Source organism: Helianthus annuus, chromosome 16 (genome assembly GCF_002127325.2).
Source record: "Helianthus annuus cultivar XRQ/B chromosome 16, HanXRQr2.0-SUNRISE, whole genome shotgun sequence".
Taxonomy (NCBI): domain Eukaryota; kingdom Viridiplantae; phylum Streptophyta; class Magnoliopsida; order Asterales; family Asteraceae; genus Helianthus; species Helianthus annuus.
In genome coordinates this window covers 189,853,111-189,924,111 of record NC_035448.2, presented here as the reverse complement: position 1 = coordinate 189,924,111, position 71,001 = coordinate 189,853,111, and the positions used below count along the sequence as shown (strand labels likewise).

The 71,001-nt window shown below is 37.5% G+C and overlaps 7 protein-coding genes, 1 long non-coding RNA gene and 1 pseudogene across 13 annotated transcripts; 7 read left to right on the top strand and 2 right to left on the bottom strand.

Moving 5' to 3' along the window:
- The first annotated feature begins 3,679 nt into the window (after window positions 1–3,679).
- Window positions 3,680–4,580, top strand: LOC110920499 (protein LURP-one-related 8). Its single transcript, XM_022164723.2, has 2 exons — window positions 3,680–4,123; window positions 4,222–4,580. The coding sequence occupies exons 1-2, from the start codon at window positions 3,899–3,901 to the stop codon at window positions 4,429–4,431; spliced, it is 435 nt and encodes a 144-aa protein (XP_022020415.1). The 5' UTR covers window positions 3,680–3,898; the 3' UTR covers window positions 4,432–4,580.
- Window positions 4,581–6,136: 1,556 nt separating this feature from the next.
- LOC110920500 lies at window positions 6,137–8,249 on the top strand. Of its 4 annotated transcripts, none has more exons than XR_002581741.1 (2): window positions 6,137–6,169; window positions 7,840–8,249. It is a non-coding gene; the product is annotated as an uncharacterized LOC110920500 (long non-coding RNA). The 4 variants fall into 4 exon arrangements; XR_002581737.1 differs by lacking the exon at window positions 6,137–6,169 and adding an exon at window positions 6,176–6,310; XR_002581740.1 differs by lacking the exon at window positions 6,137–6,169 and adding an exon at window positions 7,183–7,263.
- Window positions 8,250–16,776: 8,527 nt separating this feature from the next.
- LOC110917359 (F-box/FBD/LRR-repeat protein At1g13570) lies at window positions 16,777–18,286 on the top strand. The gene is made up of 3 exons (XM_022161926.2): window positions 16,777–17,547; window positions 17,714–17,881; window positions 17,952–18,286. The coding sequence occupies exons 1-3, from the start codon at window positions 16,834–16,836 to the stop codon at window positions 18,204–18,206; spliced, it is 1,137 nt and encodes a 378-aa protein (XP_022017618.1). The 5' UTR covers window positions 16,777–16,833; the 3' UTR covers window positions 18,207–18,286.
- A 3,679-nt stretch (window positions 18,287–21,965) lies between these two features.
- On the top strand, window positions 21,966–23,138 carry LOC110920228 (uncharacterized mitochondrial protein AtMg00810-like). The gene has a single exon (XM_022164453.1). It carries the CDS (start codon window positions 21,966–21,968, stop codon window positions 23,136–23,138), a length of 1,173 nt encoding a protein of 390 aa, XP_022020145.1.
- Window positions 23,139–24,955: 1,817 nt separating this feature from the next.
- LOC110920230 (F-box/FBD/LRR-repeat protein At1g13570-like) lies at window positions 24,956–32,475 on the top strand. Its single transcript, XM_035985693.1, has 4 exons — window positions 24,956–24,977; window positions 30,653–31,435; window positions 31,968–32,135; window positions 32,206–32,475. The coding sequence occupies exons 2-4, from the start codon at window positions 30,659–30,661 to the stop codon at window positions 32,473–32,475; spliced, it is 1,215 nt and encodes a 404-aa protein (XP_035841586.1). The 5' UTR covers window positions 24,956–24,977; window positions 30,653–30,658.
- LOC110917360 lies at window positions 25,662–27,221 on the top strand. Its single transcript, XM_022161927.2, has 3 exons — window positions 25,662–26,037; window positions 26,610–26,777; window positions 26,848–27,221. Exons 1-3 carry the CDS (start codon window positions 25,855–25,857, stop codon window positions 27,115–27,117), a joined length of 621 nt encoding a protein of 206 aa, XP_022017619.1. The 5' UTR covers window positions 25,662–25,854; the 3' UTR covers window positions 27,118–27,221.
- Window positions 28,991–61,021, top strand: LOC110920502 (F-box/FBD/LRR-repeat protein At1g13570). Of its 3 annotated transcripts, none has more exons than XM_035984986.1 (7): window positions 28,991–29,262; window positions 39,573–40,253; window positions 42,451–42,529; window positions 51,061–51,127; window positions 59,005–59,787; window positions 60,360–60,527; window positions 60,598–61,021. In XM_035984986.1, the coding sequence occupies exons 3-7, from the start codon at window positions 42,519–42,521 to the stop codon at window positions 60,865–60,867; spliced, it is 1,299 nt and encodes a 432-aa protein (XP_035840879.1). In that variant the 5' UTR covers window positions 28,991–29,262; window positions 39,573–40,253; window positions 42,451–42,518; the 3' UTR covers window positions 60,868–61,021. The 3 variants fall into 3 exon arrangements, with proteins under 3 accessions (XP_035840879.1, XP_022020416.1, XP_022020418.1); XM_022164724.2 differs by lacking the exon at window positions 28,991–29,262 and adding an exon at window positions 34,369–34,617 and having other exon boundaries at window positions 40,184–40,253; XM_022164726.1 differs by lacking the exons at window positions 28,991–29,262; window positions 39,573–40,253; window positions 42,451–42,529; window positions 51,061–51,127 and adding an exon at window positions 58,499–58,688.
- LOC110920229 lies at window positions 29,471–30,495 on the bottom strand (annotated as a pseudogene).
- Window positions 38,671–39,198, bottom strand: LOC110920231. Its single transcript, XM_022164455.1, has one exon. It carries the CDS (start codon window positions 39,196–39,198, stop codon window positions 38,671–38,673), a length of 528 nt encoding a protein of 175 aa, XP_022020147.1.
- Window positions 61,022–71,001: the final 9,980 nt, after the last annotated feature.

The window sequence follows — 71,001 nt, the reverse complement described above, 5'->3', positions numbered from 1 at the left end:
AAAACAAATATGAGGTTTTGAGTATATGCATTCACACAGATGGTTTATGAATGTCATGGCTATTTATTCCATTGATTTATGACTATTATTAGTATTTGTCTTTTATTAGAACATTATGGAACTGATTCACCGGAGACATCAAACATCCAAGTTTGCACAGGAAGATGTTATCAGCAACATGCCAGATATTGTAATAACTAATATTCTGGATCGATTGCCGTTACAAGATGCAGTGAGAACCGGTGTCTTGTCGAGAAACTGGAGGTTTAAGTGGACTATGCTTACCCAACTCGTGTTTGATGAGAACTTCTTTAATTATTTATCAAAGACAAAAGCCAAAAATAATCATGTGGGAATTATAAGTAGGATTCTTCTTCATATTAGAGGTGCCATTACTAAGTTTGTTCTTTCCATAGATGACTGTGATTACCCTGTGTTGAATGCTGAAGATGTTAATAACTGGATTTTGTTCTTGTCGAGAAAAGGAATCAACGACCTTACTCTTCAGAATATAGATGGAACAGTACTTGAGCTGTCTACCCATATTTTCTCTTGTTTGGAGTTGGAAACATTTGAGACTTTGTGATTGTTGTTTTCGTCCTCCACCTACTTTTCGTGGTTTTCCGAACCTGTTGAGCCTAGAGTTGATTGTGAAATTTGAAGAAAACACTCAACTTGGGGAGTTTTTTAGTGGCTGTCCCTTACTTGAGAATTTGACCATAGATGATATTTGTAATGTAGGCAAAGTAAAGCTAGTTGAGATTGCAAAACTACGAAATCTCAAAGTATTATCTTTGCTCCTGTCTGATCTTGAGAAAACGATGACCACAAGCTTCAGTGCTATCTTTGAGCTTCTGGGTTCTCTTCCTAAACTTCAAGAGCTCAATTTGGATTTTGGAAACTGCATGGTAAGATTAAGTTGTGTCAATGAAGTTTACAGAAACATAGTCTCATCTTTTCGTAATCTAATAACTGATAAGTAATAGTATTCGTATAATCTAAAATGATCATAGTAAAAGTTCATGGCTGTCTTATACACACTCTTTATATCGCGACAAGACTTTATGGTTTCTTTGAACACTTTTCTTGTAGTTGACAGAAGATGGTGCTAAAAAGAGGTTCTCTACTGCCATTCCCTGCCTCAAGGCTCTTAAATTAACAAGAATGTATCTAAACAGTGATATGGAACTATTTTGTGCTTTTGAACTGATTAGGAGCTTCCCGAATTTACAAACTCTTGAAATCACAGCAGCTCATAGTTACTGGGTATGTGTCATACTGCTCGTCTTATAATCTCATATATAGTTTTGCATTTGAATACTAGTTAGTTATTCGTGTAGGATGCTGGCCCGCCTCCACAGGTAGACTACAACACCATGGGGCTGTTGCAGCTTCGTAGTGTGAGGATTGAATGTTTGAAAGGTTCAAAGAATGAAGTACGTTTGATAAAATATTTACTTGGGTCTTCCCCTTTCCTAAAAAAGATTGTTATTCATCACTACTTGTTCATTGCGATTTCTTCGGATGAAAAGTTGACGTTTGCTAGGAAGTTGTTGAATCTCTATCGAGCCTCCCCGGTAGTTAAAATCGATCTTTTCTAATTTTAGTTGTTTTGAACTTGTCTTATATGTGATGCATATATGTATGAACTTATATCCCCATTGTATGAATTAAGACGTTTTTGTTAGTCTTGTATGAATTAAGGTGACGCTTGGTTTCTTACTTTGGAATCACCATGAAGATGAGATTGATAGTAATGGTGGGTGAATGGGAATGAGTATGATGATTCCCCATTGTTGAATTTGATAATCCACTCTTGGAAAACTATTCTACTTATATTTGTATTGAACAAAGCATGAGTTATATCAACATATATTTTCTTTTCGTAGGTGTTCTTTGTTTTAAGTTGGGTTGGTTTTGGTGAGTAAATTGTAGTTTCTTGCTTCCTGTAAGAGCTTGTGTAGTGGGGGGTTATGTAGATGTAGGGTTATACGACACGTAGCAAATGTGTAAGGAGGGGGGGGGGGGTATATGGGGTTATATAACTTCCCCTTCAATTATATATATATATGTGTGTGTGTGATTGAGAGAGAGAGAGAGAGAGAGAGAGAAACCAGTGTGTAGCGCTGCTATACATATCACGGCTGGCAGTGGCGGAACTAGACCTTCAACTCAGGGGTATCCCAAAATTTTTTAGGGGTGTCCTCGTACTTGTTTAGGGGTGTCCTGTGTATAAAAATCGGAAAAAAAAATTTTTTTACACTACTCGTCAAAACTTGAGCCGTAGCCCGGGCTACGCCCGTTTACACTACAGGTCCGCCCCTGACGGCTGGACTTATACACCCTCCCCTGCAAACGCCTAGGGGGCGGTGTTTCCAGCGCTATGGGGGTTATAGCCCAATATAGCGTTTGTATAACCCGCCACTACACATGGCCTACGTTTTTTCAAAAAAGAAAATTACTGGAATGCATTATTTGACCAGTCATGTATTCCCAAGAGGCAAGTGTTAGTTATAAGTTATAACCTCTTGAGCGATTAGATAGCCTACACCGTGAATTGGATTGGGTGTTGCAAATTGTATTCTTTGGTTGGACCTGTACATAATTATTGACACCAGCATTGGCAAGTTGGCGTTTGCTAAAAAGTTTTTGGAGCTCCATCGAACCTCTACCACTACTAAAGTCAATAACTACTAATTTTAGTATTTCGAAGCTTTATATGTTGTATTTCCTATAGTTGTTTGTCTATTAGGCTGTTATGCTTTTGGTACCAGTCTTAACTTACTCATGTAACCCCAGTGAAACTTGTGTTTTAGTTGTATTGATGGTACTTTGTTTGGTTGTAAATGAACATTTTGTTTTGAAAAAGCATGAGAAATTAAGATCTGATACCTATAGCTAAACGGTGGGTTTGGGTCGTATAGGTCATGGGTCATACCGGGTCTGCGTGAGAACAATTTAATCACGAGTTCTGATTTCATATATTTTAGCTTCGGTTTGCTTACTTCTATTCTTTGTTTGATATTATTATTATTATTATTATTATTATTATTATTATTATTATTATTATTATTATTATTATTATTATTATTATACATATCAATTAACAACACACCTTTGTGCCAGTTGACTTCTATGATTTTAGAGTTTTGCCCCAAAGTTTAGTTGGTAGTAAAAAGTGGTCCCTCAACTTTCGTTTTTCTTTTAGCGCAAGTTTTTTTCCTTCTTCTCAAGTTTCAATGTAGTCACTTATGCCCTGAGCTCCCTAAAACTTTATACAATATCGCTTTGACCCTTTCGACTATCTAATAGGTGTCGGTATAGATTCGAGTTCGTATACGTTATGTGAGTTACTTGGTGTTATAAATTCGTGTTTTACGTTTTTTCACGGTTTTAGTTATTTTCCGACCTAGGAAAATTTATAGAAAAAAGAAACAAAATAAAAACAAAAACAAAATACATGATTTGAAATATAGGTAAAGGTGTATGGAAGGAAAATTTTTAACATATAAGGTCCCCTTTGGAATTAATTGGCTTCAAAATACGTCATATAAACTAAAAAAGAATCTTCATATAATAAAATACTTTAATTAATTTATTAATTATTATCATGTTACACAGATTCTTTGTATGTTTCACCTGGCAATGCATGAAGAAATAAAAACAAATAAAACATATGCTACAATGATTAGCATCACGTGACAATGCATGAAGAAATAAAAACAAATAAAACATATGCTACAATGGTTAGCATCACGTGTTGTATGCGTTGTTCGTTGAATGGGATATATTCCTTGTAGTATAGTTGCTATAAAAAATATAAGTCCCATCCTAAACTCCTATCATTCAAAATTTCAAAGGCATTCTCAACCATCCTCTCCCTAATCAGTGTTTCTTCATGGCAAAGGTTTATCCTGAGACCATCATTCCAGTTGTAAACGCTAAGAATCCGTTCGTCTTGACGGTGTGGAAGAAGTCTTTGCTCTTCGGTTGCGATGGGTTTACAGTGTACAACTCCAATGGAAATCTTGCATTTCGAGTGGACAACTATTTCGTGAAAGGAAATCGAGAGATTGTTCTCATGGATGCCTCAGGCCGCAGTCTCCACACCATTAGGCGCAAGGTATATTAATTTCTATACCTCTAATAACTTCCATAAAAAAAAATCATTTTTAAGTTGAACACAATAAGCTGATTAGTAACATGATTTATTATCCCCAGATGTTGAGCCTAGCAAACAACTTTCTTGTGTATGATGGTGAAAGTGTAAATCCCCGATTTTCAGTGACCAAACATGTGAATGTATTGAACACCAAGTCACTCGCATATGTGAGCACATCAAAGAACAGGAACAAAAGAAATGTGATCTATGAGATCCAAGGATCATATGCTCATGGGCGGAACCAGAGGGGGGTCAAGAGGGTCCGTTGACCCTCCAGTCACCGGAACTTTTTGAATTTTTATTTATAAATTTTGAGTTTTTGAAGAACAAACTTAGAGATGGACCCCCTAATTTGAAACAGTATAGAGTATAAGCTTATGATGACCCCCTAACTAAATCGTTCTGGTTCCGCCACTGTATGCTCACAAGTCCTGCATGGTTTATGATGACAAGCGCCGGTGTGTTGCTGAAATTAGGAGGAAAGAAGCCAAAGGAGGGGTAGCACTTGGGGGAGATGTTTTTGCTTTGGTGGTACAACCATCTATCGATCCTACCATCGCTATGGTCCTCGTCATTGTCCTCGATCAAATGTTTGATTCTTCTAGGCGCTTCTCTAAATAGACTTGGGTGCAATAACCATGTACAATTCCTAGTTTTGTGCTTCAAGTTCTATATTCTTATGTGCTCTATTTTAAATTTAAAACATAGTTCATCGGTGTGAACATCCTTACATACTCTCAAACTTTTAATCAATTAAATAAGGAAACAGTTAGCTGCAACTACGATTTGGTAATGTTCAACCAACGTCACATCATAGTAACATTATATGATGGTGGAAATTTTGATTGTCTCTTTTAACAATAATGGAATCCATGAGTCTATGTAACTATCCAAGTCATATCATTGATTAGAATATGGGAACACCAAGTGTCATTACATTCTTTCTACACATTATAAGTTTAGATAAATATTAAAATTTAACACGTGATAAATAATTGTTACCCAACATGATATAATTCATGCATACTCAATCTTCTATTTTCCATGTGAAACTAAATGGTAAATATTGTATGTTTGATAAACGTTTTTTAACACAAAATGAGAAACAAAAAACAACATGCATGTGGATTTTCTTAAAAAAAATTAGAATAAAGTATGTTGTAGGAAAACAAAAAGCATCTAAATAGTTAATATAACTATCCTAGAGGACTCATAATGGTATGTTAATGGTAGGAGTGTTCAGGATTTGATTTGGATTCAAAAAATTCAAAACTCGATTCGATTATTAAGAATTCGAATTTGAATTCGATTCAATTTCAGTCCGAAAAATTGAATACGAATTTATAATTTTAAATTTATTTGAATTCGGATTCAAATTATAGATATTTATTTATTATATTTTTAAGTACTACACACATAAAACTTTAATTTGAGTTTTAGTATAAATTAATCTACAAATTTAATATAAGTCTTAAAATAGTCTATTACCCAAGCCTAAATAACACATAATTTAAACCTATCTTCAATATAACACTTTTATCGGGTTGAAGTAAATCTTTTAGAATAACTATAGCATATACATATTTGGGTAAGAAAATATCACTTAGAAATCAATTTTTTTTTTAACAGAAACTAAAGGAAATAAAAAAGGAGAAAACAAAATTATTAAAATATACTTTTGAGCATTCCGTTAACATGACAAACATTCCGTTAACATGACAAACATTCCGTTACCATGATGAACATTCCATTACCATGATGAACATTCCATTAACATGTTGAACATTCCATTACCATGATGATGAAGATTCCATTACCATGATGAACATTCCATTAACATGTTGAACATTCCATTACCATGATGATGAACATTCCATTACCATGATGAACATTACATTACCATGATAAACATTCTATTAACATGATGAACATTCCATTAACATAACATGATGAACTATCATTTTAATTTACATTAAGGATAGACGAAGTTCATATGAACCTACCTTGGTACTTACCCTTACCCGTAACTTCTTACATGGTTCCCTATATACAACATACCAAACTTCATTTATAAATAAGAAGTGATTCCAGAAATCACTTACCTTTAGCGTCCGTGTTCACACTTGCTTTCTTGCCTCCTCTTGACTCGTTAGTATTCCATGCTTCCATCCATCTTGACATGATCCTTATTCTTTCATGTAATTATGGTTACGGCATTATTAGCATACACCCACATCCTAAATTTCATTCGTTTCAAATTCATAACTTACATTGACTTTTACAAGTCAATTTCCAACATCACAATGAATACGTTAACAATCGCATCATTTCAAATCCACCATTACACCATATTATCACGTATAACAAATAATGATCTATCGTGCACCATATGACTTTCCTAATCTTAGAATCGAGTTATAAAGTCTAGCCATATCATTCCTACATTCGTTGACTTTTCATAAAGTCAACTACCAAGCATGCAAACTTCCAATCTTTTGACACATATGCTCATTTCGGCATACTAGAACATAACCCCTTTGCAATTTACACTCCATACTCATGTTTATCCATTGTTAGCATGCAATTTCACATATTAACCTATACTAGGCATTTCATCAAATACTTGGTGTACGTACACCATTTAAGGCACAATGTACAAGCAATTTATGCCTATCTTCCTACTTCTTGCTTTCATTCATCAATTACAACTAGAATCAATTTAATTGCATACCATACTCAACATATCTAACAATAATCCATTACATACAACTAACACTTCAATGTTTCGAACAAGGATTGTACATGGGTGTTACACCTATGTCACCATCTTCACCACTAGAAGTGGGTTTCACTTCTAAACATCAAATTACTCAAAATCCTTCATAATCCATGTTTTATATGGTGACTCCAACACATATTCATTCTTAATTTCATACAAGATCAAAGATTGATTACACACCCATTTGTATTAAAATCACCAAATCAAATTTTATAACTTACCACATGTTTGTTGGAGTTAGATGATGCAGATTCTTGACCCATGCATCTTGATCATCAATCCAATTCTCCAATTTGGTGAATTCTTCATTTGTTCATGAGAGGTTTTTCACCTCTTTTCTTCTCTCTTTCTCCCCATCCAGACTTAATTCCATTCCATCTTGTTTAGTCCCTTAAGTTTACCATTTTTCCATACTTGTCAAAAACTTAATTCCTTCTTATTGAATTTATAAGTTAACTAAGTTAAATAACTTAGTTACCTCCTTTTATTCCATAACATAAAGGATTGTGTCAACGAATAAAATATACGGGTTTTGGGGTGTTACACCCGAACCCTACCGACCAATACTCGAACCCTACCCCGACCCGAAATTAGGGTATTCTAATAACCAGGTATTGAAAACCCGAAACCGGGTACATAGCGTATAGCTTTTTTGGCCAATACCCGGACCGAACCCGACCCGGGTATGGTCAAAACCCGAAAAGTCAAAACCTGATCATACCCGTACTCGGGTATATGCCCGAACCCGGGTATTAAAAAAACCTAGTTTGTGCACCTCTAGGGGTGGGTTACGGGGTTTAAGTTTTTTTCGTAGTAATGTGCATTGGTATGTATCTTACTTCTTGCATTATAATCACATATATAGCTTTGAAACTGAAAATCCTAATTAATCTTGCAGAGTTTGCCGACGACATCTCTAGAGGTATTCTACTATACAACGGGGTAGTCAAAGCTTAAGCTTCGAAGAGTGGTGCTTATCGACATAAATGGCTCAAAGAATGACACATGTTTTATCAGACGTTTACTTAGGTGTTCCCCTTTGGTAAGAAAGTTTCTTATTCGTCCTTACCGGTACCGGGGGGTTTAGACACAAGCTAAAGTGTGGGAGTTTCTTACGAACTTGTTGTATATCCAGAATGACAACAACAGTGTTGACTTCCAATTAGTCGCAGAATATTAGTTGGTTTGCACTTGTCTTACATTTGCTGCATGTTTCTATGAATCTATGGTCTAGACTCTAGTATGAATTACGGGTGACATATGATTTCTTACTTTTGAATCACAATGGAGATGAGTATGATAATTCCATAGTGCTGCTGACTGGAAAACCGAACTTGTCTAGTTAGTATGAAGTGCTCTTATATTTGTGTTAATTAAAACTTAATGAGATATATATGTATAGGGAGAGGATCATAGAAAACTACAAAGAAAACTAAAGAACTAACTAAAAAAGCCTAAAAAAACATGGCAATTTTTTTTTATAAAAATTCGCTACTGTTAATGTATAATTTTTTTTTCAAAAAAAACTTATATTACACATGTGCATTATATGATTAAAATTAGCTTTTGAGTTTAGTTTAGCTTTTAGGGTTACGTTTTTTGGAGGTTTAGGATTGGGATTAGGTTTTTGGGTGTGTGTGTGTGTGGGGGGGGGTTAGGTTTTTGGGGAGTGCCTGTGGGGGTTAGGTTTTTTTAGGGGTGCAGGTTTTTTAGGGTTTATGTTTAGGGTTTAGTTTTAGTTTTTTTTTTTTTTTTTTTTTTTGGGGGGGGGGGGGGTTGCGGGGTTTAAGCTTTTGGTGGGAGAGTGTATTTAGGTTTTTGGGGGATGTCGGTGGGGGTGGTTTAGGTGGGTTAGGTTTTTTCGTATTATTGCAAATGTGCAATACAACATTTTTTTTTGAAAATAAAGTTTTTTTTATATATTAAGTATAGCGGATTTTAATAAAAAATAAAAAATGGTATGCTTTTTAGGCTTTTTTTAGTTAGTTTTTTGGTTTTTTCATTTAAACTATTTTTTTCATAATCCATCCCCTGAATGTATATATATACATACATATCACATAATATTACACGAATTGGTTGAGCCTAAACTAAATAATCTTGATGGAATAATTGTAATATGTAAATATATCTGGGTTAAGATAATCAGGTCTATATTTTTGCTTAAAAAAATTATAATGTGTTGGGGCATTGTGTTTTCTTCTTTCTTGGGTGTTTTGTAAGAGCATCACAATGCTACAACTCAAACACGAACCCCCCCCCCCCCCCCCCCTCTTACTATTTCTACTATTTCTATCTCCTCTCTTTTATCTTTCCTTCCCTACGCTCACAGTATTTCACGTTTGAGCTCCTCTGTAAAAAAGGATGAGTTTCTTCCCCTCTCCTCTACATAGGCTCCACCTCACCCGCGAATGCCCACAAAGGCCTCCATCGGAGGTGCTAGATTTTTTTTTTTTTTTTTTTTTTTGCGAAACAGAAAATCACTATAATGCCCTGTTTGACCATATGTGTAAACCAAAAGAGATCAACTTTTTTATGTAATCAAATGAACCTTTGGAAACACATCCTTGATAGGGCTGTTCATGGGACCCGGGTTAGGCGGAGAACCCACTGAATGTAACCCGTGAGCCGGATCGTTGGTGTTCCAAAAAGTTTCTGTTCAAACTGGTTTTCAGCCGACTGGGAAAACGAGCTGGACTGAAACCAAAAAGTTACTGGGCTACAATCTAAAAAGATTAATTTCCAAAACACAACTTGTTCTTCATTAGTCATGTTTGCCTTTTTGTTTTCATGATATGGCCACTATTTCCAATTTCTTATGTCACTATGTAGCTTTTACTTATCGAACCTTTAGTCCTTTACCCATACACTTTTATGTGTGGGTAAAATACCTAGACATTTTTCATGATTGATTTTTTACTTGTGGTGACTCGTTTTTGTTGTATTACATTTTTCTTGTATGTCATCTTAATTGTGCTTGTGAGCGCAAAAGTTATGTAAGATGTTTTTAAAATGACTTTTTATAATCCGAGCTTGTCCTGACACATTAGCCAACCAACCCGACTCGTCTGTTTTGCCATCTATGCATTTCAAGTTTGATCTCATTCATGAAAATGTATGATTTTCTTCCCTTCTCTCTCCCCCCCTCCACATAGGCTCCACCTCGCATGCAAATACCCACATATGCCTCTATCGTAAGTGCTCTCAACTTTATTTTTAAATAGATATCACTATAATAGCCTATTTGAGCGGCCAATTATGTAAACCAAAATATGTTATCAACTTTTTTATGTAATCAAAATAACCTTTGGAAACACCGATCTACCTGATAGGGATGTGCTACGGGCCAGGCGGAGAACCCACTAAATGTGACCGTAAACTGGACCGGGGGTGTTGCAAACAGATTTCTGTTCAGACCCATATTCAGTCGGTAGGGCAAAAGGGTGGACTGAAATCAAAAGTCATTGGGTTTTAATTTGAGCTATGTTGATAGTTCACAAAAAATGATGGGCTGCAAGATCAATAGATTATAATACTTTTCTCTGACTCCTGGGCTGTAAATTTTCAACACTTTTAAGTTGGTTGTACAAGTCCATACTTTGGATGTAGTCCAATTACATTGATCATTTTTCGAATTCCGTAGAAGATGTAGCCCAATTACATTGATCGAGAACAATGTCTTATCCTTTAACCCTGCCTTAACCAAGTTGAACCACTGCAAACCAAACCATAACTTGGATAACATTCCTTTGTTTCATGATAAAAGAGATTTTACTACACAAAGATTGGTAATATATTAGGAGAGCTTTAATAATTTCGAGCCTCAAGAAACACCAAGTTAATCCGTAGGTTAACTTGTGGGATTAGTCTCGTTCAAATAAGGTTAATCTTCTTTCTTTCTCGATTGGTAACTGCTTGATCCTGCAAAACAACACAAAACCGTGAAGCTCGTTACAAGGAGGAGGATTCGGGGTTTCTCCTTGTAACCACCCTCTGGCGTGAGAATAAGAACTTGTTTTAAGGATAATAAGTGTGTGTATTTAGTGAGAGAGCAAGAACGCGATCCTTAAACCTGGAGGTGAAGCCCTCTATTTATAGCCAAAGAGAGTAACGTAGGAGGTGGGATGATGGGCCTTGGGCTCAATGTCGACAAAAAGGAATATCCGATTTGTCCCCTTAGACACAACTGTTAGTGTCTGCAGAAAAACAAGGAGATGGCGCACGTTAATTGGGTCCATATGGCCTGACAGTTGTCCTTGTTGTCTGGTCTGTCATCAACGATTAGTGGAGATCATGGAGCAGTGGTTGGTGACACATCACTGTCCTTTTGTAATTCTTGTTTCCTACACGATTATTCATCGTGAGGCAGAACTGTACACAACCTGTCATGCGCCCATTGGTCGCCTGCACTAACGTTCAAACTGGTTGTACTATGCCTTGCTGGCATGCACTTACTCGCGCTGACGAGGCTTGCGCTAATCTACCGGGAATGACTAAGTGTCAGATACGTCTGATTTGGGTATAGCTCTCTGTGCGCGACTCATGCTTGGGATTGCACGTGTCGGAGCAGGATTTGGGACCATACCTCTTCAAGTCCCCCATTCCAGTGCTTCTTCCATGCGCGGATGGAAGTCATTGGAGCTTTGGACTAGAAAAGTTTTTGCATAGGTGCGCTGCATACCGATGTGCTGGTGTTAAGGACTTTAATTGGTCAGAAGCGCGCATGTCGAATTGTTCGTTGTGATGTGTGGCGCGCTTATTAGAGTTCTTGTGGAAGAGCTTAGGTGGCGCACGTTTCACATTTGAGATTTAAAAAATCGGATTGTCTTATGGGTTGGTGGGAAAAGGTACGGAGAATGTAATAGTTTACACTCAGTGACGCCGTTTCGTCTGGTGTCAGGCGAGTGAGGACCACGCGCGCGTGGTAACTGTCGGTTCGGTTTTCCCGCCTGACGTGCCACTGTCTTACAGGACATGCACTGTCAAGTAAGAGGCACGATTACCAATTGCATTAAATGTGATAGGTATAAATATAAGATGATGACAAAGGAGAAATCACTTTTCTTAAAATTTCCTTTCGTTCTTCTCTCTAACCGACGATCTGCCTTCAGGTTCTTTAAAGATCTTCAACGACTTTCCCAGATTTTGAAGATTTTGCACTTATCGCTAGATATATTAATGGTTGGTCAACCGGAAAATGTTGTTCATAGGACATAGGCTACAATACAGTGGGCCTTAGATTAGTTCACCAAAGTAATATAATTGCTAAATTATTTAAGGGAAATTGGCCTGTAATAATCCCACCTAGACCTTATCCCCCGTTAAAAAAACTTAATGGAGTTAAGCTTTTTTCCAAATTACAAACAAATTTTTAGGGCTTTTGATTAGAATGACGATACGAGTCCATTGATGTAAAACTTGCCTCGAAAAGGTGCTCCAAACGATGAAAACGACGCTTCAATTCGGGTGTTTAAATTTCCAATTAACCAAAATCAAGTCACTTGGAGCACCATTTTGAAGTAAGTTTTACATCAATGGACTCGAATCATCATTCTGATCAAAAGCCCTAAAAATCTGTTTGTAATTAGGAAAAAAAAAAAAGCTTAACTCTGTTAAGTTTTTTTTTAACGGGGGACCATTGTAGGAAAAAATAGGTGAAAGATGGGACTGGTAGAGGGAATATTCTGAGGTGAGATTATTAATGGCCAATAAGGTCTAGGTGGGATTATTATAGGTCAATTCCCCATTATTTAACAAAGTGATAGGTTACACATTTTCTAATTATTATGATCGATTTTTCAAGAATTGTTGTAGGTGTTCTTACCACTATGCTTACCTCCTATCAGCGCCGCTCCATGTCGGATAACTCCCCATGATCAGCACCAAGATTAAGTTTTGCTTAATTGTATAGTTTAACTTCGAAAATGAAGGTTGTATACGACACTTGGATTCTTATTGAGCTGTGACAAATGTCTATGATAATGTTTGTGTTTATATGTTATACATATGTAAAAAACTGAATACCTCTATCATCATCAAGTTAATGTGTGACAACTCAACTTTATTAGATAATTTTATTTATAATGATATGAATAGTTGTAAGCATTATCCGGTGAATGCGAGTAAGTATTCATGTGTGATTGATTCTTGCTTTGATTGGAAGATGATTTATTATGGAATGCACAATGGTGCCATTTCACTCTACGTAGTGTAGTTACGAGATGTCCTATTTATGTGGTGTGGCATAGACCATCCATAAGGTTAAGCTAGAGCTGATACATGTTACGCGTCAATGTTTATAATGACTTAATAAGTGGTGCAACATGAACTTTTATAAGTCAACACCAAATGTGAGGCAATAGGCATTGATCTAATTTATTAGACAATCAACATTGACCTAATTGTTGGCGAGTGTAACATTTTAATGGTCTACTTAGGGCTGTAAACGAACCGAACGTTCAGCGAACAGTTCGTGAACCGTTCGGCGGGAAGTTCGTTTATGTTCGTTCGTTTAATAAACGAACGAACATGAACAAGAAATTTCGTTCGATTAGTTAAATGAACGAACATGAACAGAGGTCTCGTTCGTTCGATTGTGTTCGTGAACGTTCGGTAAGGTGTTCGTGAACGTGTTCGTGAACATTCGTTGATTTGCATTCGTTTATATTCGTATGTTTGTGTTTTAATTGAAGATCTTTGTACTTTCTTATATTTTATTTGTACTTTTTATATTATTAAACTTTTATTTATTTTATTACACTAACAATTAAACTAGGAAACCCACCTTCACCTTGTTTATGCATCATTTCCCTTTTATTTCTCATTATTTACACCGGCGAATACGATCGACATCAGTTCCACAATAAGGGATTTAAGTTCGAGTGCTACTCCCTGGGCCATCTATCTTTATCCTTCGTCGCTTTCGCCAAATTTATTTTGTTCGTCTGTGTTCGTGAACCGTTCATGAACACGCTCATTTCCTTAATGAACGAACACGAACATAAAATCTCGTTCGGTAAGAGTTCATGAACCGTTCGTGAACACATTTATTTCCTTAACGAACGAACACGAACAAGGCCTTGTTCGTGTTCGTTCGGTTCGTTTACAGCCCTAGGTCTACTTCAACACCAAATGGGCTATGCGAAAATCAACACTTTTTAGCCAGTGTAATCTTTTTAAGGTTCGCGACAAAGAGTAGGTTTTTTTCACTTCAAACAAGAGAATGATTTTGTTGATTTAATTGTAAGAAAAGTGTTTTGTTTCTGAAACTTCATAATCGATAGCTAAACCTCATATAACTAGAGTGAATGTTGTTAAACATTCAAGCCCGCCCTTAAAATTTTGGATGATCCTGGCTGTTTTTTGTTGCATTGTTGCTACTATTCTATAGAGCGTCAATTCTTGACACAACTCGAAACATAACAATATTAAACAAAATTAATCAGATATTGGGTATAGTATTTTATAACCCGTCAGTCTACCAGAACACGACTTGTTAACTTAACCCATATAAGTCTAGAGTTTTTATTATAAAAGTTCATATTTAGATTTTGGAGGAGGTTATTGGAAAAGTGTTAATATTTAAATTTTAATCTTTGGATTTTATTTCCTTAATCTGACCATAAATAGGTGAATTTGATAGAAATTTTATTGTAACTATCTCTTCAAGTTACTCGTGGATGTAGCCTGATTCCATTGATCACTTATTGTATTCAGTTGCAAATGTAGCCCAATTACATCGAGTGAGCGAACCACGTAATATTCATAACCGAGAACGATGTGTTGTATGAAATTATGAATAGTTAGATATTATTAAATTGTAAATATTTTAGGAGATCTTTTAGTAACACTAGGCCCACCTAGCTAGGAGTGTAAACGAGCCGAGTCGAGCCCGATTCATACATTACGTCAACTCGGCTCGTTAGGCTTTGCTAAAGATCGAGGTCGGATCGATTTGAGCCTATATTTTTGGGCTCTAGTTCGGCTCATATGCAAACATTAAAGCTTGAGATCGGCTTGGCTCGACTCGAGCTAACCTGAGAAAAACCTTAAATGAGCGAAATGTCACGGGGTTATTTTTCGACCCCCGTGTGGCGTCCCCAAGTCCCCGGGGACAAGCCAATCCATCCCGCTTCTTTGTGTGGGTCATTGGTTTCGTCCTGCCTTGGACTCATCAGGAGAGCGGCGCCAGCTCTCGACCAGTGGTGCGTTCGTCGTTTGCACGACTAGGCACGTACACCTCTTCATTAACACTGACTCCGTCCCCCGATAAAGTCCAGGACTAGCCAGTAACCCAATCGTTCAAGTACAGCCCATAGCATTGCGATCTTCAAACATTTGGCCCGTAACACTCCCCCACCACCATTTCATGCACGTCCTCGTTCATGCTCGCCATCCCATACCAGCTCGCATACTTGACAATGCATGATCCCCTTATGTTGAGCATGATTCACTTTGGGAGGGTAGGACACCCGGAATCACAACAACAATGATCTTCTGTTGTGCATGTTCAATATAGTACGTCAGTGCTGGCTTTAAGTGGCGCTGACGTCCGTCACATCGGATTAGGTGTCGATGGTTCACCTTATTTCAATAATACGGGGACCTGAATAGTTGTAGCAGCTTTCACAAAACTTCCTGTTTACGACGCTGGTTGGACCGTAGATTTTTTAACATAACACGGAGGGCTTCACTGCAACTATACTTGAGCGGCTCTCACGATCCCATACTCGCGGAGTACAAAGACCTTTGCCGAAGCAAACCCATATTTGGTCTTCTCCCACCACCATTGCGCAGCCATACTCTAAATGTTAAGCTCATTTGGTTAAGAGTCACGTTCCAACGTATCCGAGAATCGTTCTGCTCTGATACCAAGTTGTCACGGGGTTACTTTTCGACCCCCGTGTGGCGTCCCCAAGTCCCCGGGGACAAGCCAATCCATCCCGTTTCTTTGTGTGGGTCACTGGTTTCGTCCTGCCTTGGACTCATCAGGAGAGCGGCGCCAGCTCCGACCAGTGGTGCGTTCGTCGTTTGCACGACTAGGCACGTACACCACTTCATTGACACTGACTCCGTCCCCCGATAAAGTCCAGGACTAGCCAGTAACCCAAGCGTTCAAGTACATCCCATAGCATTGTGATCTTCAAACATTTGGCCCGTGACAGAAAGCTTGCTTGGCTCGAGTTTGTGCGCACTACCTTAAACGAGCCAAAGCTAGGGTGGATATTGATGATAAAATAGAATATTGATTAATACATAGATATCTCAAAAGAGTCAAGTCAAAGCTTTAAAATACACAAGGCTCAAGCTTGAGCTCGATAACTACCCGAGCTTTATTTGATGCTCAGGCCCAGCTCAAGCTCACCAAGACTTGACTCACTTTGAGATTTTTATCGATCTGATCTTTGGAACCAGGTCCAACTAAAATAAGCCCAAAAATAAACCAAAACTAAAAAACCTAAATAAACCTAATCGAAACATTTATTATTATTTCGGCAGCAATCAGTATTCACTCGTCGGAGACGACGGATTCATCTTTCTAGGTTAGAATACTGCTGCTTCTATTAATTTATTAAAATTCTTTATTTATTTTCAATGCAATGAGCATGCCTTGTTTGCTAGTAAGATTATCGCATCTTGCCCTAATGTTAACAATTATAGAACTGTGTTCAGACTTCAACTAGTTAGTTTGTGATTTGAATTTGAATTCTCTGTTTTCAATAAAAAGCAAATATCGAGTATATGCACATGCATGGATGGATGGTTTATGAATGTCATTAATATTTATTTTATGAATTTATGATCAATATACCTCTTCTTGTTTGTTAGAATAATGGAACTCATTCACGGGACACAAGCATCCAACTTTGCACCACAAGATTTTATTAGCAACATGCCAGATAAAGTGGTAACAAATATCCTGGATCGATTGCCATTACCACATGCAATGAGGACCAGTGTCTTGTCGAGAAAATGGAGGTTTAAGTGGACTATGCTTAGCCAACTCGTATTTTATGACAGCTATTTTTGGAATTTAAGAAAAGATGAAAATCGTCTGAGAGTTATAAGTAGGCTTCTTCTTCATCTTAGAGGTCCCATTACAAAGTTTGTCCTCTACATAGACGATGGATTGAATGTTGAAGATCTAAATCATTGGACTATGTTCTTGTCTCGAAAAGGAATCAAGGATCTCACTATTGGGAAGAGGAACAAGCCGTTAGTTAAGTTACCTACCCATCTTTTCACTTGTTTAGAGTTGAAACATTTGAAACTTTCTAATTGGTGTATCCAACTTCCAACTACTTTTCATGGTTTTCCAAACCTGTTGAGCTTAGAGTTGTTGCAAGTTAACTTTGAAAGCGGGAAATTTGAGGAGTTTATTACGCTGTGTCCCGTACTTGAGATTTTGAAGATGAGTGATCTCCGTAGTAAAGTGAAACCAGATGACTTTGCAAAACTTGCAAATCTTAAAACATTATCTTTGACGACCACACCTTTTAGTGATATCGATGAGCCTATAACGATCACAAGTTCTAATGCGATCTTTGAGCTTCTTGGTTTTCTTCCAAAACTCCAAGAGCTTCAGTTGTCATTTCCACGGTGCAAGGTAACGCTAAGTTAGGTCTTTGAAATTTTTTTTGTAGAAATTTAGTCTCGGTTTTTTATAATCTAATAACAAATGATATTCATTATTTTACAGCATGTATTGTTCCTTATATTGCAACAAGGCTTTATAAATTCTCTAACCAGTTGATTTACCACTTGTTTTATAGTTCACAGAAGGTGGTTCTAAAAAAAGGTTTCCGGATGCCTTTCCCTGCCTCAAGTCTCTTATATTGTATGATGTTGATGTAGACAGTGTTATTATGGTATCATGTGTTTTTGAACTGATTAGACACTTACCGAATCTTCAGACTCTTGTAATCTTAGCATGTGACCAGGTCTGTATCATACTGCTCGTCTTATAATCTCATATATAGTTTTGCATCTGAATACTAGTAGTTCTTGCAGAAAAAAAATTGTTCTCCAGAGGTAGACTACAATACAATGGGGCCGTTGCAGCTTCGGAGTGTGATGTTTAATTGTTTGAAAGGTTCAGAGAATGAATTACGGTTGATAAAGTATTTACTTGCGTGTTCCCCTTTCCTGAAAAAGATTGAAATTTATTTCCAAAATTCTATAAAGCGCCATGAACAATCAATGTTTGCAACAAAGTTGTTGAAGATCCAACGAGCCTACCCCGAAGTTGATATTAGTCTATACTAATTCTAGTTGGTTTGAACTTATCTTTTATTTTCCGCATATTTGTATGAATTTATGTCCCCGTTTGTGTTATGTGCTTTAAATTGAGGGAGGCGTTTGGTTTCTTACTTTTGAATCACTATGGATTTGCAATTGTTTGATTGATAATAAAGGTGGAATAGGATGAGTATGATAATTCCATAATCTGCTATTGGAAAACTTAACTTGTCTAGAATATATACTTAGTGTGAAGTGCTCTTATATTTGTATTAATAAAACTTAAGGAGATTTATATTCACATAACATTTTTTATAGAACTAGAATTAGTTGATGCCAAAGTAAATAAATTTGGTGAATTGTAATAGTATTATGTAAATGTGTTTGGTTAGGATTATGGCTTCTGTATATTTGTTTAATAATTAGGATAATGTGTTGGGGCATTGGTGTTTTCTTCTTTTTAGTTTGGTTGTTGTCTAGGTATTGCCCTTACAAGGATGTTTATATGTAGATGTTTTTTTATTGTTATTATCATTAGGTTTTGGTTTTGATGGTTGAATTGTAGCTTGTAGCTTCTTGTTAGGGCGTCATAGTGCCGGTTTGTTTTTAAAATGACTTGTTATAATTCGAGCCTATCCTGACATGTTCGCAAAGCAATCCGACTCGTCTGTTTTGCCATGTATGCATTTCATGTTTGATCTCATTCATGAAAACGAATGAGTTTCTTCCTCTCCTCTCTCTCCCTCCCTCTCTCTCTCTCTCTCTCTCCACATAGGCTCCATCTTGCACGCAAATACCCACATATGCCTCCGTTGTAAGTGCTCTTAACTTTTATTTTTAAAATAGAAATCAATATAATAGCCTATTTGACCATTATGTAAACCAAAATAGATTAACTTTTTTATGTAATCAAAATAACCTTTGAAAACACCGACAATTTACTTGATAGGGATGGGCTACGGGCCGGGCCAAGAACCCACTAAATGTAACCATAAACTTGACCGCTAGACCTGGGGTGTTGCAAACAGTTTTTCGTTCACACCCGTATTCAATCGGTAGGGCAAACAGGTGGACTGAAATCAAAAGTTATTGGGTTTCAATTTGAAACATTTGATGGGCTGCTAGATAAATGGATAATAATACTTTCTTGACTCTTGGGCTGTAAATTTTCAACACTTAGGTTGGTTGTACATATGTTGGCTGTACAAGTCAAACTTTGATAGTTCCATAGGCTACAATCCAGTGGGTTGTAGATCAGTTCACCAAAGTAATATAATTGCCTAATAATATAAAAGAAGTGATAGGTTACAAATTTTCTTATTATTATGATCGATTTTTCTAAAATTGTTATAGGTGTTCTTACCGCTATGCTTACCTCCTATCAGCGCTCCATGTCGGATAACTCCCCATGATCACCACCAAGGTTAAGTGTTGCTTAATTGTATAGTTTAACACCAAGCGACCTCCTCATTGCCAACTTTGTCGCGAAACTGGGCATTATGCGAGTACATGTCCTCAACTCGCCTCTTATGCCCAAAAATCCGTCTCCCTTGATGCTAATCTCGCCGAGGCGTTTCATGCTCATTGTAATGTAGCCTCCGACTCTCCTGATTGGACCGCAGACTCAGGTGCTACAACACATATGTTACCTTCAAAACACGGTTTAAATAACTCTAAATCCCACAACGGTAGCATTCGTGTAACCTTTGGGAACGGGAAATCTTCACCCGTTACTCACATTGGGAACACTAATTTCAATGAATCTATAACTTTAAAAAATGTTTTAGTAGTTCCTAATCTCACAAAAAATCTACTTTCAATTAGTAGATTAACGAATGATTCACCGGTTGATGTGTTGTTTTCTAATGATTTTTTCCAAATCCAGGACCGAAAAACAGCGGAGGTTCTAGCTAAAGGTACGTGCGAAAATAGTCTCTATGTTCTTTCCCAGGGTCACAAATCACTTGTTGTTGCGCTTTCTTCATCGCACCTTCATGCATCATTCAATAAATGGCATAGTCGCCTAGGACATGTTTCTTTTGATACAGTTTCTAATTTGAATAAACTTGGTCGTGTTTTTGTTACATCTATATTACCAAAACCAGGATTATGTGAATCCTGTAAATTATCAAAAGCAAAACATCTACCATTTATTGAAAACACTAAACGCGCACAACATGTTTTGGATTTAATCCACTGTGATCTTTTGGGACCCGCACCTGTGCCTTCCACAAATGGTTATCGGTATTATGTTATTTTTATCGATGACTATTCTCGTTTCACTTGGTTTTATCCTTTAAAAGCCAAATCCGAATTTTTTACCATCCTCACAACCTTTTTAACATTTGTTCAAAACCAATTTTCATCCAATGTTAAGGTTTTTCAAAGTGACGGTGGAACCGAATTCACTAATCACCAAGTACAAATGTGTTTTCAACAACATGGCATACATCATAGACTATCATGCCCTCACACACCCGAACAAAATGGGAGGGCCGAGCGTAAACACCGCCACATAACCGAAACCGGTTTAGCTATGATGTTCAATGCAAATGCCCCACCCAAACTATAGTTTGATGCCTTCACTTCCGCCACCATTATTCATCGTCTACCCACAAAACTTCTTGACAACAAATCACCTTTTGAAGTTTTGTTCAACCAAACACCTACTTACTCCAACATGCGTATTTTTGGTTGTCTTGTTTTTCCATACCTTAGAGACTATACAAAAAATAAACTTCAACCGAGAAGTGCTTCATGCATATTCATTGGTTATAGTCCTAAGTATAAAGGTTTTCGATGTCTTGAACCAACAACGGGTCGTGTCTACACAACTCGACATGCAAAATTTGATGAAGATGTATTACCTTTTCACAAAAAAATCGACAACCACCAATAATGCCAACTTACCCATTACCAACTTCGAGGAACACATACCCGCTCCTACCTCGCCTCAAACTCCCTCACAAAATTTCACCACATCATCAAACCATCCCAACACCTGCCTTTTCCGTTTTGTGATATTCCCACCGTCCAACACCCCCAACCACAAACCGATCCTCTTAACGGCCCAAACCCCTCACCTTTATCAAGTCCAACTACTTCCAATCTCTCAAGCCCAATCACTCTTAATCCACCCAGCCCACAATCCGCTACCCAAACATCTCCGGCCCAAACGCATTCCATTGCCTCCAGCCCACATGACAACCACTCCCACACAACCAGCCCACCCACGCCTCACCCAATCCCCTCATCCGGACCATCCACAACCGCACCCTCCACCCATAACCCAACCCTCAACTCTCATCCAATGACCACTCGTGCAAAGGATGGGATCTTCAAATCAAAACACTTTACCAACCTTTCACAAACCACCACTCATCCCCTACATCACTCGTTATTCTCCTCTCATGTCCCAAAAGGCATCAAAACCGCTCTTAAAAATCCTAAATGGATTCAAGCAATGCATGATGAACTAAAAGCTCTTCATGCAAATCAAACTTGGACTCTTGTTCCTCGCCCCACTAGCACCAACATCATTGGATCTAAATGGACTTATAGAATCAAAATAAATCAAACGGATCTATTGATCGCTACAAAGCACGACTTGTAGCTCAAGGTTTCACTCAAATACCGGGACTTGATTTCTCTCACACCTTTAGTCCGGTTGTCAAATCTTCCACCATCCGGGTTGTTCTTAGTCTCGCCACTATTAACAAATGGAATCTCCGTCAATTAGACGTAAATAGTGCCTTTCTCAATGGTCATCTCACCGAAACCATTTTCATGGAACAACCTCCGGGTTTTGAGGATTCTAACCGACCCAACTATGTGTGCAAACTCAATCGTGCTCTCCATGGCTTAAAACAAGCATCGCGTGCTTGGTTCCACCGTTTAAGCTCCTTTCTACTTAATCGTGGCTTTCAAAACAGTCGAGCCGATCCATCATTGTTCGTTTACAATCGCCAAGGCATCTTAATTTATCTCCTTGTTTATGTTGACGACATCATTATCACCGGAAATAATGAACATTTCATTACCAACTTTACATCATATCTAAACAAGGAATTTAAAATTAAGGACCTTGGCTTGCTTAACTTCTTTCTCGGCTTAGAAGTTCATCATACAAAAACGGGTCTTTTTCTAAATCAATCCAAATATGCTCATGACATTCTCACCAGGGCCGGTCTACTTGAATCCAAACCGGTTGCCACTCCTCTTACATCTAAAGATGTTTTCACCTCACAAGGCCAACCATTTCATGATCCCACTCTTTATCGGTCTCTTGAAGGCGCTCTTCAATATCTCACCATCACCCGTCCTGATCTCTCCTACGTCGTTAACCAAGCTAGCCAATTTCTTCAAAATCCCACAACCAATCATTTCCAGCTAGTAAAAAGGATTCTTCGTTATGTTAAAGGCACCTTATCACATGGTCTAACATTTGATCGTCCTCCTAACACTAATTTATTAGGTTTTTCAGATGCAGATTGGGCACGATGTATCGACACACGAAGATCCACATACGGCTACTGTATCTATTTAGGAGGAAATTTAGTCTCTTGGAGCGCTAAAAAGCAACCAACGGTTTCACGGTCAAGTTGTGAGTCAGAATATCGAGCCATGGTGAATACGGCAGCAGAAATTATTTGGTTAACTCATCTTCTTCGGGAACTTCATGCTCTTCCACCGGGTCGACCGACACTATTATGTGACAATAAGAGTGCTTTATTTTTAAGTCAAAATCCAATCTCACATAAACGAGCCAAGCACATCGACATCGATTATCATTTCATTTGTGAATTGGTAACCGCCGGGAAGCTTCACACCAAGTTCATCTCAACAGATAAACAAGTCGCGGACATTTTCACCAAGAGTTTGCCAAAACCGTTGTTTGAAAAATTTCGTACAATGCTTCGTCTTGGACCACCTCCAGCTCGCATTGACGGGGGGTATTAGGAAATAATAAATCTCTTGGAGCAATATCCTTCTACCTCTTAAATTCATTAATTGTATTTATGTAGTCAATTGTAACCTTAGTATAGAGGAGAAATTATCTCCTTTATTTATGTAGTCAATTGTAACCTTTGTATAGAGGAGAAATTCTCTCCTTATCATTTGTCTCTCTTCTTGTATTTAAAGGATTGTAAAGTATGCAATAAACTCAAGTTGACCATTGTGATTTCATAGTATTCAACACTTGCATTCTTATTGAGTTGTGATATATAGGTCCATAATAATGCTTGTGTTTATATGTTATGCCTCTGGCCTCTGTAGCAAACTGAATAATTTTATGAATGAGATCAAACTTCATTAAAATATATTTATTTTATGGTCTACATCAACAACAATTGTGTTAGAAAATCAACATTTTTTAGACAGTGTAATCTTTTTAAGGTTCAACAAAAAGTAGGTTTTTTTCTCTTCAAACAAGAGTATGATTTTGTTGATTAATTAAAAGAAAAATGTGTTGTTTCTAAAAATATACAACTGAAAACTAAACCTAAGATAACTCGAGTGAAGTTCATTAAACAAACATTCAAGTCAGCCCTTAAAATAAGTATAATAACCGTGGTTGTGTTTTTGCATTGTTGGTACTATTCTATAGAGTGTGAATTCGTGACACAACTCGAAACACAACAAGAATACTAAACAAAATAATCAGATTTTTGGGTTGACTATATTAAGGGGGTGTTTGAGATTGCGTTTTCAACCTGATTATTTGATTATTGTGTTTTGAAATCACAAAAAATCTATTTTGAGTGTTTGGTAAAAAATTAATAAAAAGTGATTTTTTACGTTTTGTAGAGTTCAAAACGTGATAATCCATAAGTAGGTCACCCCTTGCTGCAGGAAAACGTGATAATCCAAAAACTGATTTTTTACGTTTTCACTTATTTATTTTTTTAAAATATATATACTTTCCAAACACTCAAATAGTTGATTATCTGATTATTGTGATATCAAACAACATAATCAAATCCAAACAATGTTGATTATTTGATTATTGTGATATCAAACAACATAATCAAATCCAAACACTATCTTTCTGTAGCACGTTTTGTTACAGCTAATTATCTGATTCTGATTATTCAAAATGCATAATCTATTTTCAAAACTCAACCCCAAACACCCCCTAAATTATAACCCATTTAACGAGTCAACCCAGACATGTCTTGTTTAATAAAAAAGTTAACCCGTAAACGACTTGTTAACCATTTAATTTTTCTATATATTTTGTATATATGATTTTTTTAAATGATCTATATATATTTATTAGAAAAAGTGTATCGTACGATATGGCTTAACGTATGAAGCGTACGCAATATAAAATTCGCACGTTATGTTAAAAAAATGAAAATCGCATGTTCAAAACAAAATGAAAATCGCGTGTTTATAAAAAAACCAAACTCCGCATGTTAGTAAAAAAAAAAAAAAAAAAAAAAAAAAATTCCCATGATGTTAAAAAATATCAAAATCGCATGTTATAAACCAATTTTCGCATGTTGATACTGAATATCGTACGCTTCATACGTTAAGCCATATTAATTTAACAATAACCGGCCTAATATTTATTAAACCCATTAGCATTTAATCAAACATTAAACCCATTTTCAATAAAGCCCGTTTACTCAACCATTAAACAATACCCATAAGTAATTGGCCCAACAAGCTTTAAACACAAATAAAATTCAAACCCAAATAAAATACGAAGGGAGACGATAAGAAGCGCGATCTGGTTAGGGCTTCAATCGACGACAGTATCGAGGGCTGTAAACTCAGTAACCCACGAACCAAGTATGTTTTGATGTAGTGTTCTTATTTTGATTGGTTTTAATGTTTTCTGTTTCATGAACGAATGTTAAAAATGTTTAATACTTTGATTTTGAGTTGAATCCTAAGTTCCTATATTTTTATTATATTCACAATGAGTCAATGATTTAGTTAAAATCTGATGTTCAAAGATTGGCTTTACTATTCAAAATTAAATAATTTTCATATTGAAGCCTATTCTAGTGGAATGTCATGGCTATTTATTTCATTAATTTATGATTAATATTTGTTTTCTTGTTAGAATAATATGGAACTCAATTATGAGACGCATAAGTTTGGACAGGAAGATGTTATTGGCAACATGCCTGATAATGTGATAACTAATATCCTGGATCGGTTACCATTACAAGATGCGGTTAGGACTGATATCTTGTCGAAAAACTGGAGGTGTAAGTGGAATATGCTTAGTCAACTGATATTTGATGAGAGGTTCTTTGCGCATTTATCACAAACCGAAGACAAAAATAATCATGTGAGAGTTATAAGTAGGATTCTTCTTGATCTTAGAGGTAGCATTACAAAGTTTGTCCTCTCCATAGACAACCACGGTTACTCTGTATTAAACAATGAAGATATTAGTCACTGGATTCTGTTCTTGTCTCGAAAGGGAATTAAAGATCTTACTATTCAGAAGAGTAATCCGCCGTTACTTAAGTTGCCTATCCATCTTTTCTCATGTTTAGAGTTGAAACATTTGAAACTTTTTAACTGTTGTTTCAATCCTCCACCTACTTTTCATGGGTTTCCAAACCTATTGAGCCTAGAGTTGTGTAAGGTAGAATTCGAAAGCGGGAAATTTGGGGATTTTTTTACGCGGTCTCCCGTGCTTGAGATTTTGGATATGAGCTTTGCTAATTTTAATTGTTTTGGTAAAATAGCTGAGATTGCCAATCTTGCAAGTCTCAAAATATTATCTTTGCTCTTGCGTAATTTTGATTATACCCTAAGTTCTAGTACTATCTTTGAGCTTCTCGGTTTTCTTCCAAAAATTCAACAACTTCATTTGGATTTTCTATGGTTTGAGGTAAGGGGCCGTAAGGCTAAGTTGTTTTTTTTCAAGTTTACTTTTTTATTTTGAGTAACATGCCATTTTTGTCCCTGAGGTTTGGTCTATTTTACAACTTTCGTCGAAAGGTTTATATTTTTGCATCTGGATCCAAAAGGTTTGAAATCTTGCCATTTTCATCCTGCTTGTTAACTCCATCTATTTTTCTCTGTTAATTCAGGGGTATTTTCGTCTTTTTTATTAACTTAAAGAGTAATTCGGTCTTTTTCACTTTATGCACAAGCATTAAATGTACAAGTACTCAAAATACCCTTACTAAATAAAAAAAAGACGAAAATACCCTTGACTTAACGGACAAAAAATAATAGAGTTGATGAGCTAGATGAAAATGACAAGATTTCAAACCTTTTGAATCCAGATGCGGAAAAACAAACCTTTGGATGAAAGTCGCAAAACTGACCAAACCTCATGGACGAAAAATACATTTTACTCGGTTTTTTTAAATCTAAAATGATTGTAGTAAAAGTTTATGGCTATTTTACATCATATTTTGCGACAAGGGTTTATGAATTCTTTGACCACCTTTCTAGTTAACAGAAGATGCTGCTAAAAAGAGATTCCCTACCAACTTTCCCTCTCTCAAGACTCTTAAACTTACAAAAATAGATTTAAGCAATGAAATTATGTTATCATTTGCTTTTGAACTGATTAGAAGCTTCCAGAATCTGCAGATCCTTGAAATCACAGCAAGCAAATTCGTATGTATCGTACTGCTCGTATTATATTCTCATATATAGTATAGCATTTGATTACTAGTTATTCTTGCAGGTTGATTCACCGACACCTGAAATATGTTCTCTAGAGGTAGACTACAATACAATGGGGTTGTTGAAGCTACGAAGTGTTGTCTTTAAATATTACAAAGGTTCAGAGAACGAGTTATGTTTGGTAAAGTATTTATTTGCGTGTTCCCCTTTCTTAAAGAAGATTGTTATTCGTCCCTGCTCGTTTCTAGAGTCCGATGAAAAGTTTATGTTTGCTAGGAAGTTGTTGAAGCTCCATCGAGCTTCCTCTGCAGTTGATATCGATCTATACTAGTTTTAGTTGTTTTAAACTTGTTTTTTTTTCCGCATATGTTTGTATGAGTTTATGGTCCCCTTTTCACGATGCTTTAAATAGCGCAAGGAGGTTAATGTGTTTGTTATTTTGATAATGAAACATTCACTCTAGAACTCATGATTGTGCACATATATTTTCTAAGGTTATCCTGATAACTCTATATATGCTCATCTTCGTATAGATCCACCAAGGTAGGAACACCAATTCTGGCCTATCATCTAGTGTATACCTGGCAAAATGGGTGGGTTTGGGCGTGGCCCCTTGGGCGGGAGTTTAAGGCCGGGCGTGGGGCATGCTAGCGATCCTATGTGGCCGGCTCTTATTGGCTTGTTGGCTAGGGCATAGCGGACCATGTTTAGATTTTTTTTTAATACACTTGGCCAAGCCACGCCGGCCTAGCCACGCCCCGCCATACCCCACGGACACGTCACTCACCAGCGGGGGGGGGGGGGGGGGGGGGGGGGGGGCTCGAACTCCACGTGAATCTATTCGGTGAATGGAGTTCACCAATTGGTGACCACCCCCACTTGTTTGAGTCACCAAAATTTTGAATGTTTTCGGTGTATATTCACCGATGCGGGAAGAGGAGGGAAGGAGGAGGGAGGGAGGGTTTAATGGTGGGTCCCAACCCCTTTCAACCAATCACAATTTTTTATTTTTTAACCTACTCAAACACCCTAGAGTGATTAACCATACCCCTTGATTGAGTGCAAAATAGGGAGTGGAATGGGGAGTTGACATAGCATAATATTATTGGGTAGGATTTCACTCAATCACCCTAGAGTGATTAACCATACCCTCCACCCTTAAGACAATAGACATTGATCTAATTTATTAGACAATCAACATTGACCAAATTATTGGCGAGTGTAATTTTTATATGGTCTACCGTCTACGCCAACAACAAATGTGTTAGAATATCAATATTTTTTAGACCGTGAAATCTTTTTAAGGTTCAACAAAAAGTTGGTTTTTGTCTCTTCAAACAAGAGTATGATTTTGTTGATTAATTAAAAAAAATGTGTTGTTTCTAAAAATTTAGAAAGCTAAACCTTATATAACTAGAGTGAAGTTCGTTAAACAAACATTCAAGCCAGCCCTTAAAATAAGTATAATAACCATGGTTGTTTTTTGCATTGTTGGTACTATTCTATAGAGCATCAATCCGTGACACAATCCGCAACACACCAAGAATACTAAACAAAAATAATCAGATTTTGGGTTGAGTATATTATAACCCATTTAACGAGTCAATCTGAACACGACTTGTTTAATAAAAGAGTTGACCCGTTCACAATGGATCCTCAATATGTATGTGAGTGTAACCTCTATATTTGTGAGAGTGGTTGTAAATTGTTGTGAGTGGACGAGAGAGAAACAACAGAAAAGGTTACTGCTCATCCGTAAATTTGGAAGAGATACTGTCCACCTCTATAATTTTTTAATATTTTTTGAAAGTGATTGTAAATAATGGAGAGATAAAAGGTAAAGATAAAAGTATAAAAAAAATATTATTTAATTGAAATGAGAGATAAAATGTAGTGTTTTTTAGTGTCATTATTATAGAGATGGAGTAAGAGATTTGATTGTGAATGTTCTTAACCCATTTAACTTTTCTGTATATTTATATATAATATTTTTACAATAATTTCTATATATATTTTATTAAACCCATTACCATATTTGAACTATCTATGGCCAATTCATTAAACATTATATATTATATAATACTCTAATTTTTAAATTCTTGTGTAATGAGAGTTGTAACCTGTGTTTAATGAGTTGTATGTGATTTATGTTATTGTACAATAACTCTTCAATATGGTGATACTTTCTGTATTACACATGCCCCCATCCCCACTTTGTAAGTGAGACACGTAGAGACAAAGCAAGGGAAAGGGAAAAAAGAGATAGGGAGCATTAAGAGAGAGAAATAGAGATGCGGAACGGCGGGTCACCGGTGACTGTCTCCAGACGCGTGCTCGCCTCACACCTACAGAACCGAAGTCGTCAAGTCTAGGGTTTTCCGGTGAAAATTCGAGGGTTCAGAGGTGGTAGTGGCGAGTTCTGACAAAATCGAGGGTTCCAAACCGTTCAATCATCCTTTAATCTATCCAATCACAGGTGAAATTCATCTCCCTCTCTCTCCCTCTCTCATACTAAACCTGTTGAATGATGGAATATTTTCTCTGCCCCATTCCATATTTTACAAATGGTTATATAGTAATTACATTCAATGGCCTACTCTAATTTAGCTCCTATAATTATGCTATCTACAATAAACGTGAAGATACAACTGTTATACAAATTTAGCCATTAATTTAGTTCTATTCTAATATTCCCTCGCAGTCGAAACGGGAGGTTCTCGGATGTTGAGACTGGTGCGAAAATCGTCGAATAGAACCTTTGGCAAGCCTTTGGTGAAAATGTCGGCTATTTGATATCTTGAGGGAACATGGAGAACTCGAACATGACCCTTTGCGACCTTTTCTCGAACGAAATGTATATCCATTTCGATGTGCTTTGTACGTTGATGTTGGACTGGATTACTGGTTAAGTAGATCACACTGACATTGTCACAGTAAACTAATGTTGCTCGGTCAAGGGGATGATGTAGCTCTAGTAATAGGTTTCGGAGCCAACATACTTCAGAGACTACATTGGCGACGCCCCGGTATTCCGCTCGGCGCTTGACCGGGACAAAGTGGGTTGGCGTTTCGAAGACCATGAAAGAAGATCGTCACCCATATAAACGCAATAACCGGAGGTTGATCGTCGGGTGTCGGGACACCCTCCCCAATCGGCGTCCGTGAAAGCCGTGAGGGATGATGTTGAGGACGGTTGAAGGTGTAGGCCATATGTGATAGAGCCTTTAATATATCTCAAAATCCTTTTTAGAGCATTGAAATGAGTAGTCTTTGGATCATGCATATGAAGACATACTTGTTGAACCGCGTATGAGATATCGGGTCTAGTAAAGGTGAGATATTGTAAGGCTCCGGCAAAACTTCGGTATTCGGTAATATTTTCAACGGGAGTGCCATGAGTAGCACTCAACTTGTTTTGCGTATCAACTGGGGTGGCAGCCGGGTTGCAATCTGTTAGACCCGCCCGTTCAAGAATCTCCCGGGCATATTTTTCTTGTGAAAGAAAAAGAGAATTTTGGGTCCTTGTTATCGAAATTCCGAGAAAGTAGCTAAGTGGTCCGAGATCCATCATGGCGAATTCTTTAGAAAGAAGGGCCATGAATTTCATACGTATATCATCCGTGGAAGTGATCAATATAATGTCATCTATGTGTGATCCTTGTTTGAAGATGAGTAATGAATGGTCACATTGGCTATGTTGAAAACCCATTTTAGAAACAAAATCGGCAAATCGTTGGTACCATGCCCGAGGTGCTCGAGGTGCTTGTTTGAGACCGTAGAGTGACTTTTTGAGTAGGCACACATTATTCGGAATGTCATGGCTATTTATTTCATTAATTTATGATTAATATTTTTTTTCTTGTTAGAATAATATGGAACTCAATCACGAGACGCATAAGTTTGGACAGGAAGATGTTATTGGCAACATGCCTGATAATGTGATAACTAATATCCTGGATCGGTTGCCATTACGCGATGCGGTTAGGACTGATATCTTGTCGAAAAACTGGAGGTGTAAGTGGAATATGCTTAGTCAACTGATATTTGATGAGAGGTTCTTTGCGCATTTATCACAAACCGAAGACAAAAATAATCATGTGAGAGTTATAAGTAGGATTCTTCTTGATCTTAGAGGTAGCATTACAAAGTTTGTCCTCTCCATAGACAACCACGGTTACTCTGTATTAAACAATGAAGATATTAGTCACTGGATTCTGTTCTTGTCTCGAAAGGGAATTAAAGATCTTACTATTCAGAAGAGTAACCCGCCGTTACTTAAGTTGCCTATCCATCTTTTCTCATGTTTAGAGTTGAAACATTTGAAACTTTTTAACTGTTGTTTCAATCCTCCACCTACTTTTCATGGGTTTCCAAACCTATTGAGCCTAGAGTTGTGTAAGGTAGAATTCGAAAGCGGGAAATTTGGGGATTTTTTTACGCGGTCTCCCGTGCTTGAGATTTTGGATATGAGCTTTGCTAATTTTAATTGTTTTGGTAAAATAGCTGAGATTGCCAATCTTGCAAGTCTCAAAATATTATCTTTGCTCTTGCGTAATTTTGATTATACCCTAAGTTCTAGTACTATCTTTGAGCTTCTCGGTTTTCTTCCAAAAATTCAACAACTTCATTTGGATTTTCTATGGTTTGAGGTAAGGGGCCGTAAGGCTAAGTTGTGTTTTTGTCCCTGAGGTTTGGTCTGTTTTGCAACTTACGTCGAAAGGTTTATATTTTTGCATCTGGATCCAAAAGGTTTGAAATCTTGCCATTTTCATCCTGCTTGTTAACTCCATCCATTTTTCTCTGTTAATTCAGGGGTATTTTCGTCTTTTTTATTAACTTAAAGAGTAATTCGGTCTTATTCACTTTATGCACAAGCATTAAATGTACAAGTACTCAAAATACCCTTACTAAATAAAAAAAGACGAAAATACCCTTGACTTAACGGACAAAAAGTAATAGAGTTGATGAGCTAGATGAAAATGGCAAGATTTCAAACCTTTTGGATCCAGATGCGGAAAAACAAACCTTTGGATGAAAGTCGCAAAACTGACCAAACCTCATGGACGAAAAATACATTTTACTCGGTTTTTTTAAATCTAAAAAGATTGTAGTAAAAGTTTATGGCTATTTTACATCATATTTTGCGACAAGGGTTTATGAATTCTTTGACCACCTTTCTAGTTAACAGAAGATGCTGCTAAAAAGAGATTCCCTACCAACTTTCCCTCTCTCAAGACTCTTAAACTTACAAAAATAGATTTAAGCAACGAAATTATGTTATCATTTGCTTTTGAACTGATTAGAAGCTTCCAGAATCTGCAGATCCTTGAAATCACAGCAAGCAAATTGGTATGTATCGTACTGCTCGTATTATAATCTCATATATAGTATAGCATTTGATTACTAGTTATTCTTGCAGGTTGATTCGCCTACACCTGAAATATGTTCTCTAGAGGTAGACTACAATACAATGGGGTTGTTGAAGCTACGAAGTGTTGTCTTTAAATATTACAAAGGTTCAGAGAACGAGTTATGTTTGGTAAAGTATTTACTTGCGTGTTCCCCTTTCTTAAAGAAGATTGTTATTCGTCCCTGCTCGTTTCTAGAGTCCGATGAAAAGTTTATGTTTGCTAGGAAGTTGTTGAAGCTCCATCGAGCTTCCTCTGCAGTTGATATCGATCTATACTAGTTTTAGTTGTTTTAAACTTGTTTTTTTTTTCCGCATATGTTTGTATGAGTTTATGGTCCCCTTTTCATGATGCTTTAAATAGCGCAAGGAGGTTAATGTGTTTGTTATTTTGATAATGAAACATTCACTCTAGAACTCATGATTGTGCACATATATTTTCTAAGGTTATCCTGATAACTCTATATATGCTCATCTTCGTATAGATCCACCAAGGTAGGAACACCAATTCTGGCCTATCATCTAGTGTATACCTGGCAAAATGGGTGGGTTTGGGCGTGACCCCTTGGGCGGGAGTTTAAGGCCGGGCGTGGGGCATGCTAGCGATCCTATGTGGCCGGCTTTTATTGGCTTGTTGGCTAGGGCATAGCGGACCATGTTTAGATTTTTTTTTAATACACTTGGCCAAGCCACGCCGGCCTAGCCACGCCCCGCCATACCCCACGGACACGTCACTCACCAGCGGGGGGGGGGGGGGGGGGGGGGGGGGCTCGAACTCTACGTGAATCTATTCGGTGAATGGAGTTCACCAATTGGTGACCACCCCCACTTGTTTGAGTCACCGAAATTTTGAATGTTTTCGGTGTATATTCACCGATGCGGGAAGGAGGAGGGAGGGAGGGTTTAATGGTCGGTCCCAACCCCTTTCAATCAATCACAATTTTTTATTTTTTAACCTACTCAAACACCATAGAGTGATTAACCATACCCCTTGATTAAGTGCAAAATAGGGAGTGGAATGGGGAGTTAACATAACATAATATTATTGGGTAGGATTTCACTCAATCACCCTAGAGTGATTAACCATACCCTCCACCCTTAAGACAATAGACATTGATCTAATTTATTAGACAATCAACATTGACCAAATTATTGGCGAGTGTAATTTTTATATGGTCTACCGTCTACGCCAACAACTAATGTGTTAGAATATCAATATTTTTAGACCGTGAAATCTTTTTAAGGTTCAACAAAAAGTTGGTTTTTGTCTCTTCAAACAAGAGTATGATTTTGTTGATTAATTAAAAAAAATGTGTTGTTTCTAAAAATTTAGAAAGCTAAACCTTATATAACTAGAGTGAAGTTCGTTAAACAAACATTCAAGCCAGCCCTTAAAATAAGTATAATAACCATGGTTGTTTTTTGCATTGTTGGTACTATTCTATAGAGCATCAATCCGTGACACAATCCGCAACACACCAAGAATACTAAACAAAAATAATCAGATTTTAGGTTGAGTATATTATAACCCATTTAACGAGTCAATCCAAACACGACTTGTTTAATAAAAGAGTTAACCCGTTCACAATGGATCCTCAATATGTATGTGAGTGTAACCTCTATATTTGTGAGAGTGGTTGTAAATTGTTGTGAGTGGATGAGAGAGAAACAACAGAAAAGGTTACTGCTCATCCGTAAATTTGGAAGAGATACTGTCCACCTCTATAATTTTTTAATATTTTTTGAAAGTGGTTGTGAATAATGGAGAGATAAAAGGTAATGATAAAAGTATAAAGAAAATATTATTTAATTGAAATGAGAGATAAAATGTAGTGTTGTTTTAGTGTCATTATTATAGAGATGGAGTAAGAGATTTGATTGTGAATGTTCTTAACCCATTTAACTTTTCTGTGTATTTATATATAATATTTTTACAATAATTTCTATATATATTTTATTAAACCCATTACCATATTTGAACTATTTATGGCCAATTCATTAAACATTATATATTATATATTATATAATACTCTAATTTTTAACATTCTTGTGTAATGAGAGTTGTAACCTGTGTTTAATGAGTTGTATGTGCTTTATGTTATTGTACAATAACTCTTCAATATGGTGATACTTTCTGTATTACACATGCCCCCATCCCCACTTTGTAAGTGAGACACGTAGAGACAAAGCAAGGGAAAGGGAAAAAAGAGATAGGGAGCATTAAGAGAGAGAAATAGAGATGCGGAACGTCGGGTCACCGGTGACTGTCTCTAGACGCGTGCTCGCCTCACACCTACAGAACCGAAGTCGTCAAGTCTAGGGTTTTCCGGTGAAAATTCGAGGGTTCAGAGGTGGTAGTGGCGAGTTCCGACAAAATTGAGGGTTCCAAACCGTTCAATCATCCTTTAATCTATCCAATCACAGGTGAAATTCATCTCCCTCTCTCTCCCTCTCTCATACTAAACCTGTTGAATAATGGAATATTTTCTCTGCCCCATTCCATATTTTACAAATGGTTATATAGTAATTACATTCAATGGCCTACTCTAATTTAGCTCCTATAGTTATGCTATCTACAATAAACGTGAAGATACAACTGTTATACAAATTTAGCCATTAATTTAGTTCTATTCTAATATTCCCTCGCAGTCGAAACGGGAGGTTCTCGGATGTTGAGACTGGTGCGAAAATCGTCGAATAGAACCTTTGGCAAGCCTTTGGTGAAAATGTCGGCTATTTGATATCTTGAGGGAACATGGAGAACTCGAACATGACCCTTTGCGACCTTTTCTAGAACGAAATGTATATCTATTTCGATGTGCTTTGTACGTTGATGTTGGACTGGATTACCGGTTAAGTAGATCGCACTGACATTGTCACAGTAAACTAATGTTGCTCGGTTAAGGGGATGATGTAGCTCTAGTAATAGGTTTCGGAGCCAACATACTTCGGAGACTACATTGGCGACGCCCCGGTATTCCACCTCGGCGCTTGACCGGGACAAAGTGGGTTGGCGTTTCGAAGACCATGAAAGAAGATTGTCACCCATATAAACTCAATAACCGGAGGTTGATCGTCGGGTGTCGGGACACCCTCCCCAATCGGCGTCCGTGAAAGCCGTGAGGGATGATGTTGAGGACGGTTGAAGGTGTAGGCCATATGTGATAGAGCCTTTAATATATCTCAAAATCCTTTTTAGAGCATTGAAATGAGTAGTCTTTGGATCATGCATATGAAGACATACTTGTTGAACCGCGTATGAGATATCGGGTCTAGTAAAGGTGAGATATTGTAAGGCTCCGGCAAAACTTCGGTATTCGGTAATATTTTCAACGGGAGTGCCATGAGTAGCACTCAACTTGTTTTGCGTATCAACTGGGGTGGCAGCCGGGTTGCAATCTGTTAGACCCGCCCGTTCAAGAATCTCCCGGGCATATTTTTCTTGTGAAAGAAAAAGAGAATTTTGGGTCCTTGTTACCGAAATTCCGAGAAAGTAGCTAAGTGGTCCGAGATCCGTCATGGCGAATTCTTTAGAAAGAAGGGCCATGAATTTCATACGTAAATCATCCGTGGAAGTGATCAATATAATGTCATCTACATACAATAAGATGAAAGCCATGTGTGATCCTTGTTTGAAGATGAATAATGAATGGTCACATTGGCTATGTTGAAAACCCATTTTAGAAACAAAATCGGCAAATCGTTGGTACCATGCCCGAGGTGCTTGTTTGAGACCGTAGAGTGACTTTTTGAGTAGGCACACATGATTAGGAAAATTCGGATCTCGGAAACCCATAGGTTGATGCATGAAAACCGTTTCATTTAGGTGGCCATGGAGAAAAGCGTTTTTGACATCAAGTTGATGTATTGGCCAAGATTTGGACAATGCCAAAGATAAAACGGTTCTAATGGTAGCTGGTTTAACAACGGGACTAAAAGTTTCCCCGCAATCAACCCCAACTTGTTGAGATCGACCATCACAAACTAACCGAGCCTTGTATCTTTCAAGGGTCCCGTCCGCTTTCTTTTTATGCCTAAAAATCCACATACTTCGAACAATATTCATACCGGGCTGTTTTGGTACTAATTCCCAAGTCCTGTTATCAATAAGTGCTCGAAACTCGTCGTTCATGGCATTTTTCCAGTTTGGATTGGAAAGGGCTTCGGTTGGGGATTTCGGTAATGGAGAGATGAGATGAGGAGTAGAGGTGTTTAGGTTAAAGTGTTGTTTGGGTTTAAAAATACCGGACATGGATCGTGTGTTTATAGTTCGGGTTTGTTGGGGCGGTTGAGTTGGTTGTTGGGCGGGTTGAGTTGTGGGTGGCGGGCTATGAGAGGAGGTAAGGGGCTGGTTAGCTGGGCCGGTAGCAGAGATGTTGGGCTGAGGTATTGAAGGTGGGTCGGCTGGCGAAATGTGACCGGAGGTGGGCTCAATATTTGGGCCTGATGTTGGGGGTTCGTTAGTAGGCAGAGGACTAGTATCAGGAGAATTATGGGATGGGGAGGTGATGTGAATTGGAGTCGTGGGAAGGGTTGTTGTATTTTCGGAGGTATTGTTTTGAGTGGTAGACGATGTCCAATAAAATGGATAAGGGGTAGAGGTTAAAAAATCATAGGATGAGGTGGTGGTGGTTTGATTGGCGAAAGGGAACACGGTTTCGTCAAAAACAACGTCTCGAGAGATATGAATTTGTTTGGTTTTGATGTTATAGCACTTGTAGCCCTGGTGATTTGAGGGGTATCCAAGGAAAACGCACGGAGTTGAGCGATCCGCGAGTTTATGGATGGTATGTGATGGAAGAAGTGGGTAACAAAGGCATCCGAAAATGCGTAAATGGTCGTAAGATGGATGACAATTGTAAAGACAAAAAGTTGGTGTGGAGTTGTGAAGGACTTTGGTGGGTAAGATATTTAAAAGATAGGTTGCATGTTCTAGAGCATGATGCCAAAAATTGTGAGGAACAGATGATTGTGATAAAATAGTGCGCATGATGTTGTTAATGGACCGTATTTTGCGCTCCGATTTTCCGTTTTGAGCGGAAGTGTAGGGACATGAAAAACGAAATGTCATGCCATTGGAAGTACAAAAATTATGAAATGAGGTGTTGTTGTACTCACGACCATTATCGCATTGAAAACATTTTATTGTTGTTTGAAATTGGGTGGTTATTAATTTGTGAAGTTCTAGAAATTTAGAAAAGACTTGAGATTTGGAGGTGAGAGCATATGTCCATAAAAAATTAGTTTTATCATCTAAAAATAGGACATAATATCGACACCCGGTTGAGGAAAGAATAGGGGAAGTCCACAAATCGCTATGCACTATATCGAAAGGTAATGTTGTGAAAGTGTTAGAATCATGAAAGGGGAATTTAATTTGTTTGCCAAAAACACGCGGTTCACAAACATGAGAATGTTTAACATTGTTGGAATTAAAATTCAAACAAGGTTTCAAATAATGCAAAATGTTATTTCCGGGATGTCCAAGACGTCGGTGCCAAGTGTCTTGGGTCACGGCTAGAAATGAAGAAACGGGTGCATGAAATTCTTGAACTTGGGATCTTGAAGGGAGTGTTAGTGGGTAGAGGTCACCGACACTATCACATCGAAGTAGGGGCTTCCGGGTGCGGAGATCCTTCACATCAAAACCAAACGGGTCAAATTCGATTGAAACATTGTTGTCGGTGGTGAAACGTCGGACCGAGATTAAATTTTTAACGAGTTTAGGTGCAAAAAGAATGTTGTTTAATTTAAACTTTGGAAAAGGTGGCGTTAGGGTATGGTTTCCAATCGCATAAACTGGAATATTTTTGCCATCACCGACGGTAATGTTTCGTGTATACATTTTATTGATATTAGAAGTGAGATTAGTAAGGTTGTTTGTCATTATACCTGTGGCGCCCGTGTCCATATACCAAGTTTGGTCTGATGGATTAAGTGTGAAGGCGTTGAAAGCTTGATCAAGAGCGGTTGGGATGTAGTTGTTGTCTGTGGCAGTGTAGGCTTGTTGAGGGCGAGGGCCGAGAATTCCCTGTTGTGGGTTTGGGGTCAGTGGGCGCGATTGAGGGAGTGTGGGATAAGGACAAAGTGGGCTGGGCCAGAAATAACCGATATGTTGTGGCCATGGACTGTTGCGGTTTGTTGAGGCAGTGGGTTGATTATACCAAGGATAGTGAGTCCATGGTGAGGTGGGGTTGGTTCTGCCACGGCCTCGACCGCGTCCGCGGCCCCGGCCTCGAGTGTTACGGGTGTTATACGGAGGAGGCTGTGAAGTGGCGTTTGCTGGCGGGTTGGTTTGTGGTTGAGATGGGTTCGTTGAGGTGTGCAGGGCGGTTTCATTCGCGACACGGTTTGCTTTGGTCGTTTCTTCAAGGATCAATTGAGAGCGCGCTTCGTAAAAGGAAGGAAACAGCTTGGTATTTTGTAGTATGGCACCAACAGTAGCATATGCTTCAGTGAGACCGGTGACTAATTGAATCACCAGGTTTCGTTCGGAACGGAAACGGGAGAGCCAACGTTTGCCAATTGATCGGAGATTATCTTCACTTCTTGGCAGTACGCGGACATGTTTTGGAAAGAGGAAAGCTTAAGGTTTGAAAATTTCTGTTGTAACAACACGGAGCGTGTGGCTTGGTTGTCATGGAGAATCCGTTTCAAGGCGGTCCACGCATAACATGCGGTGGAATCGGGACGGATTATGGTACTTAGTAGGTCACTAGAGATGGTGCCATAGATCCATTGTAGGACTATGGCATCCAGACGATCCCAAACATCATCGGTTTTATCGGTTTTGGCAGAATCTTTTTCTTTAGAAGGTTCGGTAGAAGCAGCAGCGGGAGGATCGGTTATGCGGGGAGAGAGGTGGTCGAGAACTTGGAACGCACGGCAATGTATCTTAAAGAGTTCAGCCCATGAGGAATATTGACTGGTTTCCATCTCGAGTGTGATTGGAATGAAAGTTTTGATGTTTGAGATGGTAATAGCGGGGCGGGTTTTTAGGTCCATGGTTTCGGTAATGCAAGAAAAGAAGAAACAGAGGGTTAGTTGGTGATACAGAGGGCTGACTTGCAATGAAAAAGAAGAACAGGAGAGAGGATCGAAAACAATTAGGAAAAAAGGTTTGATACCATGTTGAATGATGGAATATTTTCTCTGCCCCATTCCATATTTTACAAATGGTTATATAGTAATTACATTCAATGGCCTACTCTAATTTAGCTCCTATAATTATGCTATCTACAATAAACGTGAAGATACAACTGTTATACAAATTTAGCCATTAATTTAGTTCTATTCTAATAAAACCGTTACCATAGATATGCGTTTTCTCTGTTTTCTAAACATGAAATTTACATTTGAATTTCGACCTGTATATTCAGATTGAGGAGCTGAAGTAGATCATAAAATCAATTCAAGTTTGGTGTCAGTAAATATTCGTTTCTATCACGTTTTGTAGAGTTTAATATTGGTTATTGACAATTGGTACTCAATTTGAAGCTAGAAATTAGGCCATTTGACATCTGATATTGGAGCATGTTTGTTTGCTAATGGTTTGTTATGTCCTATTTCACAAGCGATGTTTGTTTAGGACTAATTTAGAGTTTGATGTTGGTTATTAACCTTCGGGATTCGATGCTTCAATTTCAAATTTCAAATATGGACCTGAAATTTGGCCATCCGACAACTGAGATTGGAGCATGTTCGTTTGCTAATGGTTTTAAGGTCTTATGTAGATTAAGAAATAGATGATATAGTAAGTCATTAGGGTTTTGCTTGCTCATCAACAAACACTCTTGACTTCATACATACTTTTAACATACACGCACACACAACATTTACCAGAAGGAAAGTTGAACATGGTGAAATCATTCACTTATTTCATCCAAACATACTACATCAAATCATTTTTATAGAAGTCACTCATTTAGTGAGTGGTAGCTCCTTACAAATTAAAATCTGGTACTGAATAGATATGCATTGACTATTACAGAGGTATTGACTCTGCGGTTAGCAACAACGATCCAGACAGAGCTTTGGAGTTACTTTACTTATTGAAGCAGGTAAGGACCTCTTCGAGTCTTTGATGTGTATTTCAACATGATGTTATGTAACTTTTAGATTTGCTTTCTTCTTGTTCTTTGCCATAACGCCCATTCTGGGACGAGTTGGAAGAGGAATTTGGTACATCTCCAATGTACTCTAAAACTACCAACTATTATTTTTAATAGTATGAAGTATATTTTGTATTCACATATTGACGTGGAAAAAGTAGTTCAACTAATTAAACTAAAATTACCCTAAACTAAGACTCAAGTAATAAAAATCTAGACTCTTTAACCTGACTAAACTACTCACCGGCAAGTGTACCGGTCGACTCTAGCACAGAAAAGTAAGTCCGGATGTCGAACCCACAAAGACTCTACGAATTACGTTAACGACTCAACTTAGACTAGACACTGACACGACTAAACAAATATTGTGTTTGGGGGGGGGGTTTACTAAAATCCTAAAATTATGATTAAATTGAAATTAACTAAAACACGAACGAAAACTAGGGTTTTGATTCAGATGAGATTAAGGACTACCTAGACTTGAATCCAGTTTAACTACGAATGGACTTCTAACGGTTTTATTGTTGTATGGAGCCGGGATCGTTAAATACTAAACCTTAAGGTATTTCAATGCTAAGACTTCCCGACCCTTCTCAGGAAGAAACCTAGGAAACCCTACAAGGCTGTTATGATTACCGACTGTTAGATTTCCTCTCAGTCCTCTAACGACTCTAAAAGTGCCCTAATATGACTATCTACCTCTCAGCGCGATAATCTAAGGCAATTCTAGGTTCTGACTTGGTTTACTAGGCACAACTGCAATTAGGGAACTAACCTCGACTTCTCTCAAAATCTAATTTAGCTATATATTGCACCGCGACCTAATAACTAACCCGAGCCTCTCAGCGACAAGTTAAGCAGAATATTTACTTCTAATTGTATTTTAATCACTGTTTCTAAGGCTATCGGCCGATTTACCCAAAGATCACCCGAACCCGCAAGGATGCAAATAATCAACACAGATCTATTATGTGATAAAGACCGTCACTAAAATCTATGTGAAACAGCAAACAATCCACAATCAAAAGTAAATACGCATGTGCACCAAATCAGAAAATCTAGAACAAGTTACTTTCAAAATCAATCCATAGTCTAGCAATAAAAACCGTTAAAAGATCCAAAACATAAATCAAACCATCATCTAGTCTAGGTAGTATCTAGGGTTTAGCCAAGAAACATAGTGTCTAACAAGAACAAATCAAATCCAAAACAAGAATTCATAATCAAAGTATCAAAAACGAGAAAATAATGAAAACCGGGAGATAAGACCCGAATAATCTTCTTTCCTACGCTCCGTGCTTCAACCTGATGATTCTTGCAAGCTAAATCGCCTCGAAAAACTCCAAAATCTGCTCTCAAAGTCGCCTAGGGTTTCTTGGTTCGTGTGTTATGTTCTAATGATGATTAATGTTGCTTTTATACCAAACCCTCGTCGATCAGCAATCAGACGCGTCATTCAAGCCAGTCGCGTAGCGCGACTGGTCTCATCTTCACGCTAGCGCTACGCTAGCGCCTCAAGGTCAGCAAAAGTCAACTCCTTCTCAGTCGCGTAGCGCGACTGATCCTCTTGTTACCCTAGCGCTACGCGAGTGGCTGTTTTTCACAGAATGTTTGCTTCTAAACTCAGCTCCAACTTCCAAAAATCTTGAGAATTATTCTAACACTTTTGTATAATGATTCCAGAACTTGACATTTGACACTTTAGCTCGGTTTTGCTCCAATTTCCACATTTTATGTATCACGACCTGGAAAACGCAATGTAGATCAATAGCACGCAATTCCAAACTAAACTAAGCTAAAAATAACGATAAAACGTACAAACTATACACGATAAAAGTATGTATTTTGCAATACATCACATATGTTACACATAAAGTTAATCGTTGTTAGATTATGTAACTAGAATTGTAATACATTCTTTTTTTAATCTGTTGTAGTTTATTTTTACTCTTAAGTAATCATTGAAATATGTTTAAAGATTAAGAGCCTAAAACATTGATATGTGTTTATTTGGTGCATTTATAAGTAGAAGCAGAAGTTGTACATTATTATTGTGATATTTGAAGTAAGAAGCTAATTTAATTGCAGAACTTGTACATTATTATTGTGATATTTGAAGTAAGAAGCTAATTTAATTTTGGGACAGGTGCAAAAAGTAATGGTGTGACGGTTGAAGCACTAGAGAAGGTGTTGGATGATCCAACTGTACTTAAGATGGTCTATCCGTATGTCACACCCCCAAAATCCACACGCGGAGTATCACCGCTTGGAGGCGTGACATGACCAGGATCCTAACCACCAATCATATTGAACATGTAATATAATTAAGTATAGCGGAAGCATTTAAGTAATCCAAACAATAGTATGTTTGATTTAACATAAGTGTTGAAACATCATTCAAGATCCTTTGCCCACAACGACCTGCTCCTCCCTGTGCAAGCTCCATAATGTACCTAAGGTCCTGCAAGGCATGCAGCAAATAATCAACAAACTAGTTGAGCGAGTTCACAGAAAATAAGTTCAGTAATGGAGTAGTATAGCAAACATTGCGTTTGTTTATCTAGTCATGCATCGTATTAGTTCGTTCATTGTTCATGTATAGTATTGATTCGTATCGCGGGCTATTTCGGCATGTATGCGAAGATTGGGGAAAGTTCCCAAGTATTCTAGACTATGTATATTTGTATCGCGGCCACCCTGGCATGTGTGCGAAGTTTTAGTATATAGTTCGCGGCCTATCCAAGACATGTGTGCGAAGATCAGTCATAATATCGCGGCCAACCCCTGGCGTGTATGCGAAGATCAGTTCAATTGGTATACTAGTCTAGCCGTATCTTATCATTCACCACCCTCACCCTGAGGACTCATATCATTATGTTCTGTTAACTAAGTATGTACGTATAGTTTATTCAATCCCATTCCCACCCTGGGAACCCCATGCCTTGGCTGTGTGAACTCACCTTGGATTGCTCGGCAGATACACAAAGAGTACAGGTAGCAAGTAAATGATCAACCACGTCCTATCATGGTTTATTATGTAAGTCAGGTTCGGTTCAAGTATCGCACGTATGTATCACATAAGTTACCACGTTGCAAGCATACAAGGATTCATGGTAGACACGTACACGTATCGATAAACAATCTAAGTATTCGTCCCAACCATAACCCGGCCCAATAGTATTCACCCAACTAGCATGTCGGCCCAACAGGTAAGCAGTCCAATAGCATAACAGTCGTACGATTGGGCCCGTGGCAAAGTAGGCCCAAAACAGTGTATGTGTAATAGCCGGTCTCGAGTCGCAACGGGGATCTCGAGTCGCAACCGGGTTACGAGTCACATTAGGAGATTACGAGTCGCAACAGTAGGTTGCGAGTCGCAATGGCTGGTCTCGGTTCATCATGGTCCGGTTACGAGTCGCAACGGGACTCGCAACCATGATTGCGGCTGATGTCGTTGTGGTCTCGAGTCGAGACTGTGGGTTCCCGACTCGCAATCTGAGTCGCAACCATGCGTGTAACAGCTTTTCCTGAATTCCTTAAATAACAATAACAACTAATCCGTGATTTCAGCAAACATATTCAGCAGTTTCGGAAACAGATCAAATACCGAAAATAACAGTTTCATAGCATCTTCAAATTAGCATCATTAACATATTCATGACAGCCTCCAGAACACGTAATCAGATCATCAAACAGACCTAAACCGAAACATGAATCATATTATTGAACTAGCATGCAACCTAGCCGGCTAACATATACTTGGACCGATTAATCATATACGCATCAAAACAATAACAGGAACATAGTGTCCGATTAACATCATGCAAACCGAATTGTATGAATATTATGACATCAAGAACCTTCATTAATAATCACAGCAAGAACCCTAGTTATCACATAATATCATCACAACCAATCAATCCGAAAGCATACAACATACATCATTCAACCAAGAAAACACAAACCACTAACCGATTGAAAGGAGAGTAGGATTGATCCGTGGACAATGATCTCCGATGGGGGAAAGTCCTTGGCTGCCTTCGGTTTGCGAAGAAGAGAGGGAGAGTTTGTGTGTTCTTGATTGCTAAGTTGTGTAAAACTAAAACCCTAGAGGTAATGTGTGTATATATGCGTGTGAAGGGAAGTGGGCCGAAACCCCCACATGGGTTTTCTCATGGTCTCGAGTCCAACCATATGGACCGAGTAGGTTCTTATAAATGTTTCACTAATCGTTCAAGTAGTAACATATGCAATCACATTAAATCACGTAACATGTAACATTTAATCACTCACACAACCGTGTAACACAAAACATATCATGTATTCGTTCAAGTAACATAGTTCTGGAGTACGGGTTGTCACATTATCCCCAACTAATTGGAAATTTCGTCCCGAAATTTGGTATGCACTCACTGAGGAAGCTAGGTAAGTTTAATCGTTCACTGGTTTTTCCTGGGGTGTCACATCCTCCCCCCGTTGATCTGGAAATTTCGTCCCGAAATTCCGAAGTAGTAGCTTCAGCCTCAGTAGTGGTAGCATTGGTTTCGAATAACTGGGGGTACTTTTCTGTCATCCTGTCTTCGCGTTCCCAGGTGTACTCTGGGCCACGTTTGGAGTTCCAACGAACTCGAGCAAGAGGGATTTTCTTGTGTTTGAGGACCTTCACCTCCCGGTCCGTGATTTCTACTGGTTCCTCGACGAACTGTAACCGCTCGTCGGTAGTTCGATACATGAAAGACATTGTGAACTGCCCCGAGTTCAGCTGATAGGTTCAATCTATAGGCTACCCTGCCTGTACGTTCTATGATCTCGAATGGTCCCCGACCTGAAATTCCAATGGCTTTCTACGCTTGCCCGCGTAGGCTTTCTGACGGTCGCGTGCTGCCGCCGTGCGTTGTCGTATCTGTGCAATCTTTTCTGTGGCGTCCATTACAATCTCTGGACCCGTGATCTGACTATCCCCCACCTCTACCCAACAGAGAGGTGACCGGCATCTACGCCCGTACAATGCCTCGAATGGTGCGGCTTGTATGCTACTGCGCTCATGTTTAATCGTGAGTCGGATGGTTTGTGCATTGCTTGCCAAAGTTCTGACGTGAATCGTGCATCGCGATCCGCAATGATGGACGTGGGCACCCCGTGCCTCAAAACAACTTCTTTAAGATAGATGTCTGCGAGAGTGGAGAACTTGTCCGTTTCCTTAATCGGTAGGAAGTGTGCAGACTTGGTGAGTCGATCCACGATCACCCATATGGTATCGTTCCCATGCTGGGATCGAGGTAGGCCTGTAACGAAATCCATGGAAATTTCTTCCCATTTCCACTGAGGTATCTTAAGCTGCTGAAGTAGGCCCTGTTAGTTTCTGGTATTCAACCTTGACTCTCACTTAGGTCAAGCATTTTCCGACGTATGTAGCAACGTGGGCCTTCCTACTAGGCCACCAATAAGTAGTGCTGATGTCTTAGTACGTTCTATCCGACCCTGGATGTACTGAGTGGTAAGGCTTGTGAGCTTCATCCATCACAAGTTCGCGTAGGCCGCCATAAAGTGGGACCTAAATACGCCCCGTTACATAGTAGGCGCCGTCTGCCTTCTGTCCTAATCGTTGTCGTGAGCCGCGTAAGGCATTCAGCCTTGACGTTTTCGGGCTTCCGTGCTTCTATCTGAGCAGTTCGTATCGGTGCTGGCAGGCTAGTCTGGATCGTAAGCTGTAGCGCTCGCACGCGCTGAGGTAGAGTGTCCTTCCGACTGAGGGCGTCCGCCACAACCTTGGCCTTGCCTGAATGGTACTTGATGGCGCATTCGTAGTCGCTAAGTAGTTCAACCCATCGTCGTTGACGCATGTTCAAATCCTTCTGCTCAAGAATATGCTCGAGACTCCTGTGATCGGTGTAAATCGTGCACCTGGTACCGTACAGGTAGTGTCGCCATATCTTAAGCGCGAACACATCAGCTCCCAGCTCTAAATCGTACGTTGTGTAGTTGTGTTCGTGAATCTTGGGTTGACGAGAGGCGAAAGCGATAACCTTGTCGCGCTGAAAAGCAGTCTCCTGGGGCTCTCCCAGCAATAGGTGACACCCTTCTGTGTCAGTAACATAAGTGGCTGAGCAATCTTCGAGAAATCCTTGGTAAACCGTCTGTAGCTCGTGGTGCAGGCCAGTTTCTGGTTGAGTCTACCTTGGATGGATCGACATGGATCCCATCCCTGTTCACTACGCGGCCTAAGAAGTGAACTTCACGAATACTATGACGAACTTGTCTATGTAGGCTCTGATACCAATCTGTCACACCCCCAAAATCCACACGCGGAGTATCACCGCTTGGAGGCGTGACATGACCAGGATCCTAACCACCAATCATATTGAACATGTAATATAATTAAGTATAGCGGAAGCATTTAAGTAATCCAAACAATAGTATGTTTGATTTAACATAAGTGTTGAAACATCATTCAAGATCCTTTGCCCACAACGACCTGCTCCTCCCTGTGCAAGCTCCATAATGTACCTAAGGTCCTTAAATACGGCAGGAGTGTTCAAATAATATCAAACCATCCATCATATCAAACATAAAGTATAGTAATTAAAATAGTCCATAAAACCCAGTACGATTCATGTTCAAACCAAACTTTGTTTGAGTAACAGAGACATAATAAAGGAAATCCCAAAACGAGTTATAAGTTCAAACAGCGTCTCCTTGTCCTAGCATGAAAGCTCGACCCCTTGCCTCGTTGCCATTATTGTTGTTGTTGTTCCCATTGCCCTGGTTATTGTTGTTGTTCTGATTCTGGTTCAACTGTGGGCAATCGCGCTTGTAATGACCTTCTGCCCCACACTGGAAACATCCCCGATTTCCACGTTGTGGCTGCTGCTGCTGTGGGTTCTGAGGAGCTGGTGGTGGAAGTTGCTGATTCTGGTTTGCAGGTCGTGAGCTCCTGCAATCTTTGGCTTCGTGTCCTATCTTGAAACATCTCTGGCAACGTTCCTTGCGACACCTTCCACTGTGGTGCTTGTTACACTTGTTACATAGTGGGTGTACTCCCCTGTATCCACCCTGCTCCTGACTGCCAGATGATTGCTGACTCGGATTCTGGTAGTCATTCGTCCTGCGCTGCTGTGCTTGAGACTGTTCGGAATCCCCATCCCATTTCCGTTTGTTGTCGCTGGGTGTAGCAGTAGTAGCAGCTGAAGTGACTGTAGCAGTAGCGTTGACACGCTTAGGCAGTTTATTCTGATCCACTGCCTGGTCGGTGATGCGATGAGCGAGGCGTTGGATTTCCTGGATGTTTTCGAGGTTAGCCGACGTCACGTGGCTCTGAATCTCTGGCGCCAAACCCTTGAGATACAACTCAATGCGCTTGTATGGAGGGTCCACCATAGTAGGACACAGAACTGCCAGCTCGTTTGACCGTTTCGTATACGCTTCGATCCCTGACCCAATCATTTTCAGATTATACAGCTCGTCTTCCAGCTTGTGAATGTCTTCACGCGTGCAATACTCCCTCTTGATGAGTTCCTTAAAATCGTTCCATGGGGTGGCGTTAGCAGCTGCCAACCCTAAGATTTGAACTTGGGCGTTCCACCAAGTTAGTGCTATTCCCTCCAAGGTGCCGGTGGCAAACTTGACCTTGCGAGCCTCAGGGCACTCGCACATCTCGAATACTGATTCTAGCTTCTCGAACCAGTGGAGGAGTCCAACCGCTCCTTCTGTGCCGCTGAAAGAGTTTGGACGACAGTCCATGAAATTCTTGAAAGTGCAGACAGGCTGCTGCGCGTGTTGACCTGCTTGAGCTGCTGCAACTGCCGCAGCAACTTGAGCTTGAACGAGAGCCTCTAGCTGGGCTTGAGTCATGTTGATTCGTCCAGACATGATCTTCATAGTAAAAGTAATGTAAATAAGAGTGGCTCGCGAGTAGGGCGATGACAGAAAAGTATGGGCATATAGGTGTTCTCATGTAATCAAAGCATGTGTATCTAAACGTAATGCGAGCAAAGTTCTAAGCAGTTCTAGCAAACAGGCAATAAACATAAACCTTATTACCTAAGATGTCGAGTCTTGCACGTGGAGCGAAGCGTCGTTGTGGATCGTTGAGAGCACTGTTCTGGTTATAGTCTGGTTTTAATAAAAACGTTTTCCCACATTAAAACCTAGTTCCCTATAACCAATGGCTCTGATACCAATCTGTCACACCCCCAAAATCCACACGCGGAGTATCACCGCTTGGAGGCGTGACATGACCAGGATCCTAACCACCAATCATATTGAACATGTAATATAATTAAGTATAGCGGAAGCATTTAAGTAATCCAAACAATAGTATGTTTGATTTAACATAAGTGTTGAAACATCATTCAAGATCCTTTGCCCACAACGACCTGCTCCTCCCTGTGCAAGCTCCATAATGTACCTAAGGTCCTGCAAGGCATGCAGCAAATAATCAACAAACTAGTTGAGCGAGTTCACAGAAAATAAGTTCAGTAATGGAGTAGTATAGCAAACATTGCGTTTGTTTATCTAGTCATGCATCGTATTAGTTCGTTCATTGTTCATGTATAGTATTGATTCGTATCGCGGGCTATTTCGGCATGTATGCGAAGATTGGGGAAAGTTCCCAAGTATTCTAGACTATGTATATTTGTATCGCGGCCACCCTGGCATGTGTGCGAAGTTTTAGTATATAGTTCGCGGCCTATCCAAGACATGTGTGCGAAGATCAGTCATAATATCGCGGCCAACCCCTGGCGTGTATGCGAAGATCAGTTCAATTGGTATACTAGTCTAGCCGTATCTTATCATTCACCACCCTCACCCTGAGGACTCATATCATTATGTTCTGTTAACTAAGTATGTACGTATAGTTTATTCAATCCCATTCCCACCCTGGGAACCCCATGCCTTGGCTGTGTGAACTCACCTTGGATTGCTCGGCAGATACACAAAGAGTACAGGTAGCAAGTAAATGATCAACCACGTCCTATCATGGTTTATTATGTAAGTCAGGTTCGGTTCAAGTATCGCACGTATGTATCACATAAGTTACCACGTTGCAAGCATACAAGGATTCATGGTAGACACGTACACGTATCGATAAACAATCTAAGTATTCGTCCCAACCATAACCCGGCCCAATAGTATTCACCCAACTAGCATGTCGGCCCAACAGGTAAGCAGTCCAATAGCATAACAGTCGTACGATTGGGCCCGTGGCAAAGTAGGCCCAAAACAGTGTATGTGTAATAGCCGGTCTCGAGTCGCAACGGGGATCTCGAGTCGCAACCGGGTTACGAGTCACATCAGGAGATTACGAGTCGCAACAGTAGGTTGCGAGTCGCAATGGCTGGTCTCGGTTCATCATGGTCCGGTTACGAGTCGCAACGGGACTCGCAACCATGATTGCGGCTGATGTCGTTGTGGTCTCGAGTCGAGACTGTGGGTTCCCGACTCGCAATCTGAGTCGCAACCATGCGTGTAACAGCTTTTCCTGAATTCCTTAAATAACAATAACAACTAATCCGTGATTTCAGCAAACATATTCAGCAGTTTCGGAAACAGATCAAATACCGAAAATAACAGTTTCATAGCATCTTCAAATTAGCATCATTAACATATTCATGACAGCCTCCAGAACACGTAATCAGATCATCAAACAGACCTAAACCGAAACATGAATCATATTATTGAACTAGCATGCAACCTAGCCGGCTAACATATACTTGGACCGATTAATCATATACGCATCAAAACAATAACAGGAACATAGTGTCCGATTAACATCATGCAAACCGAATTGTATGAATATTATGACATCAAGAACCTTCATTAATAATCACAGCAAGAACCCTAGTTATCACATAATATCATCACAACCAATCAATCCGAAAGCATACAACATACATCATTCAACCAAGAAAACACAAACCACTAACCGATTGAAAGGAGAGTAGGATTGATCCGTGGACAATGATCTCCGATGGGGGAAAGTCCTTGGCTGCCTTCGGTTTGCGAAGAAGAGAGGGAGAGTTTGTGTGTTCTTGATTGCTAAGTTGTGTAAAACTAAAACCCTAGAGGTAATGTGTGTATATATGCGTGTGAAGGGAAGTGGGCCGAAACCCCCACATGGGTTTTCTCATGGTCTCGAGTCCAACCATATGGACCGAGTAGGTTCTTATAAATGTTTCACTAATCGTTCAAGTAGTAACATATGCAATCACATTAAATCACGTAACATGTAACATTTAATCACTCACACAACCGTGTAACACAAAACATATCATGTATTCGTTCAAGTAACATAGTTCTGGAGTACGGGTTGTCACATTATCCCCAACTAATTGGAAATTTCGTCCCGAAATTTGGTATGCACTCACTGAGGAAGCTAGGTAAGTTTAATCGTTCACTGGTTTTTCCTGGGGTGTCACACCGTAAGTTAAAGCAATTATGGGGTGTTTGGATTAAGTTTTATATTTGCATTTAGCCTATGGTTATCTAATTTTACTTAGCCAAAAGTTGAAAAAAAAAAAAAAAAAAAAACTTAGGGGGTGTTTGGGCTTGCTCTTATTTACCCCACCTTTATAACCATAATTTTTTATCAAGGGAAAGTGGTAAACTGATTATTGAAGACCTAAATTCTTATAAGTTGTAGTTTTGTTTTTGCCAGCTATCTTACAGAAGAGATGAGGAACCCTACCTCTTTTAAAAGTCACTGTCTCACACAATACATTCTTTGATACAAATATTTTTATCCTTTGTTTTAAAGATCAACACTTCTTGCAAACAAGGATGCTTCAAGACCCACAACACCGTCAACAACTGCAGGATATGCTGTAAGTTTCTCATTCGGAACATTTATCGCTCTAACATATTAAATGCACATATGTCAAATTTAGGGCAAACATTTTTGTATATGTGATTTGTAGATGTGACTGTAGGAAAAAAGAACTTATGTAAAAATTATTGCGTACACGGCCGCAACGCGGCGGGTACTTTTCTAGTTTAAACGTATTTTCAATAAAGCCCATTTACTCAGCCATTAAACAATGCCCATTGGCCCAACAAGCTTAAACACAAATAAAATTCAAACCCAATGGCCAATTCATTAAACATTTAAACGTATTTTCAATAAAGCCCATTTACTCAGCCATTAAACAATACCCATTGGCCCAACAAGCTTAAACACAAATAAAATACGAAGGGAGACGATAAGAAGCGCGATCTGGTTAGGGCTTCAATCGACGACAGTTTCGGAGGGCTGTAAACTCAGTAGCCCACGAACCAAGTATGTTCTGATGTAGTGTTCTTATTTTGATTGGTTTTAATGTTTTATGCTTCATGAACGAATGTTAAAAATGTTTAATACTTTGATTTTGAGTTGAATCCTAAGTTCCTAATCTGATGTGAAATATGTTTAATTTTATTATTATATTCACAATGAGTCAATGATTTAGTTAAAATCTCATGTTCAAATTTAGCTTTGCCTTCAGTAGCATTGGTTTTACTATTCAAAATTAAAGAATATCCATATTGAAGCCTATTAACTATATATTAAAAATAAAGGTCGGGGCTACAATACCACCAACCCTAATCTCATATTCTTTTGTTTTACTCTTGAAGCCCAATTTTGTTTTTAAATACCTTTTTGTTTTTTCTAGAGACATGTGTGTTTCTGGTGATGACATGTTTTTCTTTATTTATCTTTTTTTTTTCATTCTTATTCAACACTATTTCATAATGTGATGTATTCGAAAAGGTTTTTGTGGAATACACTTTAATATAATATTCTTTTGTTTTACTCTTGAAGCCCAATTTTATTTTTAACTACCTTTTTGTTTTTTCTAGACATATGTGTGGTTGAAACATGTTTTTCTTTATTCATCTTTTTTTTTTTAATTCTTATTCAACACTATTTCATAATCTGATGTATTCGAAAAGGTTTTTGTTGAATACACTTTAATGTAATCTTTGTTTCAAAACAAGGCGAGTCAACAATATAAAGTTTTATTTTTTATGTACGTTTTGAGTTGCACTTCGTTTTGTCGTAAATTTTGTTTGGAAACAAATCGGATGAAATATAATACGTTTTCATTCGGCGATATAAATTTGAGTTATTATACGTTTTGACGTAAGTTTAGTTCGAAAACGAGCAGGGTCGATTATAGTCTAGACTTTATCACGCTGCGTACAACACCGACACACGTGTATATTTTGTATGCATTTTGAGTTGGTATACGTTTCAACGTAAATTTTGTTTGGAAACAAGTCGGGTCAAATATCATACATATTCATTCAACGGTATGAATTTGGATTACTCTACGCTTTAACGTAAATTTAGTTCGAGTCGCGTTGATTGTAATCTATAATTTATCACGTCACGTACGGCGGCGCCGCCGCAACGCGTAGCGGGTAAAAAACCTAGTTCTAGTGGAATGTCATGGCTATTTATTTCATTAATTTATGATTAATATTTGTCTTCTTGTTAGAATAATATGGAACTCATTCACGGGGCGCATAAGTTTGGACAGGATGATGTTATTGGCAACATGCCTGATAATGTGATAACTAATATCCTGGATCGGTTGTCATTACGCGATGCGGTTAGGACTGATATCTTATCGAAAAACTGGAGGTTTAAGCGGACTATGCTTAGTCAACTCATATTTGATGAGAGGTTCTTTGCGCATTTATCACAAACCAAAGACAAAAAAATCATGTGAGAATTATAAGTAGGCTTCTTCTTCATCTTAGAGGTACCATCACAAAGTTTGTCCTCTCCATAGACAAACACGGTTACACTGTATTAAACGATGAAGATATTAGTCACTGGATTCTGTTCTTGTCTCGAAAGGGAATTAAAGATCTTACTATTCAGAAGAGTGACCCACCGTTACTTAAGTTGCCTATTCATCTTTTCTTATGTTTAGAGTTGAAACATTTGAAACTTTTTAACTGTTATTTCAATCCTCTATTTACTTTTCATGGGTTTCCAAACCTATTGAGCCTAGAGTTGTGTATGGTAGAATTCGAAAGCGGAAAATTTGGGGAATTTTTTACGCGGTCGTCCGTGCTTGAGATTTTGGATATGAGCTTTCGTTATTTTAAGAGTTTTGTTAAAATAGCTGAGATTGCCAATCTTGCAAGTCTCAAAATATTATCTTTACTCTTGTGTAATTTTGATAATACCCTAAGTTCTAGTACTATCTTTGAGCTTCTCGGTTTTCTTCCAAAAATTCAACAACTTCATTTGGATTTTCTTTGGTGTAAGGTAAGGCTAAGTTGTTTTTTTTGAAGTTTACTTTTTTATTTTAAGTAAAATGCCATTTTTCTCCCTAAGGTTTGGTCAGTTTTGCGACTTTAGTCGAAAGGTTTATCTTTTTGTATCCGGATCCAAAAGGTTTGAAATCTTGCCATTTTCACCCCGCTTGTTAACTCCATCCATTTTTCTCTGTTAATTTAAGGGTATTTTCGTCTTTTTTATTAACTTAAAGAGTAATTCGGACTTTTTCACTTTATGCACAAGTACTCAAAATACCCTTACTATATTAAAAAAGACGAAAATACTCTTGACTTAACGGACAAAAATGGATAGAGTTGATGAGCTAGATGAAAATGGAAGATTTCAAACCTTTTGGATCCAGATGCGGAAAAACAAAGCTTTGGATGAAAGTCGCAAAACTGACCAAACCTCATGGACGAAAAATACATTTTACTCGGTTTTTTAAATCTAAAATGATTGTAGTAAAAGTTTATGGCTATTTTACATCATATTTTGCAACAAGGGTTTATGAATTATTTGACTACTTTTCTTATAGTTAACAGAAGATGCTGCTAAAAAGAGATTCCCTACCAACTTTCCCTCTCTCAAGACTCTTAAACTTACAAGAATAGATTTAAGCAACAAAATTACGTTATCATTTGCTTTTGAACTGCTTAGAAGCTTCCAGAATCTGCAGATCCTTGAAATCACAACAAGTGATTTGGTATGTAGCGTACTGCATTTGATTACTAGTTATTCTTGCAGGATGATTCGCCGACACCTGAAATCTGTTCTCTAGAGGTAGACTACAATACAATGGGGTTGTTGAAGCTACGAAGTGTTGTCTTTACATATTACAAAGGTTCAGAGAACGAGTTATGTTTGGTAAAGTATTTACTTGCGTGTTCCCCTTTCTTAAAGAAGAGTGTTATTCGTCCCTACTCGTTTCTAGAGTCCGATGTAAAGTTTATGTTTGCGAGGAAGTTGTTGAAGCTCCATCGAGCTTCCTCTGCAGTTGATATCGGTCTATACTAGTTTTAGTTGTTTTGAACTTGTCTTTTTTTTCCCGCATATGTTTGTATGAGTTTATGGTCCCCTTTTCATGATGCTTTAAATGGCGCAAGGAGGATAATGTTTTTATTATTTTGATAATGAAACGTTCACTCTGGAACTCATGATTATGCACATATATTTTCTAAGGTTATCATGATAACTCCATATATGCTCATCTTCGTATAGATCCACCAAGGTAGGAACAACAATTCTGGCCTATCATCTAGTGTATACCTGGCAAAATGGGTGGGTTGGGTCGGGTTGGGTGGCGGGTCAAAACAGATTCGGGTCGAAACAGGTTCGGGTCAAAATGCGTCAATTCAAAAAAGGGGTTATTTTGGTTTGGATTGAAACGGGTTCTGGTTAGGACGGGGTGGTTTAAAAACATTTATTTTTCTTTTAAAAAAAGAGAGATTGCAACACTTATCCATTAGATTCAAAAAAAAGGGTTTTGTTGGTTCAGGACTTCAGGTTAGAAGTACGGGATGTTCAAAAATATATCCTATTTATAATTCGAGCCTGTCCTGACACGTTCGTCAAGCAACCCGACTCGTCTGCTTTGCCATGTATGCATTTCACGTTTTATCTCCTTCATGAAAACGGATGAGTTTCTCCCTCCCTCTCTCTATCTCCCTCCCTCCCTCCCTCTCTCTCTCTCCACATAGGCTCCACCTTCTTAACTTTTAATTTTAAAATAGAAATCAATATAATAGCCTATTTGACCATTATGTAAACCAAAATAGATTTAACTTTTTTATGTAATCAAAATAACCTTTGGAAACACCGACAATTTACTTGATAGGGATGGGCTACGGGCCGGGCCGAGAACCCACTAAATGTAACCATAAACTGAACCGCTAAACCGGGGGTGTTGCAAACAGTTTTTCGTTCACACCCGTATTCAATCGGTAGGGCAAACAGGTGGACTGAAATTAAAAGTTATTGGGTTTCAATTTGAAACATTTGATGGGCTGCTAGATATTTGGAAATAATACTTTCTTGACTCTTGGGGTTTAAATTTTCAACACTTAGGTTGGTTGTACATATGTTGGCTGTACAAGTCAAACTTTGATAGTTCCACAGGCTACAATCCAGTGAGCTGTATATCAGTTCACCAAAGTAATATAATTGCCTAATAATATATAAAAAAAGTGATAGGTTACAAATTTTCTTATTATTATGATCGATTTTTCTAAAATTGTTATAGGTGTTCTTACCGCTATGCTTACCTCCTATCAGCGCTCCATGTCGGATAACTCCCCATGATCACCACCAAGATTAAGTGTTGCTTAATTGTATAGTTTTAACTTCGAAAATGGTGGTTGTATTCAACACTTGCATTCTCATTGAGTTGTGACATATAGGTCCATAATAATGTTTGTGTTTATATGTTATGCCTTAGTAGCAAACTTAATACCTCTATTATCATCAAGTTAACGCGTGACATCTCAACTTCATTAAAATAATTTTATTTTAGGGTCTACATCAACAACAATTGTGTTAGAAAATCAACATCAAAAGTAGGTTTTTTTTTATTCAAGCAGGAGTATGATTTTGTTGATTAATTAAAAGAAAAATGTGTTGTTTCTAAAAATATGGAACTGAAAACTAAACCTAATATAACTAGAGTGAAGTTAGTTAAACAAACATTCAAGCCATCCCTTAAAATAAGTATAATATCCGTGGTTGTTTTTTGCATTGTTGGTCCTACTCTATAGAGTGTGAATTCGTGACACAACTTGAAACACAACAAGAATACTAAAAAAATAATCAGATTTTGGGTTGAGATTTTGGGTTGACTACATTATAACCCATTTAATGAGTCAACCCAAACATGTCTTGTTTAATAAAATAGTTAAACCCGGAAACGACTTGTTAACCATTTAATTTTTCTATATATTTTGTATGGGGAAGGATCCAATAAAAAGTGGATTTTGACTAAGTAGCCTAAGTAGAATTGTGATGACAACATGTGGCACTCCCAATAAGTAGGAATGAAGGGCATTTTGGTTCTTATAAATAGGAGTGAAAATGACGTGTGGCACATCTTTTGTTTTTTTAAAATACAACAAAAAAATCTAGTACAAAAAAGTTCAGCACAAAAAATTTAGCACAAAAATATAATACAAAAATCTAGCAAAAAAAATGTTATACAACATAGAAATACAACACATTTTAGTGAGTTATTTTAGTCTTCGTATTTTATATAGCAATATGGTACTCAAATTAAAGATAAAAAGACGCTCGATTTTACGGTGAAATTTTTATGAAAAAATAATGTCGTATAAAAAAGTTATGAACGTTTAAAAAATGGGGGTGGAATATGCATGTGCCTTGCATGTGGAGAGAGAAAATCCATAAATAGGATTTACCCAAGATACCTTTGCACTCCTCCTTTCACCTACACTTTCATATTAACCATTGATTTGAAAAATGAATGGTTAAGATTCCTTCTCATCCTACTTAGGCAAAATAAACTTTTTATTTGATCTTACCCCTATTTGTATATAAAATACTCTATATATATTTATTAGAAAAAGTGTATCGTACAATATGGCTTAACGTACGAAGCGTATGCAATATAAAATTCCCACGTTATGTAAAAAATGAAATTCGCATCTTAAGAAAAAATGAAAATTGCATGTTCAAAACTAAATGAAAATCGCATGTTTATAAAAAAAACAAACTTCGCGTGTTTGTAAAAAACAAAATTCGCGTGATGTTAAAAAATATCAAAATCGCATGTTATAAACCAATTTTCGCATGTTGATACTAGAGATGGGCATAATAACCGATTCCAAACCCGACCCGGTAGACCCGACAAGGAACCGGTTCCAGTTCCTACCCGTTGTATAGAAGAATCGGTTCCGGGTTTAAAAAACCCGTAGGTTCTTACCCGGTTCCACATTTTATAAAAAAAAAAAGGTTCCTACCCGAAACCGGTTCCTCCATAAGCATAAAGAACCGGTAGCATTAAAATAAAACCGATTACATTAAAAGTTAAAACCAAACATTACAAGTTACAACCAAACATTACGTACCATTAAAACATAACATTAACATAAAACCAAACATCATAACTAAACATAAGATTAACATAAAACACACTCAAACCAACATCACATAAACACACTAAACTTTCGAAGAACCGGTTCTGGATGATTCACCATCTTCACGTTTCTTCACCGTAGCCTTTGTCACCGGACAATGACGGTCTGTGTGTTTTTTAAGCGTCGAGTTCGCCGTAGCCTTCATGACTTCCCACAAACTTTGCAACGTGTCATTTCATGGCTATCGGACATCAAGCACATATCAAAGTGCTTCCAAACTTAGGGGGTTTCTTTTGGTTTCCAAAACCATGACCACTTCTTTGTTGCATGCCATAACCTGTTTGAGGTGTAACTTGAAGGTTGAAATCGATTTGAGGTGTAACTTGAAGGTTGAAACCGATTTGAAGTGTAACTTGAAGGTTGAAACTGATTTGAGTGGGACTAAGTTTTGGTTGAAGGTGATATGCATATAAATACTTGAAACCGATTTTAAATTTTTAATGGCAATAAATTGATTCCAACGGATATAAAGCCGTTATGAATCGATTCCGACAGCCTTTTGCAGCTTTTTTCTGGAAGTTATCCGGAGGAACCGGTTCCTCCGAGGAACCAGTTACAATATACCCGGACTGGTTACGAACAGTTCCGGTAATTTTGGTTTGAAACCGGGTACTAACCGGAACCGAGTCCTAGAAGAATCGGTTCCATTCAAACTCAGTCAAGAACCGGGTACGGTTAGGAACCGGTTCCGGGTATAAAAAAAACCTGATTTGCCCATCTTTAGTTGATACTGAATTTCGTACGTTTCGTACGTTAATATGGCTTAACAACTTCAATAAACCCATTTTCAATAAAGCCCGTTTACTCAACCATTAAACAATACCCATAAGTGATTGGCCCAACAGGCTTTAAACACAAATAAAATTCAAACCCAAATAAAATACGAAGGGAGACGATAAGAAGCTCGATCTGGTTAGGGCTTCAATCGACGACAGTATCTGAGGGCTGTAAACTCAGTAACCCACGAACCAAGTATGTTTTGATGTAGTGTTCTTATTTTGATTGGTTTTAATGTTTTCTGTTTCATGAACGAATGTCAAACATGTTTAATACTTTGATTTTGAGTTGAATCCTAAGTTCCTAATCTGATGTTAAATATGTTTATTTTTATTATATTCACAATGAGTCAATGATTTTGTTAAAATCTCATGTTCAAATTTAGCTTTGCCTTTAGTAGCATTGGTTTTACTCTTCAAAATTAAAGAATTTCCATATTGAAGCCTATTCTAGTGGAATGTCATGGCTATTTATTTCATTAATTTATGATTAATATTTGTTTTCTTGTTAGAATAATATGGAACTCAATCACGAGACGCATAAGTTTGGACAGGAAGATGTTATTGGCAACATGCCTGATAATGTGATAACTAATATCCTGGATCGGTTGCCATTACGTGATGCGGTTAGGACTGATATCTTGTCGAAAAACTGGAGGTTTAAGTGGACTATGCTTAGCCAACCCATATTTGATGAGAGGTTCTTTGCGCATTTATCACAAACCGAAGACAAAAATAATCATGTGAGAGTTATAAGTAGGCTTCTTCTTCATCTTAGAGGTACCATTACAAAGTTTGTCCTCTCCATAGACAAACACGGTTACACTGTATTAAACGATGAAGATATTAGTCACTGGATTCTGTTCTTGTCTCGGAAAGGTATTAAAGATCTTACTATTCAGAAGAGTGACCGGCCGTTACTTAATTTGCCTATCCATCTTTTCTCATGTTTAGAGTTGAAACATTTGAAACTTTTTAACTGTTATTTCAATCCTCCACCTACTTTTCATGGGTTTCCAAACTTATTGAGCCTAGAGTTGTGTCTGGTAAAATTCGAAAGCGGGAAATTTGGGAAATTTTTTACGCGGTCTCCCGTGCTTGAGATTTTGGATATGAGCTTTCCTAATTCTAAGAGTTTTGTGAAAATGGCTGAGATTGCCAATCTTGCAAGTCTCAAAATATTATCTTTGCTCTTGCGTAATTTTGATTATACCCTAAGTTCGAGTACTATCTTTGAGCTTCTCGGTTTTCTTCCAAAAATTCAACAACTTCATTTGGATTTTCTATGGTTTGAGGTAAGGGCCGTAAGGCTGAGTTGTTTTTTTTTGAAGTTTACTTTTTTATTTTGAGTAAAATGCCATTTTTGTCCCTGAGGTTTGGTCTGTTTTGCAACTTTCGTCGAAAGGTTTTTTTTTGTATCTAGATCCAAAAGGTTTGAAATCTTGCCATTTTCATCCCGCTTGTTAACTCCATCCATTTTTCTCTGTTAATTCAGGGGTATTTTCGTCTTTTTTGTTAACTTAAAGAGTAATTCGGTCTTTTTCACTTTATGCACAAGCATTAAATGTACAAGTACTCAAAATACCCTTACTAAATACAAAAAGACGAAAATACCCTTGACTTATCGGACAAAAATGGATGGAGTTGATGAGCTGGATGAAAATGGCAAGATTTCAAACCTTTTGGATCCAGATGCGGAAAAACAAACCTTTGGACGAAAGTCGCAAAACTGACCAAACCTCATGGACGAAAAATACATTTTAATCGGCTTTTTTAAATCTAAAATGATTGTAGTAAAAGTTTATGGCTATTTTACATCATATTTTGCGACAAGGGTTTATGAATTCTTTGACCACCTTTCTTGTAGTTAACAGAAGATGCTGCTAAAAAGAGATTCCCTACCAACTTTCCCTCTCTCAAGACTCTTAAACTTACAAGGATAGATTTAAGCGACGAAATTATGTTATCATTTGCTTTTGAACTGATTGGAAGCTTCCAGAATCTGGAGATCCTTGAAATCACAGCAAGAGATTTGGTATGTATCGTACTGCTCGTATTATAATCTCATATATAGTATAGCATTTGATTACTAGTTATTCTTGCAGGTTGATTCGCCGACACCTGAAATCTGTTCTCTAGAGGTAGACTACAATACAATGGGGTTGTTGAAGCTACGAAGTGTTGTTTTTACATATTACAAAGGTTCAGAGAATGAGTTATGTTTGGTAAAGTATTTACTTGCGTGTTCCCCTTTCTTAAAGAAGATTGTTATCCGTCCCTGCTCGTTTCTAGAGTCCGATGAAAAGTTTATGTTTGCTAGGAAGTTGTTGAAGCTCCATCGAGCTTCCTCTGCAGTTGATATCGATCTATACTAGTTTTAGTTGTTTTGAACTTGTCTTTTATTTTTCCCGCATATGATTGTATGAGTTTATGGTCCCCTTTTCATGATGCTTTAAATAGCGCAAGGAGGATAATGTGTTTATTATTTTGACAATGAAACATTCACTCTGGAACTCATGATTGTGTACATATATTTTCTAAGGTTATCATGATAACTCTATATATGTTCATCTTCGTATAGATCCACCAAGGTAGGAACAACAATTCTGACCTATCATCTAGTGTATACCTGGCAAAATGGGTGGGTCGGGTTGGGTGGCGGGTCAAAACGGATTCGGGTCGAAACAGGTTCGGGTCAAAATGGGTCAATTCAAAAAAGGGGTTATTTTGGTTCGGGTCGAAACGGTTTTGGGTCGGGTTGGTTTAAAACATATTAAAATAAAGAGAGATTGCAATAATTATCCATTAGATTCAAAAAAGGGTTTTGTTGCTTCAGGACTTCAGGTTAGAAGTACGGGTCAAAAACGGGTTGTTCAAAAATATATCCTATTTAAATAAAGACTTAGACAAATGAAAATAAAATTTTGAATGTGAAACGGTTAGCGGTGAATGTCCAGCATAAAAGTGAAAAGCTGAAAAAGCTTATTTAATTTTTTAATAAACTATAAATAAATAAATAAGAATTATATTTTCATTCCTTTTAGGTTTTCTCTACCTCCTCAAATTCTTTCTAAAGGGTTCAACCCAGGTCTCTCTCACATACAGAAATTATCGTGAAAAACCAAAAAAATATTTAAGATGTTAATTCCTGTTGGCGATTCATTCAATAACAATGAGGGAATTGATTGTGTGTTCAGTTCAATTGGTTTTGATTGTGTGTTTAGTTCAATTGGTTTTTTCATCTGGTTATTCCAGTTTCAGAATCGATTTTGCGACCTTTCTTTGCCCAAGGTAGCGAACGCCGTGAAAGACGGTGGTTGGCCGTGGTGGACGACGGTGGTTGGCTGCGGTGGACGATGGTGGTTGACCGCGGTGGATTATGGTAGTGGGTTGACGACCAATGCGGTAGATGAATTAAGCTACTCTTTAGTCTTCAATATGAATAGTGAATAACCCGTTCGTAACCTACCTTGACCCATTTCACCCGTTGGTCACTTGCCTCAACCCGTTCTGACCCGCTCTTCCGGATCTTGAACTTTTTAGATGCCCACTTTGACCCGTCATTTACATTTGATACACCCAAAGGAACCCACAGACACATAATTTTAACCCAAACCAACCCGGAAATTAGAGTTTGGGTTGTGATTGACACCCCTTATTAGTGGGACTGCTGGTTCTTTTAATGGTTTTGGACCTCAACAACATGGTCAAAATTTCACTAACTTTTTTACAAGAAGTTTTCAAACTTCAAAAGCAAAAAACAAATGGGCCTGTTCAGTTTGCTCAATGGGCTCCGTTTAGAAAAACAATTTGGGTTACTATTTCGTTTTTATCCAACTCCCTTTTAGATACATCAACATGTACCTAAGTGTATTGATAGATATATTTAGTGTTGTTTCTCATACGACATATGGCAAGTCACTCATTCGAGATCCTACTACTTATCTTGGTTGTGGTCGAGTTACAACTCATAATGTTATCTAGTTATGTCTCTTCACATGACTCCTTTCCGTCATGTTGTATATAAAATTCTACACCAGACTATTATCACCCTCGAAATTTCTTTTATTTTTGATCATTTAAAAAGTTACTTTCCATAGGCATAGTCTGAACAATTCCAAGATTTGTAACCTTCTATAACGTCTCCACTCGAGCAACAAAAAAACAAATCCGTGAGGATCCATCTAGTGGGAAATGCGAACACTATTTGTTGATATGATGAGCCGATGTTACAAAAGGGTGAAGATGCACAAGGCGAACAATATTTGTTGAAATAATGACCCGATGTTACAAAAAGGTGAAGATACCCCAGGGTAAAAACCCAAATCCCATGTGTTTTCAAGCATATCCACATAAACAAACACCATCTATTTACCTTTATTCTTAAACCATCAAACCAAACACACACATGGCTAATTTTGAACCCCATTTTTGGGTGAACTATCTAATAAAACTTGATGTATAAAAGAAAATGTGTTAGTGAAGTAACATGTGTAGAAAAAGCAACATGTGCAAGGATATGCCAACTTTATCACCACGTGAAGAGCCTGCCTAATTCGAGCATCACTCGTCTATTTAGTAAAATGATCTTGACAGCATCCCACCTGCCTAATTCCAGAAATGGTATATTGTCCTCCCACCCATCTACGATCTTATCGCCTTTGCAATTCTGCTCATGTCTTCAAACATCTAATTAACATGTTTATTTGATTTACACGAATTGAATGGCCTTTAAACGATAATATAATCACGTGGCGTTGATAGACACTTTTATCCAAAAACTTCCATAACTTGCCTCAAAAACATTACTATTTAGATAACATCATGTGCATTTTTCTGATTAGTTGTCCTACCGAATTAAACAAGGATTCTTACATGTTTATGGTATGCTCGCGTAGGAAATTGATATCCAGACGCGTCTCTTTCAGTTCTATCATAAAGAGGCGAGCCACATTCGACCGAACTGTTTGCTGATATACAAGCACGTTTTTGGAGGACTACTAACAAAAATGGAAATAGGAATCTTGATAATATTTGTACCATGTCCTTCGATTGATACCGACGAGTCATTACGTGCTTCTTTATTAATTTGAAGTGAAGTTAGGTACATGTTTTTATCAAATTGATTATCTACTTAAAGACCCATTCCTCATGGACACTAGATATCCCTTCTTGGCTCATTTTTAGTGTACACTTGGTTATCAAACTCTTTCATTTTACATAAAGCCATGGCCCCAGAAATGAAATGTGAGTTGCCAAATGTATCTTTAACCGATGATTTCGAAGACCTACTAGAAAACATGGAACTAGACGAAGAGTTGCTCAACGAGTTGCTTGAAATTATGAATGACGATAGCATGGTTCAAACATCAATTATGGACACAATGGCTATGGATGTGCTACCCCAGAATGAAAAGAGTGGTGGCTCGTCTTATTTGTTTTCGGATCATGATGAATCTCAGCTAGTGTTTGATCATGACAAGCAAATACAAGATGATCTTGATTATTGGGTAAGCCAAAATATTGTTGAAATGGCTAGCACATTTCCAGGATTAACATTCGAGAACGAGATGATGCCTTTCTGGCATGTGGAGGATCCGGTTGAAGAGGATGTGATTGACGATATTGCTTATGTCGAGTTGTGGGAGAAATAAGAATCAAAGAATTAAAGAGCCATGTTATACAAGCATTGGTTTATAAGTTTGAACAACTTTTATGTGGAAGTATTAAAAAAAGATGCAACAATTCTTGTTCTAAGATTTGTTTATAAGTTTATTATTTACTCATTAATCTTGTCTTCAATATTGACGGTGTAAACACTCAATGAAATGTTATTGTTTAAAAGTTGTACATATATACACTGGGTTCAAAAGTTGATGATTGAAAACTGATGGTTAAAAGTGAGGGGTGCAAGTATACCGTCAAAGTACATGAATATAATAGTGACATTCTTAAAGATAAAAAAATTTAACTATAGACATTTCAGTTCTTATAGGACATATGTTATGCTACGTCGTAGTGAGTGGAAGCTTACCACGTTGGACTTACTACCAAACCACATCTTGCCGCACCCAAGTGAGTGGTCGTAAGCAGCATGGCCGTGAGCCCACTCACATTGTTGTTGTGGCGTGAAAGCACAACATTTAATATTTATATATAGTTAAATTTGTAATGAAAGTGAAATACATGTTGACTTAAGAGCTGGAAATCTTATAAAAATAATAATAATAATAATAATAATAATAATAATAATAATAATAATAATAAAAATAAAAAAATAATTACTTGGGTTAAGAGCTGGAAATCTTAAAAAAAATTAAAAAAAAAAAAAAGAATAATTACTTGGGTTATTTTTTGGCTTCTCATAGTTTGAAAAAAAAAATAAAGAAACGTGCATGGAATTGAATTAAATGATTTTTTTGGTTTGCAGTTGGGCTGGACCTTGGGTCACAAAAGAAAGTCAATGGACTTGAGGAGAAATTACAAAGAGAAAGTCAATGGACCTTGGGTCACAAACCCAAAATCGATCGGCTTGGGAAACTGAATTTTATAACCAGATCCAATCCATATTTCAAATTTGGATTTTTCCCGATCTTCTCACATCGGATCAAATCCGAACTTTTTAGATCTAAATTTAAAAATCCGGTTTTTTACTTTTTATATAAATTATATTGAGTTTTCTTATATATTTATTACTAATTTGGAATTTTTTAACCTAACTTATGTTATATTATTTGTAAAAATCTACGTTGAACTTTGGTGAGCTTATTTTATTTATTTATTTATTTTTCTACGATTTTAACAAAATTATGTTATATAACTGATACAAAATAATATATGTGTTATGAACAAGAAAGAAATATAGGGAGAAAAATGATTCAATCCATCCATTCAACTGACATATACATCGTCTATATAAACTAGTACAATAGAATCCTTAAAAGCCTAAAGCCCATAAACGTTGGGTTGGGCCATAAAATGGTTGCATTCATAACACTCCCTCTCAGACATTTTATATTATACACTATCAACATTATACGTTGGAAAATATTGGCTCGGTTCTTCAGGACCGATATTACAGGATCAGTTATACTGCCTCATTAAAACCTTGCTAAGAAAAACCCAGTGGGAGAAAAAAATAGTCAAGGAAAAAGAGTACAGTGTGTATATTACTCCCCCTCAATTTTGCATTTATATCTTGATGATATGTAATCCAATCTTTTTTTTTACCAAGTGCTTAACTTGATATTTGATGTAGTCTTCTTTGAATTGAGTGGTGCAATTTGCATTGTCTTCATACGGTATAAATTGGACTTCCCTTGATCATTTCTAATTTACATTCTCCTTGAGTATGTTGAAATCTTCTACCTTCATAAATAAAATTGTATCTGCATAACGGGACTTCGTATTCTTCTTAAGGATCAATCGGTGTTTCGAGTCATGTAGAAATATCAACTTATCAATTAATGCGTTTTATAATTATGACTCGTTAAAAGCCTTGCTAGGAAAACCCAGTGGGACAAAACCGTAGCTAAGGAAACAGAGTATAGCGCATTATACATTATTAACAACAAGCTTCAAAATGATGTTAAGTCGGCACTTCGGGACCTACAAGATAAGGATAAACTGATGCTACTGGATCAATTATGTTGCCTCGTTAAAAACCTTATAGGAAAAACCCAAAATGGGGAAAAACCTAGTGAAGGGAAAAAGAGTGCAACATGTTATATTAGAACTGTAATCTTCCCAATACAGCTATCAAGAACGCAATACCATGTGTCGTCTTGCTTGCAAGATACATCAATGTCCCGATCGCAATTAAATAAGGTACTTCTAGACCAATTATTTATCCATCCTCTTCTTAGGGACGATAAAAATCATTTCCATATTTCAAGCAATTCGACAACCATTAGCGTACTCGTAATTGAATTTTATCTATATAACATCTTCTGGATGTAATCTGATTGATAAGAAAAAATAGTACATATATATACTCGAACTGCGGGTCGAGAACTACACAGTGTAAAGGTCCTTCAAAATTTCCCCTCTTTAGTTTGACAGTTCCTCACTCACGGTGATGTTTACATCATCACTGTAAAATGAAATTAAATTGAACGTTAAGAATGAAATCTTAATAAGTAGATATGAGCGCCTCATTTCAAAATCAGCTAAGTAAGCTGTATCACGTAGGACCAATGTTCCCTTTAAGATTTATATAACACGTATGGGGTTATTGTTTAGTAATGCTTTGGGCATTTTAATCCTAGGGGATTTTCATGCAGATGTCATTTACAATTGTCTCGTACATGTATATGGTGACGACATCCATAAGTTTTATCTGAAGTCAATTCTGAGATTATGAGGTCGCTTAAACATCAAAAGATTATCGCATCCACTACAGGGGTATACGTTTCCTCATAATCAACTACTGGGATTTGGGAAAAATCTTTATTTTAAAAGTCGTACCTTTCATCACAAAATCTCATTCTTTACGTTTCTTTTTTTTAAAGACACCCATTTATAACCTACTGGTTTGACGTCTATGGGTGTTCGAACGACATGTTCGAAAACGTTTTGTTTGTCGAGCGAATTTAATTCAACCATTAAGTCGTTGAGCCATTTTGGTTATTTCTCTGTTTGCACTCTTACACAGTTTCATGTTTGTAACCTTTTTCATCGATTACATTTATTGCTATAGCATATGCAAATATATCATTTCACACGTGTTTCATTACGGTTCCATATTGTACTATTTTGTACATAAGTCATTGAGATCTCATACTTGTTTGATAACTGAGCTTCTTCTGGAACTCCATTATCCTCTTCTGGGAATTCGTTAATATCTTACAGGAATTCGTTAATCTCTTTTAGGATTTTATCAGCAACCTCTTTTAAGGTTTTGTATGCAACCTCTTCTGGGATTACACCAACTGCGTTGCCTTGCTCTTTTTGTATTTGTGGGATTTATATATTGGAACCGAGTTTATTTCCCACTTTTTATTTCTAATATGGTAATCATTTGTGATTACTTAAATTTGAGCAGGTGAGTTAAGTGCTGGTATATGTGACCTTGTCACTCTATTTGTGTCTGTGAATGCATCTCGTATTTCGTTTGCTATTATTTGCAAATTCACGCTCCTCTGGACTTCAGATTTATATTGACCACTTCAGGGATCTAAAATCAATAATGATGATGCCATTTTCTTGTGTTGCCAGTCTTTCATTTTCTTGTCTCCCCCTAAGACTGGGAATACTGTGTACGTATCCCATTTCATATGTTATGGTGGTGCTATTGGTACATAGGCTGCACAACCTAGTATAAAGAATAGAAACTTGGTTCGCTTCAGAAGACCAGTTATAATGGGGAGTATTTGTGATAAGCAGTTGGTTTTGAATTGATTTTATAGTCATTAACAGACGAATTCTGTCTCGACTATGCATGCCACTCACTATACTTCACATTGTGCCCAACAATGGTCCCTACAACAGCGTTGTCAAAGAGCAACGTTAAATCATGTCTAAGACCAACGTTCCATAGTGTTGGGCGTATGCTACATATGGGTAGCTGAAAACTCACATGTAACCATGTATGAATGCCTCAGTTCAGACATCTGTATATTTCAATGGTCCCGTATAAGAGGGATTATTTGTAAAAAAAAATTATTTGCCAAAAAAAAAAACTAACTACACATATGATAAGGCATTTTGGGAGCAATGCTTTTAGATTATTTAGAGGTGCTAGTTAGCACGTTTAATTGTTTAGCATATCATGATGCTATATGGCCATGTCGTATGGTGAACGTGTATTGTATGGTGAACGTGTATTTTTCTGGTAGCTTCTGGTTGCTCACTATTTTTTTTGACTTTGTGTGAATTTTTTTATTCTTCTTGCAACATATTTTAGTTGGTAAACCTTTGGTTTTCTAATATGATCTTTTGGCTATATTGACATATGCAATTTTGGAGATATTCAATATCATTTTTCTTTGTCATCATTCCAATGTGATGATCGTTTATTCAAACATATTCGAAAACTTAGTAACTTTCTTCAGGATATACTAGAATATGAGGCATAATTAATTATAAAATTTGATATTTGGGAATAAGATGTTGATGTTCTTCCGGAGCATTTGATATGCTACTAACACAGAAATAGTATAAATAATTGTCATTTCTAGAGACAACTAATAACAATATTTCTTTAGTGTTGGCGTATACCGGACATGTGTCACCCATATTTGTGGTAGCTAAATGGGTGTTTATTTTCCCGTTTTAACGGACCTCCCCCTTAGCGACTGACTTATATTTTGTATGTTTGACTCATTGATGTCCGATTTGATCATGATCTTCCACGCATATGGCCGCTACTGGGGCTGAATAACTATTTTTCTCCTTTATTAGCATAAAAAAAAATTACCACATTCGCTTCAGGGAATGACTAGCACCACTGAATCAACTTGTATAGTATTTAAGTATGAGCTTTCAATTTTGCTATGCGGTTTAGAAGATGTGATATGACTTTCGAGTATTATGAGAAAAAAAATTCTCTATATTGTTTCGAGAGAGCATGTGATTTGTGAGACGTAATTTCAATTCTTATGTAATCTAAGAGTTGAAAAAAAAAATTTACAATTTCAAATAGATAAAACTTATGTCGACCTTTTGGAGGACAACCAACTTCTGGTGGTCATGCATATCTTTGAGGTTCTCAATGGAAAGAGATTATCTTTCTAGATATTTTAAGGCTTGTTATAGAGAAAGATCCTGGCTTTAACTCTTGCTTGTATAGAAGTTTCATTCCGGCCATGGATTGTTTCTTCTAGGCTATTTGCTATATTTTAGTATCTAGAGTCTAGGGGAGGTAGTAGTGTCTGGAGGCGTCGAGTGCGACAAACTCAAGTTTGGAAGTGTGAATTTGTATAAATTTGGTAGAAGTCAAGTTTTTATGATTGACATTTCTTCCAATTTTATGGTTGTCTGTCTTTCAAATATTTTGAATACTTATAATCATTGGTAGATTGACCACATCACGTCATTTAGGATTCAAATAACTAATTACACTAATAAACTTCTTTATATGTAGAAGTGTATGGGCATAAGAGTTGCGGGCTCAACTTATGTACTATTGTCACATATGATATGCAAGAGTTTTGTACATTTTATGTTTAATAACATATACTAAAATGATTAACAACATCTCAATCTACCTTTAATTCTATTATATTAAAATAAAGACAAATCTCATACATGGGTAACTAGTCATCAAACAACTACATCTATGGCCCTTACAATTTATATCCTAAAACTAAACTTCAAGAAAGTCAGTGTTTATGAATTGGCTCTGGTCATCACAAATATAAAACTTTGGAGGTATATATCCTATTTTAATAAAAATGCAACTTAATCATACAGATAATCTTTAAAAAAAAATAACTTTGTATGGCATCATGCGTAGGCTATAGATGTATTATAAATGAATGGTGTATAACCAGCCAACACAATATCCAAAACCCAGCTTTAAAGCAAATTATAAGCTTACATGAGATTTCTCTAACATAACATATGTTATCTTTAAAATAGAGGATTAGAAAACTCTTGAAAGAAAAGAGATGTTTAATAAAAGAAATTTGAAATTTAATATATGATTAAATTATAAGAGGTTAATAAATGATAGTATTAACTTATAGTTATGCCATGTTAATTAATTATTAATTATTAATGATATAAAAATAAAGAGATGTATGCAGTTACGAATTATCTCATGGGCACACCTATGTTGACTTGACTTTTTATTAATGATAGTATTAATTGATAAATGAATACCTTTGTCAACATCGTAACCGCCAGTCCTATTTTCCCGTTCGTAACCGGTTTTCTCATTATGAACAATTATTCTACTCAATGCTAAGATAATTTTTTTTTATATGATAGGGTGCTATTAATTCTAAGCATATTCCTAAAACTTGTAACAGAACACAGAAATCGTAGTTATATCTTATCATTATTTCTACCTTACACACACCATTAAGAACGTTTTAAAAGAAATAATAACTGATGGAGCATTTAATAATTAATTTCACAATAAAGTAAAATATATCATACAAGACTAGGTCAAAGTTATATCCTGGAAAATAGAATTTTCTGGTAACATCACCAACGGTTTTGCCAACGAATTCATCGAAACCGACTCGTTCCAAAATCCTTTTTTTTTAATCATACCACTATAGTTTTACGTGTATGTTCAACCTCTAAAAAAAATTCATGTGGGGATTTCATAGATTTGATTTCTGGATATCTTAGATTTGTATTCTATGATTCTATCTTCTTGACTTTTAGTTTCTAATTTGCATACTCTTCATGGCCGGAAACTAAAAATTAAGTCGCAGAACTATAACGGTAAATTTATATCATGTATATCCATATATGTAGGATATACATATTACACATTTAATCACGGAAGAAGGTTCGAATTGTTACCTTAATTGATGGATATAGTCGACCTTTGCTTG

What these genes read in the sequence shown, in the direction of transcription:
- LOC110920231 (XM_022164455.1), bottom strand. Translation starts at nt 39,198, where the DNA reads ATGGACCTAAAAACCCGCCCCGCTATTACCATCTCAAACATCAAAACT.
- LOC110917360 (XM_022161927.2), top strand. Translation starts at nt 25,855, where the DNA reads ATGAGCTTTGCTAATTTTAATTGTTTTGGTAAAATAGCTGAGATTGCC. An exon ending in TGGATTTTCTATGGTTTGAG is followed by an intron (nt 26,038 to 26,609) that starts GTAAGGGGCCGT and finishes CCACCTTTCTAG; the next exon opens with TTAACAGAAGATGCTGCTAA. An exon ending in AAATCACAGCAAGCAAATTC is followed by an intron (nt 26,778 to 26,847) that starts GTATGTATCGTA and finishes TTATTCTTGCAG; the next exon opens with GTTGATTCACCGACACCTGA.
- LOC110917359 (XM_022161926.2), top strand. Translation starts at nt 16,834, where the DNA reads ATGCCAGATAAAGTGGTAACAAATATCCTGGATCGATTGCCATTACCA. An exon ending in TGTCATTTCCACGGTGCAAG is followed by an intron (nt 17,548 to 17,713) that starts GTAACGCTAAGT and finishes CTTGTTTTATAG; the next exon opens with TTCACAGAAGGTGGTTCTAA. An exon ending in TAATCTTAGCATGTGACCAG is followed by an intron (nt 17,882 to 17,951) that starts GTCTGTATCATA and finishes TAGTTCTTGCAG; the next exon opens with AAAAAAAATTGTTCTCCAGA.
- LOC110920230 (XM_035985693.1), top strand. Translation starts at nt 30,659, where the DNA reads ATGGAACTCAATCACGAGACGCATAAGTTTGGACAGGAAGATGTTATT. An exon ending in TGGATTTTCTATGGTTTGAG is followed by an intron (nt 31,436 to 31,967) that starts GTAAGGGGCCGT and finishes CCACCTTTCTAG; the next exon opens with TTAACAGAAGATGCTGCTAA. An exon ending in AAATCACAGCAAGCAAATTG is followed by an intron (nt 32,136 to 32,205) that starts GTATGTATCGTA and finishes TTATTCTTGCAG; the next exon opens with GTTGATTCGCCTACACCTGA.
- LOC110920499 (XM_022164723.2), top strand. Translation starts at nt 3,899, where the DNA reads ATGGCAAAGGTTTATCCTGAGACCATCATTCCAGTTGTAAACGCTAAG. An exon ending in TCCACACCATTAGGCGCAAG is followed by an intron (nt 4,124 to 4,221) that starts GTATATTAATTT and finishes TATTATCCCCAG; the next exon opens with ATGTTGAGCCTAGCAAACAA.
- LOC110920228 (XM_022164453.1), top strand. Translation starts at nt 21,966, where the DNA reads ATGGAACAACCTCCGGGTTTTGAGGATTCTAACCGACCCAACTATGTG.
- LOC110920502 (XM_035984986.1), top strand. An exon ending in CAACAACTGCAGGATATGCT is followed by an intron (nt 51,128 to 59,004) that starts GTAAGTTTCTCA and finishes TTTTCTTGTTAG; the next exon opens with AATAATATGGAACTCAATCA. An exon ending in AAATCACAGCAAGAGATTTG is followed by an intron (nt 60,528 to 60,597) that starts GTATGTATCGTA and finishes TTATTCTTGCAG; the next exon opens with GTTGATTCGCCGACACCTGA.